The 72,089-nt window shown below is 39.1% G+C and overlaps 1 protein-coding gene across 2 annotated transcripts; it reads right to left on the reverse strand.

The window, feature by feature from the left end:
• Nucleotides 1-30,134: 30,134 nt before the first annotated feature.
• Nucleotides 30,135-36,070, reverse strand: PRL (prolactin). Of its 2 annotated transcripts, none has more exons than XM_074146351.1 (5): nucleotides 36,043-36,070; nucleotides 34,327-34,508; nucleotides 33,807-33,914; nucleotides 32,188-32,367; nucleotides 30,135-30,326 (listed from the first exon to the last, which is right to left on the reverse strand). In XM_074146351.1, the coding sequence occupies exons 1-5, from the start codon at nucleotides 36,068-36,070 to the stop codon at nucleotides 30,135-30,137; spliced, it is 690 nt and encodes a 229-aa protein (XP_074002452.1). The 2 variants fall into 2 exon arrangements, with proteins under 2 accessions (XP_074002452.1, XP_074002453.1); XM_074146352.1 differs by lacking the exon at nucleotides 36,043-36,070 and adding an exon at nucleotides 34,595-34,614 and having other exon boundaries at nucleotides 34,327-34,507.
• Between the last annotated feature and the right edge of the window lie 36,019 nt (nucleotides 36,071-72,089).

Here is a 72,089-nt window from a genome sequence, read left to right on the forward strand (position 1 = left end):
GTCTAATGGTTTTGTTCTAGGAGCTGCCAGGGATGCAGTGTTACACTGACATGTCTGAAACAAAACCAGATCTTCATATATAGGGTAACAGGCTTTCTTAAGGGCAGGAAGAGTGGAAAGTTTCACGTTGATTTGCCATTTGAGAACTGGCCACAAATTTTTGTCAGTGAAACTCCTGTGAGAAGATAATATAGTGACAAAAAACAGTTGGAGTTGGTTTTTAAAATGGCATGCAACTGCACAATCTGACAAAGAGACTTTTTGAGTCCCCTCCCCACAACAAACGTCTTCTACACTTAAAAAGACAGGGAGAGGCCTGTTTTCCACATGAAAATAGTTGGCAACCTGACTTGCCAAAAGATGTATCAGAAGAGCTGAGGTAATCCACTAATTTCTGAGGTGGCAAAGCAGAAAAGTGCAAGTACTTCATGGGCTAGAGATGGGGGTGACTGCAGGAGCAGAGGGGAACGTCAGTGGAGAACTCCAGGATCTCTGGAGGAGACCATGTTCTCAAGCAATGCTCATCATTTAGAGTTATAAAACCTAAACAAAATAAATGTCTCAAACCTGTGCCAAGACCCAAAGAGTTTAAAGGTAAACATTAGATAAGGATTAGCTGTAGTCATTCTGTCCTCTGCTGCCAAGGCCTTGCAGCACAACAAAGGGCTATTGATCAAAAAGGTCATGTAGAAGAGGGCAGGGTTTGAAGAAACTGAATTTAAAAAAAAAGAAAAAAAAAAAAGAGCCCAAATGAGACAAACACAAAAATAGTAACTCAGAGATGAATGGAGTTCTGTACATCAGGCATTTCTCACATGCATTCTTTTATTTCTCCGCACAAATACAGTGAACATCTATAATTCTCTTGGTTTCCCTCTACCAACTCTACTCTGGAGACTACAGTCTCCAGAGCTTGAAATGGCAAGTAATCACACACGTGTCCCTCTAAATAAAATGGAAAAGGTAACAAAAGAAAACATGGTGATGTGCTTAGGTTTTTGACTTGATGTTGTTCTACTCTACAGGTCTTGCAGGGACGCTTAAGGCTGCTCACACAATGGTAGCCAGTGGCTACTGACTTATGATTCTAGCATTTAGGCCTTTGCATGGTAGCAAAACGTTGACATGCTATCAACAACCTGCTGTTACCTTGATCTTCACCAAAAAGGCTTCTCCCGTGCCCCGCCCTGAGGTTGTGGGAAAGGGGAATAATTCTCTGTAGCTGGGTTCGGTCCGCAAGTTGTCAGCCTCTTGTATCCTGAAAAATATTAATAAAGGGCAATTTGCTCTTGTGAGGCTGCTGTGAAAAGATTCTAAAATACAGAGATTCTAGTGTCGTCCGCAGACGACAATTTGCTAAGTGTGTTTGTGTTTTGGGGGCAAGTGGAAAAAGAGCGTTCCCTGTGAATGACAAGTGCCAATCTCATAATGTCATATTACTATTACGGATGAATAAAGAAAAAGGCCCATTATGTTATATCTAACTAGAAAGAAACCTAACAAAGAAATACACTGTGTTGTTAGTGAGAGGAAGTATAGACTTGTGGTTAGGGCACAGGAGATGTTGGTTCAAATTCCTGGCTCTGCAAGAGACTTCCTCTGTGACCTTGGGCGACTCGCGTCCTGCCACGCTTCAAAATGGCAGGAGCACCCAGGCTGGGAGAGAGATTTCCTGGAGAGATAGGTTCCCATTTAGGCAATGGAATGGGTGCCTAAATGGCCAGAGATCTTCAAGATGAGCAAAAAGGTCTTTTGAAAATCTACAGTAAAAGTAGGAACTACAGGACTTGGAGCTTTTTTTCTCCCCCCCCCCCCCCTTCTTTATTTTCTTCTCTCTTTCCTATGAAAGTCTGGCTCTGATGCTGGTTATTGAGCATTTGAGAATCTGATCCTTGACCTCCCTTGGGATTCTCACTCTTAGTCATCTTAAGGCATGGTTTCCCAGCTGAAAATGGGGATAACAATGTGTCCTTTATCTTGCTGTCTGCCAGTTTTGTCTGGTTAGATGTCGAGGCTTTGCGGGGAGAGACTGCCTTCTACAATATACAGGTATTTGACCCTAATCTTTCAGAGGTATTGGGAGAAATGGGGACTTTAGACATCAGTGTGATGAAAAGGAACACATAAATGATGGTAAAAGCAGTGATTTTTGAATAAGTGATGAACTCAGCTCAGTAGTATTAAAACTGGTTTTGCTTGTTATAGAAAGAGAAGACATTCTGGGTCAGAGTCAGGATTCCTTCAAGACTTGGGAATGTTGAGATCCAGATTTGTGGGTTAAACAGATCTCTACCCAGAGTTAGATTAGAGTCTGTGTTGAAGTATGTTTTCAATTATATTCTGTTAGAGAAGTAATGTTGAAATTTATCTTAAGTTGTCACAGTGCTTCAAAGCATGGGCTTTTCCTCTAAGTCCTTGAACAAACGCAGGATGTGTTGAGGCAAAACTGTTTCCAATTAAGTTGATGCATTCTATTCTTTAATGTTTCAGGACTTTAAATTTAAGTTAAAGAAAAATCCTGTAGCCAGAGTTCAGAAGGATGATTCAGATAAAATTGCCTGGAAAGCAGTCATTTGCCTGAATTTTTGTGGCTGCACTATGTCGGGTCCTCAGCACAGGGTGACACAGAGCCATGAACTTCACTGAAACTCTGCTGACTAACATGGACTGGGGATCCAGCTCTTCTCTGTGCCAGGTCACTGAATATCTGAGAGGAACTTGAAGCATATGGGTTAAGGGAAATAAAAGTGATTCCAGCAGATTTCTCCATTGCTTGTATCTGATGTAAATTTTTGCTGTAGTAATTGTGCCTGGTTCAGCAGAACAAGTTTTTGAAGTTCCAAGCGTTTTTCCCTGCCTAACTGAAGCATTCCTGTTCATCACCCATCATTTTGTGGAGTGTTATCCTGAAAACTTCTGTCATGTTGAAGATTAAAACAGGATTAAGAGTGAGTAATGGGTTTTCAGGTAAATTTATGTACACACACAGCACATTAATTGTTCAGGTTCTGTTCTCCAGCTCAAGACAAATACTTGCATGTTTACACTTGACACTCTTATTTGTCAATTCTTGGAGCTGCTGCTGCAGGGATCCCTGAACAAACCACCTCAGCAGTCTTCTGTATGGTCTTTCTGGTATGTGCCACTTCCATCCCTGCTCCCCCTGCACAAACACTTCCCTGCTGAACCCTGGCCAGCAAGGTTACGCCAGAGCTTCATTTGAGTCACTGATGTTGACTGCTTTGCAATGCCTGGCCTGCTCAACTTTGTTTTCCCTCAAGGCCAAATTTAAGACTACTTGGAGCACATACTCAAACTGGCTTCAGCAAAGGTAAAAATGTAAGTGGAAATGATGATAAAAATGAATCCTTGCATTTTTGTGATATTAAATAAGGAAAAAAAATCATGTGACGTAGGAACAAATGATCAGTTTCTCACTTTGGCCATTATCCTGTTGCAAGAGTATGTGTGACTGTCACTCGGTGCTGTAGGACTTTGGGATTTTTTAAACCTAGCAAGAAAAGGTTTGGTTTTTTTTTCATTTTTAAGAGTGAGGTTTATCGTGGACAAAAATGTTACTGAAGGAATCCTGCTAACATTGTCCCCTTAGTTGGAAGAATTTCGTGCAGGTATTCAGTAATGCATTAACTATCTGTAGGGAGCTATACGGAAAAAATCTTCATAAATTACTGAGTAGCTTTGCTGAAGATCAGAATGTTTCTTCAACTTCTCTTCACAATAAAAATCTTATTTGTGGGACCCTGGATAATCTTTTCACCATTAATGAAATCTGTTGTGCATTGTGTGTGAGACTGTGCAGTGACAGGGGTTTAAGAAGAGAAAAACTTGGATTTCAGTTTCCTAGTTGGTTTTGGTGTGTTTGATAACTGTGTTAAACAATTAGGTCATTTAGAAGTTGAAATACTGAGTTTGGTTATGGATCCAAATTATCTAGTTGGCTGTAACTGTGAACCTACTTATACTTGGTTCTCTTAAAACTAGGTACAAATTACTTTGTTACTTTTAAAAGATCACTTTGAAATCTGACGCCTGAAAATATAAGGCACTATCTAACATAACATTAAACCACACAATAATTCAGAGCACTGTCCTTATTTAGGCTTTTTTCTTGAAAAGTCAGGTCAAACCTCTCTTCCATCTGAACTTTTAAAAGTTTTTGATCGCAAGCTGTTTTAAGTAAATTTCCTGGGCTCAGAAGATACTGGAATTTTGACATATTTTAAGGTATGCACCACAGGTTAATTGTTCTATTTCAGGATGATATTTGGTTGTATTATCCATGAGAAGTATGCTGTTTCCCTTGTCTGTGTTTGTAATCTTAGCAGTATGTTCTTTTCATAGAAAGAGGGTATGCTCATCTCTTAGTATAAATAAGAAAACCCAAGAAAAATAACCACAGTGTGACATGGGTCTCCTTAGAGCTGAGGATAATATTATGAAAGCCCTCTTAATGAGGGATAAAAACAAGACTTTTATTTTGCTTTGGAAAAATGTGGAATGTTAGATCTCATTCTGGAAATCTGGGCTGTGACTACTTTCTGCCTAGCAGGGTGCAAATTTTGTCTTCTGTGTAGAACTGTTTCCTGGTCATCACTTTGAATTAATAATTGACTGGCTGATTGAGTCCTGTCCACTTTCTAAACCATAGCAGGAATATATTTCAGTTGAGAAGTAAGTCAAACTGAGACTATTTGAATGAGCAGATTTTAAAAAAGAAAAAAAAGGTTAAACATATTTAATGACAGAGTAGCGAAATCATTTGCTGTAAATGGAAAGGTGCTTGACTTAAAAAGAATGAAGAAATCTCCATCCGAACCAATTAGCTTAAGACATTTTTATTTAAAGTCTAACATATATTCAAGAGTTTAATTGACATGCCTTATTATTTAGTCTGAGAATGTATTCTGAAATTATTGTCTTGCTCCTGTAAATGCACTAATTTCCTGCAGACAAAGGACTACATGACTGTAACAGTGAACTATATGCACTGCCCAATACATGCGTTATGGAAAAGTGCAACAAGATTACACCATCCTTTTCTTTCTACAATCCTTAAAACATATTTAGAGGAGAAATCACAGCTGCTTTTGTCCGAAGAACATCAGTGGTTTTATGACTGGCAAATATGACTGACGATGTGACTCAGCTTTAACAACAGTGACCCAGATCTTGCATTAATGGTCGTTATCTCAGTAGTCATAGTGGAGGCATTTGAATGCTTCAGTTTTGCAGAAGTGAGACCGTACGCAGACAGATTATACCATAGCCAGCAGATCCCTAATGGCCACAACTGCTGTGCTGTATCTGCATATGGTTTGAGGGAGACGGTTTAAATATTAGCAGTAGCTTTTCAAGCATTGAGTAAATAGGATGTATCAGTAAGTGGTGTGGATTTCACACCAGCTTAACTTAAACGAGACTATTTCCAGCAAGAATTGATATATGTTTATAATAGGACAAAAGACACCTGGGACATTACAGAGATATTGCCCAATCTGTCTTTTGACAGAAGGATAGTATTTCGAACCTTCCCAAATTGACTGGCATTATACACTTTTACCTGCCTGCCGATTGCTGCTCATGGTACTAATTTGATCTCAAGCTTATTTTGACAGAAAAATACGTCTGTTGTGATAAAAGTGACCTTGCAGGAGATATTTGTGGCCAACACATTAATAGTGTGAGTGTGAGGCCCAACTCTGAAGATTGCCTGATGACTCTGGCTTTAGCCAGCTAACACTGTGTTACCTCAGTGAGTTATGCAGGTTCCTGAAGTTATGCATGCACCAGAAAAACTTTGATGGGTCAGAGATTAAATTACTTTCCTTCCTCTGTTTCGTCCTTCCTTCCTTCCCTTCTCCTCCCCACCCTCTGTCTGGCTTTCCAAAGGACGTATATTGATTTTTGGCCCTAAATTATCACTGAGGCAATAACGGACAGAGAATTTCAATGTGGCATTGTTATGCTGTGGTTAGATTTTTATGTACGTTTTCTAACAAATAACATTGCTGCTGTCAGTTTTTGATCATTTAAGCTAAAGTCTTGGAGACAGTAACACCTCTACATTTTAAGGTGCTCAAAGAGTTGCATTAATTTAGCAATATAAAAATGGTTGCTACATTGCATAAAAAAAAGTCTACCTGTTGGCTATTCAGTTAGGACTGCATCTAAAGCACTAAAAAGAGATCCATCAGTGCCTAAGGGCTTTAAGTTGAATCTTTACATGAATTCATGGATGAGTTTACTTGGAAAACATTGACTGACACTGGAAAGCAGAAGTTGGACAAAATTAACAGCAAATCCTCTCAGCAAAGTAGATCTGTTGACTGTCAGCTGCCCTAGATTTTAGAGTGCAAAACCACTCAGACAGTTGCTGAGCATCAGTGGCTCAGAGAATTGGGGAAATTAGCCTCTGGTTGTGAGAGTAATTGGATTCCATTTGGGGAACTTTCAAACTTTTAATATTTTAAATATTTGAGTGAAGGTAAAGTGGTTTCTTTTCATTACTGTATTTGAAGGGCTGGAGGGTATTTTCTTTCTGTGATGTTAGCGCCTAATTCTCCTCAGAGTATCTTGGCATACATGCACCTTTGGTGTCCTTACTGAAGCACCTCCCTCCCTCCTCCTCTTCCTTTCCCAGAACACCCTGTAAGTGGGTCAATAAAAACTGGCACAGTGAGAGCAATGGCTCCAAATGGAGAAACAGCTATCGCCTCCAAACATGCCAAAAGCACGCATCCCACTTCAACAGCCCAGCTCTCCCTTTTATCATAGGTAAGGTTTCAGGGAGACTTGGGAATATAAGAAGAGTAAACCCAGGATTGTTAAAAAAAAAAAAAAAAAAAGTCATAAAAAACTCCCACTTCTTCCTCTTGAGGATCTCTAATGTTTCCTGCAAGTCTGTAGAGGAGCTGTGTTTGCAGCAGTAAGTCTATTTATTTTTATCTCTGATATAGTGTTAAACAAAGGGATTCTTTTTCCCTTTTATCCTTCTAAACTGAGTTTATGGGAGGTCTCTCCTTTTTTCTCGACCCCAAACTGATACAGATAATAATTCACATCCTCTTTGATTGCTCTTTTCAGTACTTCATGAATAGCTGTTAGTCTTAATGATCCTTCAGTCCTATATTTGAATGGACCACTACCCATTTCCCATACACTCTGGAGGATGTATGTCAGGGCATACATATTAATTAGGGAGAATTGTGTAAGCAGATTTTTTCGAAAACCACCAGGGCCAGTTAGTCATCCAGACATTACATAATGAAAGTTCATAAGTTGAAAAGCATGTTCTCAATCATTTATGCTCAGTAGAAGAGAGGTTTTAAAGGTACAAATGGAAACTAGATTTCCTGAACTGCAGAAGTGAAACATTCCCCTTAGAAGTAACACAAATTACTACAATTAATAATTTAACTGAAAAGGCTCATATAAATGTGGATGCACATGCATGTGTTTGCGTTGTTATCTATCTCTGCATTTATTAGAAGTTGGTTTAGGAGCTTAGGCTGGAACAAATCTGGCTGCTAGAGAGAGCTCCCCTGTGTTCAGTGAGACATCGCATGGCCACAAATGCTAATAAGCACAACTAAGACAGCATCACACTTCAGTGACCACAAAAGAATTCAGTTTTGATGTGAGATGTGGAGGTAGAAGAATTGCCTCCACTTGGGTGTCAGTGAGGCTATAACATCCAGAGCATAATGCACTGCAAGGAAGAAGGGATGAAACCCACTTGCAGATGTAACATTCACAGGCACAAAGTGAAAGATCCAGAAGGAAATACAAAGGAGAAAGCTATGGAAAATGCTTACGGCCCTGACAAAGAATCTAAATGAATGTCCAGAAGAATGCATTTTTCTACTCATCCAATATAAACAGCAGAGGGAATTTGGGAAACTGGGTCTTAGGTATGTGGAAACTTGATCAGTTATTTCTGATTATCTTGATATAATTCATGTTATGTGGCTTAAATAAGGCTGTGATAGGTACATAACTTGTGTCAGAAAGAGAACATTTAATTACATGAATCTGATTAAAAGCTACTGCATTGTAACAATGAAAATAACTAAAACCTCAGTTGAAAATATAATTAATAATTTTAAAGTGTTGAAGATGTCAGGGTTCGTTATTTGATTTTATGGTCAAATTCCAAGTGCACTCTGTCATTCAGGGTCCCCTTTTATGGAGAGTTCATTGAGAAAAGGGTGGGGGGGAGAAAGATGAGGGGGGAAAATGGTGCTTCCAAGAGATCTCATAAAATCATGCACTTTTTTCTCAAAGATTGAGGTTAATCTTTTGTAGTTGTACTTGAACTTAATCTGCCTTGATTTATGAAAGGCATTAATTTTTTTTTTCTGAACTTATCCCTGTACTTCCAGTATAATATTTTACATTCCATATTCTCTCCAGACCTGTGGAATTTCATTTCCCTTTAACCGTCTCCATACATAGAACAAGCAGCGATGATTAGACTGACAGGGCATCACTGTTTGCTCAGTGACAACACCCATTCACCCCAAACCCTTCCTTTGAAAAGTCTGAAACCAATGCATTATATACTTCCGCTTTGTATCATCTTCCCTCTCGTACAGGGTAATGCCACTTTCTAAAAAGCAAATCAGATCTGTGAAGATGTTTGAGTAGGGTTTTGCTTCAATTCAGTATTTAAACTTGAAATTAAAGAATGATTCTTCAGTCAAAGTTCTTTTTCTTTGGAAGAAAAAGTGAAGTTTCCACTCAGGAGTTTGTGAGGCAGATTGACTTCACGATGAAAATGGTAATGTCATAGAAAAAAGTTGGTAGAAATGCACCTAAGCAATTCTTTCAAAAGTCTACAGTCACCTTAACTTCTGTAGGTAAACCCAAGCTTCTCCGATGTTACTAGAAATTAGGTTATTTCTTTCTTTTTACTCAAATAAGTATACTTATTCCTTGAAGATATGCATCAGTAATAAAATGTGAGAACGAAACACACTCTTATGCATATCTCAGTGAAGGTAAGTTGGTGTTTTTAGCAAAGATTTTACTGCTATTAGTAGAATCCTATAGAAAAATTTGTGCAGTTGGTAACATTGAGACTAATTCCTTTCTGACTGTCCTCTTGAATAACTTATACTGCTTTTTCACCTCATTCCCCGTTCCTGATTGCTATCAGGTAGACAGTTCCTGCTGTCTTTTTCCCAATCTTTTAACTCTTTTATGTACCTTTTTAACTAAACCCTTTTTTAGCAGACTTTTTTCTGATCCTAAAAAGGATCTAAAGCAAACGAAAAGAAATCGTCATGCAACAAGTTGTGGAACCCACTGCAACTGGTGATTTTGGAGAACAGAAGTTTTAAGTGTCTTAAAGTAAGAATATCCATGTTTGTGCAGAACAGGCCCACAGTAACGTTCAACGTGATGGTTGCATCCCATATCCACTCCAAAAGGTCCATCACCTCCTGTCTACAGAGGACCTGAGACTAAGAGAGCTACCTATCTCTAATGGTCTATTCCTGAACATCTCCCACTTGCCATTGTTAGAAAAAGGACCTGGTACTTCTGTAGAGCGAACCAATACTTCAGCTCCTGTGCAAAACGTTCCTTTTCCTCTCAAGGCCCAAATTTGCCTGCTCAAATGCATATTTGAGCTGCGTTGCCAGTGTCCAGTTTAGTCTGAAAATTCTTTAGGACAGAGGTAATATCTTCCTTTTAATGGCAGCCCTGTATGTAAAGTTGAGGGCATAAATAATCATAATACTATATTCAAGAAAGGTCCAGTTCTGCCCTCACATAAGTGAGAAGCAGGTTGCATTCTTTGACATAGACTTCGTTTATGATTTACATCAGTGATTGTCTATAATAAATATTTTTATAGGGATTTCTAATTTTTTCTTATGGCAAACTGTAATGGAGGGTCATTTTGTGATAGTCTGAGATTATTTTCTTACGTAGTTCACTTTTTCAAGTCTAATGATTAATTCTTGAATGGGAAGTGGTTTCTGCAGATTTGATAATAGCAAATGGATGTTGGGTGATGTTTTTGCCTTTAACATATGCTTAGATGGGTATCAGGACAAGGGGCAACAGGCACAAGCTGGAACACAGGAAGTTCCATCTCAACATGCAGAAAAACTTCTTTACTTTGAGGGTGACAGAGCACAGGAACAGGCTGCCCAGAGAGTTTGTGGAGTCTCCTTCTCTGGAGATACTCAATGCCTGGATGCACTCCTGTCCAACCTGCTCAAGGTAAGCCTGCTTTGGCAGATGACCTCCGAAGGTCCCTTCCAACCCCTACAATTCTGTGATTCTGTGATCTGCAGGATGGTGTCTCAAGAACAGAGAGGAAAGAAAGTATCTATCATCAACAGACAGAAGAACTGCAGCCCAGAAAGGTTTTTGGCTTTTAATGTGTTCCATTGATGAGGGAATGTCTTACTGGTAGAGAGCAAAACCAGAACGACGAGCCCTTTTTTAACTGGAATACTTTTTAATAAACAAATCTAGTGGTCATTTATCCAAACATTAATTATTAAATGTTTGTATAGTTCTTAGAGTATGTATGCATTTCACTATGACTGCTCATCTTAGGGGCTGGCAGGGTAATACTGCAGAGTGACTGGAACCTTTTGAACTTTTACACGACATTGGCAAGTAAAGCCTCTGCTGTGCTCTGACCTGAGAATGTTTTCATTGTAGTTGTTGAAACTCAGTGTACAAGACTGTCTTTGGGTCCAGGGGGAGGAGAATGACAACTTGGAAAACTACACATTGGACAAGTGATATCTTATATACAGAGGAGGTCAGCCATGCAGGAAAACAATAAAATCTGTGGCTGAAATTAGCATTCAAACAGGGGCCCTTAAATGTCAGAAGAGGTTTTGGAGACGGGTGTTATCAGTAATCATAGAATACTGTGTTGGAAGGCACCTCAAGGATCATCTGCCCCAACCTTTCTTGGCAAAAGCATGGTCTCGACAGGATGGCCTAGCACCCTGTCCAACTGAAAAGTATCCAATGTTGGGGGAATCCCCCACTCCCCTGGGGAGATTATTCCAATGGCTGATTGTTGTCATTGGGAAAATGTTTCCTCTTGGCTCCAATCGTAATCTCCCCAGGATTAATTTGTACCCATTACTCCTGTTTTCCATGTGGCTCCTTGTAAAAACGGAGTCTACATCTTCTTTGTAGGCACCCTTTAAATGCTGGAACATGGTAATAAGATCTCTCCTATTGTTAATATAGTATTAATATAGTATGTTCAACTCTCTTCACCTTACAGGGAAAAATATCTGGTTCTTACCTGTGAGACTTGTGAAAAACGACTCTGCCACCTGTGTGCTTGAGTAGATCTCTTGTCAGTGTGATACTGCCTAACACAGTGTTGGGAATTGCTGACAAGGTGCCAGAGTTTGTCTGTGCTTGTTGTAGCACAGCGACTTGCAACATGCCAAGCTACCACTCTTTTGTAAGTGAGAAGCATCATCAAATGCGGTGAGCCAGTTTTCCTCCTATAGATCCTCGGAGTAGCAGCTACAAATCCTGTTCTTGTGCAGCCTGGGTGTGCAATGGGGAATGACGCTCTTTAATACCAAATGTATCCATGCTTACCGAAGGTTATATAAAGGGCTTTTTTTTTTTTTGACTTAGAAGTCATTTGCAGAACTTCAACCTGGATTACTTGAAATAATAGAGCTGTCACTAATACGATATTTTTTAAAAGTGGGTGCAAATTACACCCTTTTGCAAGACCCTGCTGGGTAATAGCAGAAACAAAACAATAGAAATGAGGCAGACCAGTGAGAGGAGGCAAACATAAATCTAAGATGCTGAATCCTAGGGAGACAAGAGTAGCTTCCATTATGAATAATTCTGCTTCTCTTAATTTATTTCCTGTCTCCATCCCCCAGCGTTTCTATTATTCTATAGGGCATCGTATTACTGATTTAGATCAATAGTAAACTTCCCAAGATGTTTGTCCTTCATCCAGTTTTACATGCAGAATACTTGAGAGGGTGTGGACATTAAAGGGAAACAAAGAGCAATGCTAATTTCAGTATTTCTTCGTTTGTAAATCAAACTTTGTTTTGCATGAGTCTCTTTATAATCGGTCTTTGCAAACATACTATTTTAAAGTGCATTTTAAGCGACTATGATTTGACTGCAAATATTGTCCTGATGAGTTCTGGATATAAAGGGGAGAGCTAAATGATGTAGCCTTGTTTTGGAAAGTCTGTTGTATTTAGTTCTGGCTTAGTCAGTGAAGCAATAGCTCACAAAGTGTTCACAAGCTTTAGAAAAACTGTGTATGGTTCTGTATATGACTAGAAGGACTACTGATAGGTTTTCAGACAACATTATGGGTCATAATAGAACTGTGTCAAAGTCCGGCTTTGACTGTTGCTGCTTAGATTAATTTGGAAAAAACAACAAAAAAAGGTGCTTTTAGGAATACTTGTTGTAAGAGAGTCCTGAAGTAATATAGTCTCACCCTTTCTGAATGTCATAGAAAATTGGTTCCTGGTTTGGTTTGGTTTTTTTTTTTTCTTCCCTAAATAACTTTTGGTTTCCTGATAACTTTTAGGCTCATTCTTTTAATCACTTATCAACGCGTATTGCTGATGGGTAGGGGTCTAGAATATTTCTCCATCCCCACAGGCATTTTCACAGTGCAGCTGTTGATCATGTGAACATATTCATGTTTCCTTCACAGCTGACACTCTGCAAGTGTCTGGTGTGCCTGGAGATGGTAAACGTGTTCAGAGCAAAAGGAGCTTTCTTCTTATAGGCACGGCATGTCAATTTTCTGAGAGGCGAGGGAATTTGAAGTGAAAATAAGGGTTTCTTCAATTGCATTAAGAAAATACAGTCAGACCATCAGTGAATGAGAAGAAAGTGTGTCATGCTGGGATATGGATCTAGGAATCCAGGCATCAGAAAAACAAATAATTTTCTTTATTTGTGTTTCCTTAGAAGTAAAGGTTTTCAGAGCAAAAAAGCTAAGCATTTCACAGATTTTAGGTTTTTAGCTTGTCTCATCTCACTTTTTTTACGAGATTTTCCTTAGTTGCCTCTTTAAAACTCTCTTTTGCTGTGAAGTTTATTAAAATGTTGACAGCTGTCAGACTAGGGATGTGCTGAGAATGCTGCCTATCACAGTGACCAACTGTGTCACTGCTTCTTTGTTCTTCCATCTGCCTGTCTTTTTCCGTTTGTCATTTTTGTCCTGCTCTTATATTCTAAGTGCCTTTGGGACAAGTAACATTTTTGCAAGGTGTTTTGTACAGCACCTACACAATTGCTCCTGATGCATGTCATCCACCGTTATTTTGTTCCATTTATTGGGTTCCTTTTTCTAGCTGAAATACCAGGTGAAAAAAGATCAGCCCCCTGTTATACGAAATACAGGAAATCTCATATGAATGCAATTATAGTTTTGACAAGAGTCTAAAATGTTTAAAGAAGAATCTCCAAGGCATTAACTTCTGTCAGTGCTTGCTTCTTCTCTAAAGCAGAGCTCATGCCTTTATGCAAGGATTGAATAATCCAGTCAACTAATTAACTATACCTTCTGTCATTTTTTTGAACCCTTTCATTTGGCAGTGCATGCATGTTTCCCTCTGTAACCTAGTGAACCTAATATAAGACAGTGAATTGTCATTTGAGCTAATCTAACCATATTCTTTTCTCTATTTAAGGAAATAATAAGGGTACAAGGACACATTTATTGCATATCAAATTATTCTGGTCTTTTGTATTCCGTGAAGCTCATTTAAACAAAAATCTGATAAAGGAATAAATATGTAATGATGAGTAAAATAATGCATACTGGGTATAGATGACATATCTAATTCTAATGTTAACGGACTTAGTACCAGAAGATAGACATTTAGGCTTCTGTATTCTGCATTGCATAAATCACCTGATTAAGTACATTAGGCTTATATGCCAGCAAAGTGCACAGCTGTGTTTAAGGTTAACCCTTACAACACATATCTGTCCCCACAACCTTCTTTTCTTCTGGCAGTGCATGCTCCATAACTGCCTCTGAACTGCTGATCTTTCTCAGTGTTTTTCAACAGGAGGGATCCAGTCTACTGTTGGCTTTCTGTTTGCCCTCCGCCTTACCGAAGTCCATCCATCTTGGTACTTCTCCCACCAGTCCTCTCCAGCTGTACCAGGCAGCTGCTTTGTAATCACACCATCTACTTCCTTAAATCATGAAGATAGGTCATCTTTTGTACTACTGCTCTTACCCTGTCCTAATGAGGATATTAGAGATGAGGCGAGCCTTAATATCTGGGAATAGTATTTTCTAGAGTCATATAAGGCACACAGGTACGGATAGATTGCCTCTTCAGTGGATGTCTTGTTTTTGAAAGACTCCTTGATATTTCAAGTAATATCTCCCAGTTTCCTAGATATATTCTATTTGCCACAGACATAGCCCAGCTACAGAATGGCCAGTCTAGGCTATGCTATGCTATGCTCAGCTATGTTTTAGGCCTCTCAAGCTGTTGGGAAATGCATTTTCACCATTTGTAAAAGTTTGTATTTTGCTAAATTATTTTTTAAAAATCCCAAAACAAACCCATAAACAAGCATAAAACCCCTAGCACTCCCACCTTCTGCTACCTTTCAGTATTAGAAACAAAGCAAAACTCTTGTCTTATACCGCAATAGATTTTACATTTCTGTCTTGCAGCTTGTCTTTTTAGAGGGGAATAGAAAGGAATGGAAGTGTCAGTCTCTGAATAATGAGTCCTCTTTTTCCTATCTAAAAGTTCTTCAAGAATTAAACAGATAAATTTTACCAAGTCACTATGAAGCAGAAAGTTAAACTGCAAAGTAGAATATCAATAGTGATTGTATTTGTTTCTTTTTGGTTTAAATATCAACGTGCTAGAAGAAAAAAAAAAAAAGAATTAACTGTAGAATCATAGAATGGTTAGTGTTGGAAGGGACCTTAAAGATCAAGTTCCAATCCCCCTGCCGTGGGCAGGGACACTTCCCACTAGACCACGTTGCTCAAAGCCCCATCCAACCTGGCCTTGAACACTTCCAGGGATAGGGCATCCACAGCTTCTCTGGGCAACCTGTTCCAGTGTCTCATCACCCTCACAGTAAAGAATTTCTTCCTAATATCTAATGTAAACACTACTATGTTAGGACTGATCTTTCTGTTGCTTGGCAGTATAATTTGGTGCTTTACTTTAAAACAGATACATACCTTCTTAAACATATTTTAAGGCATGAGACCTGGTCTTATGCAAATAAACCCTTTTATGTGTCCAATCCCATTTTTCTTAAATCTTGTCATAGCATTGGGGAAAAACTATGTGTATATGACTGTGTATGGAGGCTTGGACATGTTAGCAAGAATAAGGCAGTTTAACATTGTGCATTAATGAAATAGTATAAAAATAAATGTCAGCTGAAAGCAAGTCCCACCCACACACCAGTTCAGCAAAGTGAATGAAGCAGAGGGGCAACAGTGACCACAATGACATACAGCAAGATGTTATAGCTTCAGACTGCATTCTGCCTCTGAGCAGTCATTTGATAACACTGTGATCCAGGAACATAGTAATTTCTTTCTGTACATTGCCATAGCATGAGCTGCTCAGCTTTAAAAGCAGATGTTTTGTGATTATTTTTGTCCACTTCTTACTTTATGTTCTGTTTTGTATCAGTGAGGATAGAACATTTTATACAGATTCATCAGAGAAATGACTTTTTGGGGGGGAGGGGGTGTCGTTCAAGACTATCTTCGCAATAACAGGACTTCTAGGCTTGTGTTTGCATGAGAGGAACTGCATTTTGCATCATTGTCCTCACCTTCACATTTGGGCTTGTTTCCATCACCTCTGTCTGTTTTTAGCCCTAAGACACATGTTATCTCATATCCACATGCGTTCTGTCATGTCTCATTCTTTGACTGAATAGAAACCACTTTTGGAAGATGGGAAATGAAGGGCTAGATTAAATTCTGTAAAGATACATGGAGGTTTCCCCCTTTCTGCATCCAGGTGGTGGCTGTGGGAAGCAGCTGCCTTGATTTTTTCCATCTTTGTTTTGTGGAAACCATATGATATGGGGCTTTGTGCAAGGCTGTGTTTATACATCACCTCTTATACGCAATATCACATTCAGCTCCAACTCTGTGTAAAGGGCAGCAGGTTCTATATACCACAGGAGGCATAGCATGGATACAGAAACACGCCACCACGAAGCAGCTTGAATGGACTTTAGTTGGGTACTCCAAAATCAGCAACACTGTAAGAGGTAGGACTTTGGCTCCAAAACTTCTCTGCCTTCTCTCTGGGGATACTGTGGTAAGAATATGCTGCTCTCTGGAAGAGTCTGAATGAATCCCGGTGTGTAGTGCTTTTCTTTACAAGTCCTCTATTTGGGAAAGGCCATGAAACTCTTCTAATGAAATGAGTGCATATCAGTATTTTCAAACAAAGACATTTCTAGAAGTATTTACTGAACTACTTGGATACTACTGGAACTGCTGGATAGGAAACCTCTTCAATATCTATTAGCAATTGGGGATGCAATGAACAAAAGTTTCCCCATTTCTGTTTTCAAGTAAGTCAGGTTAGTGTTACTGCCAGTAATATTCTCTTCTGTATTTTTTATACACATGAATATCATGCACCTATGTTGGTATTCTTTGGGGATTAAAATATAGTCTTGATTGTTTAAACCATATTATGTTAGCCATCCCACTGAAATCAATAGGAGTATCCACACAAGGAAGGAATGTAGGTCTGAGCCTTTGATTCCTGTAGCATTCTTCTTTAACCAAACCAAAATATTACTTTGTGTTTGGATTATGTTCAGTTGCAGCTGAGAGATGATTGTTTGTCTTTCAGATTCCATTCACATTACTATCTTTTCATAACTGATATATGATAATTTATACTACATGCTCTCAGGACTATGTCATGTGAAAAGTAATATTTAGATAGCCAAATATCTGACACAAAAAGTATACGACTATCACACACACACATGCTTAAAAGTCCAAGAAATCACATTTCCCAAGTTGCTCATATCTTTCCCTTTCACTGTTTGTGTTGGTTTCCTTTCAGTAAATACAACTGCAGATCTTTGGCCAGTGCCACATGTCAAATAAGGATAAGAACTTTCTACATGGAAGTCAGTTTTCAAATGTAAGTGGAACAGATACGTAAATCTCAACAATTTCCCTATATATCTTTAAACTGTCAGGTTATGCGTGTGTATGTGCAAAGGGGTAATTTGTACATGCAAGAATCCATTTATGACAATTAAACGATTTGTGTGTGAAAAATAAAATAAGTTTAGAGCATGCACTTTGGCATTGTACACACTTTGCCAGAGTAGTTGATGGAATGAATATTGAATACCTCATTTAAGGACACAGAAATACAGAACTGCCTAAAGTCACTAAAAAGGAGAAGAGAGCAAAGGATTTCTGTTTTTCCCCTTACAATATTTTTCTACTTTCTGAGTAACTTCTTCTGTGCACTGTCGTGCTTAAACCCAAGGTAATGATAGAAAAGCTTGAATATTCTTTTTTCTTTTTTATAACGTTGCAATTGCTGGGGTTTAGATTTGGAACTATTTAACTACTCCATTTGCATCTGCATTAACATATAATACCATCTTTAATTCTGTATTTATCACAGGAAATTTTTTGCTTGAAAGTTATACTTCTGGGAATATGTTAATTGTCCTGTGCCATAATATCACTCCTGAAAGAAGTAAGTCTTTAAATATTAGAGTTCAGTAGGACTGCTCTTAATCTTTACTATAGTAATAAATACTGAATGTCAGACCTTTTCAAAGATCCAATTTGGAAACATCTTTTATTCACTAAAATGAGTGGAAGCTCCACACATGTACATATGAAAGTAGGGAATTGTTACCCCAAATACACCTTGCAAGGATAATTGGAAAGGATTAATTTACTTTATGTGGCTTTGAGGGAGATGACAAGTCTTCTGTGTTCCCAGGAAATAGAGAGTTTGGAAATCTCTACTTTTGCTGGTGCAGAATTGTCTGTAAAGTTTGCATGCTCAATTAGTTTTAGCTGTACCTGTCCTTGAAGAAGTAATCCAAAACAAAACCTCAGGTCTTCCCTTCCCTTGCTACAGCCTTTTTTACATGAAATTTTGAATATTGAAAATATTTTGTCCCTTTGTTTTTAATATTCATGCAATAGAATTTCTTTCAAGCATCAAAGTGGAATAAGTTATACATATGTGTGTATATATATATGTATATATGCATTGAGACTTAGAAGACTCTGTCTATAGAATAAGCCTGTGTTGAGGTTGGTTTAGATGTGTGCTAGCAGGTACAGTTTGAGGCAGAGGGGCTCAGACCGGGAGGCTTTTTTCAGTCCTGGGTGGGAAGCTGGTTAATCAAGCTCTTGTACTACTCATCTGCTCCCACAGTTTTACTTGTGTTGCATTTTCCTTGCTTTGCTCCCACCTTCTTATGCAAAGTCTCTGGCTCACCAATCTAAATTTGACCTATTTGACCGTGCCCCTTTCCTTTCCGCTGAATGGCAGTTCAATAAAAGTACTGTGCAAGCAATCCCCTTACTAGCATATTGCCAGGTGAACAGAAGCTGACATGAACCTTGTAGGAAAGCTGAGATGTGGTGTAATATTGAAATTCACCTGCAGTCAGCAATTATAAGGCGTTATCTCTGAAAAGCAGAGGGGATTGAGTGGATGTGCCATGAAAGAATTAATGGAATATCCACTTTAATGCTCTCCTAAGAATGAAGGGGTGTTCTGCAGAAATCCAGTTCAGCATGCATGCTAATGCAGCAGCATCTGGGTCAGCTGGACCTCCCGTAAGGTGAGACTCTGCAGAGCCTCTGCGGTCTGCTGTTGGTGTCTCTGGGCTAGTGCCCCCTCAAGAAAGAGGTTCTGTGGAAATGAAATCTCCAGGAGCTGTATTTAGACGTATAACTTCAAGGAGAAATGAGTCCCAGAATCCCATTAGGAAACTATTCAGCTCTAGGGTTGCAAGAATATTCAGTGGTGTGGAACATCTACTGCACTGAGTGGTACTAAGGTACCAGCATTCAACTTCTACAGATGCAGGTCAGAAATCTGCATTTCTTCCTTCATTGTAGCTGCATGGGAATCTGTTTGAATGTAGAGAGTAGGTCGCTTACAATGGTATGGTGAGACACAGAGTCAGCCTCAGCTGCAGACTCAAGAAACCATGAAATAGATGAATTTTAGAAGGTATATAGTTTTGTGAGGCAGTATAAAAAAACAGTGACAGCCACCCAAGAGTGGCTATAGAGTGGCTATAGGGCTAGGGTAGAGGAAAGTCTTTCCACCTATGAAACACCTATAAAACATCAGTAGGTGATTTATAATGTTCTTCAGTGGAAAAAGATACTTGGGATAGCACCTACGATGCTTAATGCTGTCATCTAAAAGATAATTACTCTGTTTTAGTTGTGCAGATGTTGTCTTAGTCCATGGATCTGTGTATTGCAGAGAGCTGCCTTGAGCTGAAAGCTCAAGAATGAAAAAAAATTGTATCTTTTCATTCATTTGAACACAGAAAGTTGTTAGCTAATTTTGAGGAAAGACGTGTAACTTTGTGCAGAAAACCTCAGGTGATGCAAAGCCTACACTGGTTTACAAAAATGGTTTCACAGAAGATGAGAAACGCCTCAGATCCTCAGAAACCAAAAAAACCCAAGCACTAGTCAGATGCCAGGCCCGTGTTTTACTGTGCCATCAGCAAGTCAGGGTATTTATTCTGTGGAAAACTGACTGCTGTCTCTCATTCAAAGCAGGGGCTACACCCATTTCCCTGCTCCTGTGGTGACTCCCAGTCTTCTCTTGAGTGCTGCTTTCCGAGTCTGTACCTCCTACATTTCCATGTTTGTCGGCAACGCACATGACTAAAATGGTATTTTCATATTTCAGTGCAGTTGAGGCCCCTTAAAGCGGAGGGTTGCAAGTGTGAAAGAGAGATATGTTGTTCCCTAATGGCTTATTACCATGCCATTTGCAATTCAGATCAGTTCTAAATTGACTGAAATTTTTAAACACATAGCAGGCAGTTTAAACTAATGATTGTCTGGAGGTTCACATCTGACACGAACTAAGCTTCTGTTCAAAACAAATTGCAAATAATTCCTCCCTTTGAGTCAAAATGTCACTTTTTACACTACGCATTGTTGCCAGATTTTGTCAGTTACGTTAAAAAAAAAAACAAAACACCAAAAAACCTACTACCCGCTGAATGTTCTGAATTAGAAAGTGGAGTGACACTCTGGTTGTTCCTGCCCCCTCCTTATTTATAATAATGTATAGATATGTGCCTGGCTCTCTTCTGGCTGATCAGAAACCCTTCTACTGCCCCAGTTCCCCAAAACCCCTCAGCCTGCGCTGAAGGCCTTGGGGGCAGTGGTAGGCCCCAGTTGCCTAGCAACCCCCAGCAGGCTGTGGGGCTGCTGCGGCCTGCGTAGGGCCTGCCTCAGCGTGTCAGCCTCTCTCCCGGCATTTCACCTTGGCCCCCCTCCCTGTGGCTGGCTTGCCCAGGCCTACACAGCTGTGGTCCTGAAATTTAGGGTGTCAAGGGTGGCTGTGGCATGTAGGAGGGAGAATGAGCGCCGCACGGATTAAGCGCCATGTGCCCTGACAGGCCGTGCTGAGAGTTGTGCTCTTCAGTGAATAATGGCCACTGCTGGCAGAGAGCTTCAGAGCTGCTTTTTCTTCTGGCCATAGAGGAGCAGTACAACTGGCTTAATCCCTCATTGTTTCCATTTTTCAGCACCCTACCTTGTAATGGCTGCTTAAAGAAGTAATTCAAAGTTTGTGTTCAATTCCATCATGATTTCAAAGTCTGTAAATTTGATGATGATAAAAAGGGAAGCCCATTAAAAATGCCCATTGGGGTGGAAAGGGTATGTTTAGTATGTGATTGAAATTCGGTTTCCCTTGAAAGAAATAATCCATCTGAGGGGTCTCGCTGGAGAAATTTTGATAACTCACAACTGCTGATAACTAATTGTGAATAGGGAGGTATTTCCTCATTTTTAAAGGCATGAGCTTATGTAGAGAGGGGATAAAAAAAAGTTTCCAGTTCCCTTTGGTGTAATCCTTGTGTATTTCTGCTTTTTAGGTGCTGGCCACAGGGACAAGGTTAGGACAGTCTCTTTTTTTTTTTTCCTCATCGTGTTACTGGATCAGATGTCTGTTAGATGTTACTTGAAAATCTGTGTTACTTAGCTGAATTGTGGCTATCTCTGGAATCAAAAAAAAAGACCATTTTTCAAAAATTATCTCAACTCTCTTATATTCATCAAGCTACTCGTTCAGTTGATATTTATGTTTTCATCTTGAACTGTATATTGATATACTTCATACAACATTGCATTTCTCAAAAGCTTTTGCATAGCACTTTGTCATACTTACTGTTTTTTTGGTCCTTTTTTTCACTGAGAAATATTTCTTGAACTGTTAAAATGTTGGGTTGGCGGAGATCCCTGCTCAAGGAATATTTTCTCATGAGAGAGAGTATGGTGAAGTTCCATGCTTCTTATCTACTAAAATGGCCATTTCACTGAAAAATTCAATTTTCTTTCTGTAAATTGCGAATCCAGAATTGGTTTCAGTCAATACGTGGGAAGAAATCCTGAAGCACCATTTAATTGGTTTGATTTAGAATGTTTCTTTATTTGTGGGGAGGGAAAAATTGAAGCCAAATGTAAGAGACTTTTCTTTGCTAAATGTCAGCTTTCCTACTACATGTCTATTGCATGTAAAAAATTACATTGCATGCTTGTTTGGTGTTTTTTTTTAACTGTAAGGAGATGGGAAATGTAAAAAAGCATTTCTTAAGATGTTTCTAACTTAATGATATTTTTGGGACTATACCTGTTTCTAATTAGCTCTAGGAAAGATGTGCGTATTTATTATATTTTCCTTATGCCTTAATATGTGCAACTGAATGTGATATACTTTTGTATTTCACAAAAAACTACCACCAACAAAAAAATCTCAGCTTACTGATCATGGATATGGATTAATATAAAATAAGTTTCTGCTTTCAAAACAACCTTATGAGTGCTGCCTCTTTCCACTATATAAATCTATTATGTTGAAGACTAAGTCTAAATACAGTTTTCCCTGGCTACAATTAAATATGTATAAAAGAAGTCTTGCTCATTTGTTTTAAGGTTAGAACTCAATCAAAACCACCTTTCATCTGTGAAACATAAAAAAACATTTTTCATCTTCTGATTTGCTAGAGGGAAGGGATACCATCCAGAGGGACCTTGACAGGCTTGAGGAGCGGGCACATGCAAACCTCATGAGGTTCAACAAGGCCAAGTGCAAGGTTCTGCACCTGGGTCAGGGCAATGCCCAGCATCAATCCAGACTGGGGGATGACTGGATTGAGGGCAGCCCTGCGGAGAAGTGCTTGGGGATACTGATGGTTGAAGAATTGGACATGGGCTGTCAATGTGCGCTGGTAGCCCAGAAAGCCAATCGCACTCTTCACAAGCACCATAGCTGTCTATGTCCTGGGCTGCACCGAAAGAAGCATAGCCCAGCAGGTCGAGGGAGGTGATTCTCCCCACCTGCTCTGCTCTTGTGAGATGCTACCTGGAGTACTGTGTCCGGTTCTGGTGTGCCCAGTACAAGAATGACATGGACCTGTTGGAGCAGATCCAGAGGAGGGCCAGAAAAATGATCAGAGGGCTGGAACACCTCTGCTATGAAGGGTTGCTCAGCCTGGAGAAGTCTTCAGGGAGACCTTATTGTGGCCTTTTAGTGTATAAAGGGAGAGTCTTGTCTTGTAGTGACAAGGGACAACAGTTTTAAACTGAAAGAGGGTAGATTTAGATTGGACAAAAGGAAGAAATTTTTTAGAATGAGTGTGGTGAGATACTGGAACAGGTTGCCCAGGGAAGTTGTGGATTCCCCATCATCACAAGCGTTCAAGGTCAGGTTGGACAGGGCTTTAAAAAACCTAATTAATCTAGTGAATGATGTCCCATTCCACAGCAGGGGGGTTGGACTAGATGATCTCTAAAGGTCACTTCTACTCCAAACCATTCTATGACTCAGTGCATACTTTGGAGGAGAGCATGTGGTGTTTCTTGACCATGTCTCTAAAATGTGTTGTGCATGTTCAAGACTGTAGCACTGTCATTCTAGAGCTTCACTCTGCTGTTTTGTCCCCAGTCAGATTTATGCCATGACAATAGATATATAATATTATCCTTACTTTAGGTCAAGACAGAATTCATAATTGCTTTGATAAAGAAGCTATTCCAGGTATGTCATACTTTGATACTAAGGTGATGTGCATGGTATAAATTACTTACACAGGTACTTTTTCCTTCTCAGAGCAGTAGTGAACCTTTTTTTTGTGTGAGTTATGACATGCACAAGGAGGGTTGTCTAGGGGACAGAAAGCATCTTTTGCAGAAAAATGCTACTATCTATCTACCACTGTATTAAAAACTTCAAGATTTGTTTTTTCATGAGTCTCTTTATGTCTTATATTCACCTAAGCCTTACTTTCACTTAGATGAAATCTCAAGTGAAAATAAAAATAAATGGGTATCCTAAACTTCTTGCAAACCATTTTGGATGCTTTTGCTTTACGTTTTCATGATGCCATCCATCAAAAGCTAATCTCTCAATAAACTCAGGCTGTGCATTACACTTTCTCCCTTCACATGGCCCTTGAGAGAGCATGAGGGAATTTTCTAATACGATGAAGTATTTTCTAGTACAAGATGATAAAGAACAGAATCCTTTTTATTTTCCCACTTTGATGCAACAGGGGCACAGAGGAACAGATTCCTTGCAAATAACACAAAAGCCTTTTTAAAGAATTGCTGAGCTGCTTATTGCATTAGCTTTGACATGAGGACCCATGGTCTCTGTTGCATGGGTCTCATGAAGGTACTGTGCAAATCAAATTGATTCAAGTAGCTTTTGTCATATTAAGTTATACTGCATGTGCTGTAGGTCCAGGATGTTGGAACATCCAAAAGGTTCTGAGGCTTTAGTTAGGCTTGGGTAATCATCAAAAGACTTGGAAACTTTTTTGAGCTATATGAACTATTTTTGTCCGTGAAATCAGGCTGGATATTTCCCAATAATGGCTCCTGGGGAAGATTATTGTTATTTCAATCATCTGGCTAATGAAAGAGCCTATTGTCTTGTATGATTGTTGGCCTAATCCTGCAAAACATGCACAGTGCTTTCAAACATGAAGTCAGTAAAGGTAAGCACAATAATATTTATATATGTTTCAGGAATTGTTTTTACCTTAGCAATAGAGTGAAAAGAACAACAGAGAGACAAGCTATGTTATATACCACACTTTGTATACTTTTGATTCCAACTTGTTTAAATTATAAGCAAACAAAGCAGGACGTTGCTGGGAAGGGGCTCTTTTTTTGTTCTGTGTTAGTGTACAGTCATGGTGATTTGGTCGATGATTGTGGGTCTAGTAGTTCTGATAATGCTGTAAAAAATATAATATTCTTTATTAACTTCTGATTTATTTGACACTGAAAGCTGGAAGGATGTCGTCTGCTTGACAGTGGAAAAAAAACTCCATCAGTAAATGAGAATATTTTTAGAGTTAGTCATTTAGTGCACAAACTAATTCCTATTCATTGAGTGCACATGAATGTTATGTATTTTGTATTCTGCAAAGACCCTTGCAACATGTGGTACATGATACAAACAATACGAGGTTTATAGCTGCTTTGATATGCTAGAGTGAGTGCTCTTAGCATTTTTGATGACTCACACTGTTGCTAGTGTGAATTAATAAGTGATCTGTATTCTTCAGTGTAATGAACCCTATTATTTATTAAAAAGAGAAAAGTGTTCCCATAATTAATGTGGTGATGTTTGACAGGAAAAGGGAATTTTTGAGGGACTACTACTTTTAAATAGTGTTGGTAAATACTATTGGTTTTTATGCTTGGCGAAGCACTTTCTGGTAGCAGACTGGATAAAATCTAAAGAAGTATTTGTTGTAAAGGTGTTCTTTAACAAATTTTGACTAGTGTCTATGCCATAATTTTTAAATGGTTGTGAAATATAGGAATTCCCAGTCCAAGACATGTCCTTAGAAGTTTTAGTGAGGCTCAGTATCAATAGTAAACAGGACAAGAACATTCATCTATTCTATTTATACATCGATAGTTCTTGAGCCAGAGATCAAGTGTTTCTGTGACCCTGAAAACCTTTCTATAACCTCCTTTCACTTAGTTTGTTACCACTTGCACTGTGTTCCGAGGAAGAAAAATAAGATTATGTGGCCTGGCCAATGCTGGTATAAAATGTACCACTCAATGAAAGACCTTCAGAATTCCTTCACGAGGAAAGCAACAAAATGTGATTATACCCTGCAATTCTCTTTTGGACACATGAATTAGAATACACTATGCCATGACAACTTATTCTTCCCAAAATACGGAATGTTAGCATGAGATTCCAGAGCTTCTTGAATGATTGCAAGAGCATAAACATGGTGGTACGAAAGACAATTAGTGACAAACTAAGCAACAGGGTTTGTTTTTTCCCTCAATGCATAATAAAATTATAGATTGAAAGGTGGGGTCTGTATTTTCCTTCAAAATAGCATCATATTTTCCTTGTGTTCCACAGAATCTGTCCATGGGACCTTTAAAAAAAAAAACAACAAAGAAAATGGGAGAAGTCTCTGAACCCTTTTTTCACCAAAGATAAGGACAGTTTGTGCTGCTTTCAGCTGTATGGAAAAAAGATATAGTTCAGAGGACATTGCGCACCATTACTTATCTGTTTTCATTTCGTCCTTATAGCTGAATACATGAAAGGAAATGAAAAATCACTATGAGAAAATGTACATTTTTAAAATGTTCAATTATAGGGGGATATATCTAAATATAGCCTTAAAATCCCAATGATAGTAGATATTGTTGAAACATTATCTGATAGTCATTGAGTTGTTTGGGGAAAAAAAGTTTGAAAACAATGGCTGACATTCCTACTGTTTTCCAGAACTGATGTTTATTTGAATTTATCTTCATTCCTAAAATGGGTACAAGCATAAGGAGCTTCAAAAAGGTATCATTACATTTTAAAAGTAGTTTTAAACCTCTTTTTAACACTTAACATAAACCTATGGATAGTCAGTGTTAAATTTCAATGGAATTGAACATTGAGGCTCAGCTTCAGTCTTCAAGATTTACCAAAAGAATTTGCAGGCACAAGTCGTTAAGAGCTTGAGATAGAAATAGTCATACGTGTAAATAGCTTTATAGATCAGTAAACCCAGTAATTTCAGTGGGAATGTGTATGGGTGTGATGTTATTTCCATGTATGATTGTAGTATTTGATTTCTGTAGTATATGTATATATGCATAAGTATGATTACTGAGTTTACATCTCTGACATAATCTGTTGTTTGTGTAAATTTCATTTATAATACACAGACTCAGTTTAAAATGTAGCCCTCAGAGAATTTCTGTTGTTCAGAAATTAAATTTAGAAGATATGTGTGTTTTCTACACGTATCCCTTGTTATTAGAATTGTGGATTGCCTTTGAAATAATATTGTGAAGGTAAACTGTATTTTATTGATGAGTTGCCATGTTATAGTTTGGTTGGTTTTTTTTTTTTTTTTTTCTGCTAGAAGTTAAACCATTGGAAGCTTTTTGTAGGATCTTAAAAGAAAAAAAAAAGCATGATGGAGAGATTATCACATTATTAGTTTAAGCAGCTGATTCCAAATGACATATGCTGTCAGTAAAATCTTCCCTTATTGGCTTTAAAATCCTCCTCAAAATTATTTCTGTTTGCTCCAGTGGTTGGATATAGTCCTAGAGTCTAGACACAAGTCATGAATAGCAAGTTAGATCTTTATTTTGCATATCTCTATTGCTCTGTTGCGTTCAGTGGTAAACGCTCTCAGTGATGAATTGGTTTGAACTTTATCCCATTTAGATTCGGTGTCACAAGGTCTTAAGTTTAGTGCCATCTATGGAAGCTTGAATATCATTTTCAAAGGGAATGGAATTGAGCCTATATTTCAGCCATGTGGACCTTGCCTTTCCATTCCTATCATTAAACAATCTTGAATGAACAGAAGTGAAGAAACCAGCAGAGTTTTAAATATGGCCAATTTGGGTATTGAATAAACAATTAGAAAACAAGCCATTTTGAATGCTGGAAATCTGAAGCAGTCAGAAGTTAATACACTTGGAAAAAAACTCTTATTGATATCAGTTTCTTTCATTTAGAAAGAGCATGCTTGTTCTAAATTCAGTTTTGTATGAAATAAGAGATTGGCTTTGTAACTATTTTTATTGGATGAAAGACAATAGTTGCTCAGGTTTTATGAACCTGCACTAATTACCAAAATATTAGTGAAATAAGAACGTATTGTTCTTATTAGCAACTGGAAGAGAGTTGCCAATTGGCCTATATTGTGGCTCGAACGTTCGGAGCCTGAAGGCATTGTCCATGCCAGGGCACTTGACGATGAAGGTGTAGCTTTGAATGTGCTCATGCTCTTCGAAGTCTTTCTGTCTGTGTGACAGCTGTGATGACTCAGAATATTAACCAAATCACTTTTAAATACCCCTTTAGCTAAACAGCTGCAAACCAGATAGCTTTTCAGTTGTTTAGAATATTTTTTTGTCATTCTCTTCTATCTTTCTTTATGAAATTAAAAACTCATAATTGTACTAAAACAGGCTATAATAAAGCCAGTGCATGCAAGTTTTAAACAATTGTTTTAGCACTGTAATTTTTAAGCAGTTAATGAAAGTCATTGTTTTAGATCTAGTCATGTAAGTGTAAAATTATGAATGTCTGCCCTATTAATCAAGTTGCTTTTGAATTCTAAAGAGATTCTGAGGTAGGAGTTTACTCAGTGAGACATAATCGTTTTTCCAGCTCAATACAGAGTAGCCCCATTATTCATGTTTTCTTTTGAATAAGAACTCACACTGTAATTCTAAGCACTTGTGATAATTACAAAGGATATTTTTCTTTTTTGCCTTTAAAATGCTTTTTTGTCCCCATTGGCATTATAACAGAAAATAGAATATTATAATCAGATTAAATTCTAGTCTGAGCACTTGCATTTTGCCTGGCAAATTTTACCCATTTTCTTCTTTGACTGTGGTGTTGTGCAGCTGTGTGTTTTTAAACCACTGTTGCATATTCCTCAAGTTTTGTGCATTTCAGGGCTTATGGAAGATGTCAGTTATGACTGTCCAACAAGGAATTTGTTTGCTGTATGGGTGATTTTATATATATTAAAAATGGGCTTAGTATATACTTATCCAGATAAAGCCCGAGGCAATCAATAATTGAAAACACAAAGAGATTAAAAGGCCATTATATATATGTATATACACATAATTAGAAGTGCAAGTATCATTACATCCATATAGAGATGGCTAAAATGAGACCTTTCTAGCAACTGGTACTATCTAATCTCCTACGTAAATACCTATCATGGCTGTGCTTATTCTGTTATGGTAATGAGAGTCTTAAGCCCTCAAAACCATCTTGTCTGGTGTTTCACTCTTCCTGCAAGCTGGCTTGACTCTGGAGCAATGGAGTGGGCTTGGCTAGTGGGAAGCCAAACCCACGAGGAGCTGACTAGAATTTTAGCTCCTCTTTGCTGAAGCTGTGCGATGAAGCCAGGGCTGAGTTTGTTTATGGTTTACACAGACAGTATATAGATGTGGTCGTTGGGCACAAACTTGAACATAAGAAGTTCCATCTAAACATGAGGAGGAGCTCCGCTTTGAGGGTGGCAGAGCACTGGAACAGGCTGTCCAGAGAGGTGGTGGAGTCTCCGTCTCTGGAGACATTCAAAACCTGCCTGGACACGTTCCTGTGCAACCTGCTCTGGGTGGACCTGCTTTGGCAGGGGGGTTGGACTAGATGATCTCCAGAGGTCCCTTCCAAGCCCATATTATTCTGTGATTCTGAAATGGCTTCAGCAGCTCTGTGGCTTCTTACTTGCTGTGTGACTGTAAGCCAGATTTTTTCAAAAGCAGCCAGTTGTTTTGATCTCTCCAGTTTTCTGATGTCTAACTGTAATGATCTGAAATGAGTGCCCTAAAAACTTTGAGTGTGACTAAACCTGAAGTGAATGGAGACCCTTCGGGTTTAGGACAGCAGACACCTTAGCTCAGCTACTGCCTTTTTATAGCTTGAAAGTTTTCTGCAGAACTGCAACTACCACCTCACTTGTGAGGAATGCGAAGGCTTAGGTGGATATGGTATGGATGCCCAGCATTTCCTATTGGGACCTACAGAAACCTATTGGTTCCTTTGCCCTCACATAGTCACCTCAAATGTAACAAAACTTACTTTAGAAATGCCTCTTCTCCAAATAGTAGAGACGTAGATATACCTGGATATCTGTCCTTAAAATTCCGGATGTCTCTTCTCTCTCCATGAACTGCATGGGAAATCGATGGCTATGTTAGCCAGGATGGATTTCTCACCTTTCTCTCCCCTACTCAGACAGTTTTTGTACAGAGTAAAAGCATCAATCCAAGTAGATTGGATTCCAGGCCATACTTTTAATTAAGGGTAGTTTAGTGTACTAGCTGATTAATCTGCTTTTTGATGTCCCTCTTTTTTTTTTTTTTTTTTTCCTCTTCTTTTTTGGAGCAGGGGTAAGGAGCAAGGGAAGTAAGATATTCTGTTGCCAGTCACTGGAGACTGAGATCCAAAAAGAGAAGCTACTGCTAAAGGTATAAACCATACCAGCTATTTTTCATTCACTGATACCACTCAGTGTTATGCACTTTTGGATTTAATAACATTTTTATTTGTATCTGCATGATCTGGTTATCACTGAAATGCTACTAGGTGAGGAGATTAGACAGAAAAGTGTATTCTTGTCATACAAGTAATTTATAGCATTTTAAAACACCAAGATAAATGGTGCTAATAGTTGCACCCAGACTTCACACAAACATGCCTGAAAGTTACTGATGATCCTGATGCTGTACAGCACGACTTTTCACAAAGTTTGCAATAAGAAGTGGCAAAGCAACAAGAACACCGTGATGAAGGGTTTCAGGAAGTGATTGGGCCCAGGAGTACTTAACAATTGCTATCGTGGATTAGGCGGCACTTCAGAAGCTTGAGATAGTTGTCAATTTTGTGGGAATCTCGGCGGAGGCAATGCAGCAGGTTGTAAAAGGCAAAGAGTCTGGAGTCCTCATCAGCAAGTTGCAGGGATGGAAGGCCTTCCCACTGGGAGTAAATTTCATTTCCAACCTCACCAGAATGAACCTAAAGACACAAAATGATACTGTAGTGAATGATAGTGAATCTGACTGGATGGGGAACAGAGCGTGTAAAGCAATGGCCTTGAGGAATGCTAGTTGCTAGTGTATGGCTTCTGAAGTGTTTCCTGTTATGGTTCCCACTATCCTATGTTCTATATCTTCATGCATTTTTGAATGAATTTTTTAGAGTTTTCAGTTTATTTCTCTAAAATATGTAAAAAACTTAACTGTGTCAGTAGCTTTTTAAGAGAACTAGTGTGATAACCAATGTCCAGCGGAATCTGACTTTGCAGAGAAATCAAACCTTCCTTCATGCATGGACTCATCAGTGACAACTCTTTTTAGTTCCCTCCACCTTGAAACCTTCGTTAGCACTTGTCCTAGAACGTTTTTGTGTATATCTCCAGCTTTGTCTCGGCCCATCTCTTAGGTGATCTCTCCGATACAGGCAGCTTCAAGAACATGTTACCAGACAAATCTCCCAACAGTACATCTTCAGAGGTATCTTCAGATGTACTGTAGCTCAGATTCCATTAAAAAAATAAAAAATGCTGAGTGATAGTGACATGTTAGAAAGCTATGTGTAGGAGCTCATGTAGTGAGTTAGTATCTGAGGTGAAGATTCATTTAGGTCTCCTTTTCTGAAAGAGACAGTCATTAATTTTCTCATATCATGGAAATCTGTGCCTATTGGGGCTTGTGCATCTTCCTTATTGCCCACCAGCTGTACTTTGTAAAAGCACATAGGAGAGGATCTGTAGAGCCTCTAGCACTCAGTTTAAGCAACAGGCAAAAAAAAAAAGAGCCACTATCACTCAAAATCGTGGTTTGACACTAATGAATTTGCCAGTCTTGTCTTCAACCTCCTTTGGTAAATAACGGTGACAGGGTAACTGTAGCAGCACCTGACTCCTACTGTTATCTTGGATCCTTGCCTGCACCCTTTTTACATGTGGATATGGGGTAGAGATGTATTTGATTGTGCTGATAAATACATTTGTGGCCTGGATGGGCTAAGGTTTCTGAGTAAAGAGGAAAGCGGTATATACAGTGATGGTGACAATCTTAATGCTGTTCAACTGTTCAGAGCCTAAGCAAAAGCCAGTGAAGTCAGAACCTCTTGTTAACGTCTTAGCTCACTGACAGAATGATGTATTCGGGGACTAACAGAGCCGCCTTTAAAAACAAACAAGTTAGAGCTGATTTTATTCAAGAAAGCTTTCAATCAATTACTGATAACAAGGGGTATTTGAGTATGGCTTTTGTCAGACAACAGCCTTCTTGTCTAACCTTACAAGTGTAGGGGGAACCAAGTCAGAGCAGGAGTTCGGAGGAACCGCTATGGTGCAAAAAATGGAACATGATTACTTTTCTCTATGCCACATCTTTGCAATAGCCCAGACTTCCAGAACAGTTTTAAGCACAGTGTCTGTTTCTGAAAACTATACACAATACCTATATGTATACAGATGTGTATAAATATGCTAAAACATACATATACATTTGTGCATGTGAAAAATCAGATGCATCCTTAAAAAATCAGGATTGCAAACTCAAAATATTCAAAGACAGGATGATGATTACCAGTCCTGATGATTATACCTTCCCTTGAAGCAGGACTGGGAGTACGCTGGATTATGCTATACCAGTCATATCACATTGTCTCTTTAGAGATTACAAGACAGGAGAAGAAAAGAATGCTGAAAGAAGAAAGCTCAAAAGTTTTCAGATTCAGCTATCTTGCCTCCTTTTTTTTCCCTTCCCATTTACTGTTTCCTTTCCTATTCCCGGTAGGGAGCACCTATCACTGTATGTGTCTTCCTTATAGCAACAGGTCAGAAGGATGTTAAGGACCTAATACTCACCCGCCCGACTATTTTCTCCATTCCTTCTAGAAGCCGCTTGTTTTGTTCTTCAATCTCTACAGCCTTCCAGAGGATAGTGTCTGGAGCTTCTTTGATTCTTTGTACTTCAGAGGCCAGATGGATGAGGGGATCATTCCAGGAGCGCAGCACTCCCAGTATTAAATTCAGTAAGTCTCCATGCTGCTCATGCACATTAAGAAAATGCAGTTAAAATAGGAAGGCTAAATGCTGACAGTATTAGGAGGCATCTAGAGCAATATCCTCAGACGTAGTGATTTGGGAAATCATACCAGGACTTACCACTGAAGGTGTCCTGTAGCCCCGTCTTAGATACCTCTGTGCAATTGCATTTTTAAAGTTTGTCATTGTTGTCATATTGTTGTACAATATTAGCACAAGCGGTTGCAGTGTTGTAATGGAAAATATCATTAAATGCTCTTCATGTTAAAAACTAACAAACACAACAGTGTTTCATCTCTGTGAAAAAAAAAACAGGACTCCTTTTCTGATTTTTGATGAACATTTTAAAATCCAGTGATTTTTTTTTTTTTTTAAATTTAGTACTGAATGGAAGGTGCACATTATAATAAACTAATAAATAGCATTTTTTGCCTCTATGTAACTCATCTGTCCTCCCATTTGAACAATGGTGCTTCCAGCAATAGCTCTGGTTTTAAAAATTTTCCTTTCTTCCTTTCTTGTGGGCAATGAACATTCATAAAGCTTATGGTTATGGTAGTTTCAACCATTTCTTCTTTGCTTGATGCACTGGATCTGAACACAACCAGACTTGTTATGTACCGAGGGCTGTGCCAACACAATTTCTGAATGATATACTGACAAGATGGTAATACTGGGATTGCAAGGATATTACCACCATGAAAGGGATAAAGATTTCTACCTGGCGCACCCCCATTCATACACCTGTGCTTATTGTTTTCTCCATAGTATTTTCAAATTGTATCTGTGATCATAGGATGAACAAGATTATCTTCATCTTCCCTTGAGTTTATAATTATTGAATGGGTTTATGTAGCATGTTTCTCTTTACAAGTATTTTGCAGTATTTTGCATTTGAGTCTTTGGCTTTGGATGATCATGTGACCACTTTTGCCTACTGGTAACAGCATTTCTTTACTAAAGTCAGTGTTTTCAGTTACTGGAATGCTATTTACCTCTGCCTACATACTATATTCAGTATATAGCCAATGTATTTTTATGTTTGTTGATATAATAATTGTCTGTAAAGTGTTTTAAGATAATGTTCAAAGGTTGTAGTGTTCTCAGTAGTGTAGAAACATGGTAACTGGCATTGCTCCATGAGGCTATATTGTAACTGGAAATAAGATGCATTGACTGAATGTAACATACAGGAAAAGGAAGGATGAAGATGAGAATTACTGGTACCTGTATATTCTGTATAGTCTGTAACTTAGTATCAGCAAATGTTAAATCAACTTTTCTTGGCATTTTGGTACTTTCCTCTTCCTGGCTTTTTTATTCTGATTGAGCTGACTTCCCTCCCTCTCTGTCTGCTGCCTCTCTATTCCTTAACCGTCCCTCTTCCCCCTTTCCCCCTGCTCTATCTCACACTGAATGACATTAGAAATGGGACTTACATGAATCTGCTGAGCTTGCTCCTTATCTTCAGGAGTGGTTAAGGAGGAAGTGTGGCAGCCATTAACAGCTTTTGTAATAAAACCCCGGCCCTGAGCATAGCGTTCATCCTGCAGATCAGCAAGGACAGGCATTATTGAAACAGATAAGTAAGAAGAGCTTCAATTCAAACACTGTATTAACTAATTGTTATTCCATTGCTTTTATCACTGCTTTTATGCTGTAAAGGTCAAAAGTTTCTGGTGAGTCTTTAGAGTGAAACTGGCACCCACCAAACACAAACTTGTCCTGCAGATAAAGAATGATGGGGAAAACAGTATCTTTTAATAGAAATGTTGGGGATCTTAGCAATGGTCAGCACTATACACAGATTCGGTCACCATTGGGACTATCACTGTCTGTGCAGCAGTCATATTTATTTACTTATTGAAGGATTTAATATGTGAGCATATGTTTGTGCTTAAAAAGTATTAAATTGCATTTTTATATTTTCTTGCTCTCAGGAAAAGGCAGAGTACTTACAAATTCATTGAATATTTCTGAAGAGAGGAAGTGAATGTAGTGTGAAAGTTTAACTGCTCGGTCAAAAAGTTCCCCAAGGGAAACTTGGCAGTTGGCAGATCCGTTGGGGCAGATTGGCAAGGAGGTCACTCCTTCCCTAGTCAGGAGCATGTTGGACACCAGAAGGACCACCAGCAACAAACCTGTTCAGGTTTAAAACAAATCAAAATGGAATCACATTGTCTCGTATATGTGTATAGAAGTAGGTGTCAGTGTCAGGTGCTGGTTGATTTTTACTGTGCTGTCACATGGCTCAGAGTACCCCCTGTACTGGCTGCTGAAAATCAATGGAGGAGGGAAGCACTGTAGTTCTGTTGTCCTTTCTCCCTTCCTTCATCCTGACTGTATAGCAGAGCCTAATTACTACAGAGTTTGAGGAGACAAGGTAATCTGTGTTGCAGTGTACACTGTATTCTGAAGTCTCTTGCTATTGTGTCTGACTTTATTACATAGTGATAAATGGAAGGAAAAAATCAAACTTCTTCACAGTGTAAATATAGATACATAATTATATTTGCACAGATACATAAGTTTGGGAAATAGATTGGTCTTTTTTTTTTTCTTTCTATTTTTTTCTCCTCCTCCTCCCACAGGTCCTTTTTTTCTTTGCAGACATTTGGAGTTTAAATTAATTTTGTGAAAGGGTGATTAGGTCACTCTCTTAAGGTTTTGATTGTCCTGGGAGTTCCTTCAGAAGATTTCCAGCAGCTGTGCTGCTTTGCTGTTTAGAGTTTAACCCTAAATTACCTACTGCTAAGAAATCAGAGAGAACATTTGTCTTTTCTCCTGAGCTTCTGAAACTGATATAGAGGACTTTTAATTATCTAAACCACAAAACTTCTTCTGTTTAAAACTTTTAATATTAACTTAACTGAGTCAAGTTTTCTATCTGGTGAAATAAAATATGCACAGAAAAACAATGGAAAAAATTAAAAGCAGGTATTTGGTAAATGAATGAACTTATTCAAAGAACACTGTTCTGTGCTCTGAGAGTTTTAATTCTGGAAATTGGCCTGCTACCTGTATTGGTTCACTAGACTTCTTTTAAATGCTAAATCAAAGTGTACTCCATAAATCAGCAGAGCTGTCCCTAATGTTATCATGTGACAAGTTTCTTTCTAGCTCTAAATTCAAGAAGAGTGCATTTACACAATATTGAAGTGAGCCTTCCTCCTCCCCCATGAACAAGGTACGTGCCGCACACTGCAGTTAGGAATGTACTCTGGGAAACAATTCTATGAATAAGAAAAGCTGAGACTTACTGGCTTAGAAAGTTGAAGATGGTTATGAAAACATTAACTTCAAAATTACTACATCTTTTCTAGACTTGTGGGTAATGGCTTTTAGTCATTGCCTTCTGAGTGCTGTAGCAAAGCAGTCTGGATCCAGTCTTTTGTGTGCAGGTGTCACATCCCTCAAGCCAATTTTCTGTGACACTGCCCAATCCAAAAGTAGTCTTAGGAGACAAAAGACTGAGCAAAAAAGGGATCAAGCTTCCTTCTAATTCCAAGCTTTGGACACTAAACATTGGAGGTAGAGGCAGGTTTCACTGTACTGGAAGATTAGGTAGCTAGAAGACCTCAATTTCTAGAGCTGTTACATTTCAGTTCCTTGCTAATTCAATCTAAATTTAAAGAAATACAAAAGTTACCATCAAGCGAATGGCAAAAGTCTTACCTTGCAGTGAAGCGCTTTTATTGCTCATGGTGGGGATCCTGTATGATGACTTGCTCTACCAAAAAGAGGTCTCAATACTTGATCTTATTCTCCGCTCATGCCACTTTTATATGCACCATCCAGTGTCCATTTTGCATACATTCAGCAGGTCGTGGAGTTTACCTCGATAATTACAAACATCAAATTGTCTTTCTTCCACATTCATATTCAGTATTTTTTGGTTTTTTATTTTGAACTGTGAGAGGGAATTTCATTAACATGTTCAGCTGTGGGTTCCTAGGTATGGTTGGATGAAGAGAGTGTCAAAATTTTGCCCTGAATGAGGTGCAAATGCTGTTGATCCTAGAAAACTCCAGTTGCCAATTCTGAGACAGGCATTTTCAATATTTCTAGTCTGCTGTTCCCCCTCCCCAAGACTGTCTTCTCATCCTTCCTTGTTTCTTCAGCCATCCAATCTTGCTTATATTAAAATTCTGGCTGTTTGTGGGAGGCAAACAATATTTTACAAGGTCCTCAGTTAGAGAAACAGCATAAATTGTACTGAAATTTATCCAGAGAAAGGGAATGGAGGATCCTGGAAAGACAGGTGACTATCTATAAAATTATAGATGCGATATTCTGGGTATATAGCTGCATACAGTTAAAAAAGGTAGTAAACAGCACAAATCATGATATAACTGATGCTCAGTCTAAGAGATGTTTAGAGAAATGGGGACACTTTTTATATTAAAAAGTAATAATTTGCAACAATCAAAGAAGAAGTTATATCTTTACTATTTAATCACAAATGTTTCATGAATAAGTCAGCATCATTTAAAAAACCAAAACCAATCCTCTACAAAACCATGAGATTGTTTTCTATACTTGAAAAGTCTCTGCGTAAAAGGTGTGCATTTACATCATATGCAAAACATATGCTGTCGTAATCAGTGGGATTTGTTTCCAGATCTATGTGTCTGTGGTAATCTACAAACTGGTCTCAGCAGGTTGGCCCTGTTTTCTTGTTGTGTGAGGCTCATCTGTATGAATATGTTAGCAAATGTGTAATCTCTCATCTGTTTCTCAGGTCCATTTACCCATGAAAAGACTTTCCAAATTAGATGATTATAATGAATAAGGTATAGAGTGTTAATGAATTTTCTTGCCTTTAGACAACTTGTTCTGTACTTGGTGGAACAGGTATGTATGTAACCTCGAATCCTTCATTATTTCATAACTATGGACATGATTCTTGAAGCAATGATAAACAAGAGAGAGGAAAGGTAGAGCATTTAGGGGGTCAACCATGGAACGCATCCCTTGGGAAGCAATAAAAGGAGATGCTTCAGCAGTAAACCAGAACTGGTAGCAAGTGGTCTACATCTGCTAAGTTCTAGAATGATTGCTAAAACAGTTTGTTCTGCTTAGAGGCTGGAGCTTGTTTGGAAATTGAGGTTCTGCTGAGTAAAAGAAGCGGTTGTTGCCTGCAGCAGGGAAGAGTGGCAATCTGATGAAGGCAGTAAAATTAGAATAGGGCCACAGCCAAAACTCTAGAATGCATGGTAGAAAAAGAGCTGTCTTCCAAACCACAGCCATATGACTTACAATCTTGATTTAATTCAGCTTCATTTGAAAATCTTCCCCAATAAGATCACAGGAGAGCTTGAAAAATCCTGATATAACATTAGAAGAGCCCTATGAATAAAAGGAATGAACGCTTCTCAAGCCACCAATTGCTCTTTCATTTACTAGTCTGCTTTTCTTGGCTTTTTGAGGGGTTGGTAGTGATGCTAAAATAAGGCACACAGTTACTTAATATTAGGGACTAGAGAACAAAAGAAGATATTCACAAAGGCAGCAGATAAACTCCTTAGGCTCCCTGTACCGTTATTGGAGAGGGAAGCTCCTCTCATGCCTGATGGCATCAGCTAAAGTCAGGATCCTCGTATGACTTTCAAGAAGAGCCTGTCTCTTGCTGCATAAGAGTAGATGAGCAGCTTAAACGTAGACCATAGGAAAGAGTGGTTTATTTGAAACCATTGCATGATGTTTTAATTAAAGCATTCTACCACAAAATACTATACTTTAAATTTCTCTTGCACCTTTCATCCTGAAATACTCAAATACTTTGCAAACATGAATGGATTAAAATGGTCAGCAATCAAGAATCACAGGCAGAAGGAGAAAAGAAACACTCTCTAAAGTAGATAAAGGGAAAGTTCTTTTATCAGGTGTGAGAGCTGACATAGAAGATAAGATGTTTATTTGTGGCTGCACAGGAAGTCTTTGGGAAAAAAAGCCCAAAAATTTCTGATTCCCAGACCTGCACTTTAAGTGAAGATCATAATTTCTTACTAGTAGCAAAAAAAGAAAACAAAGGTGAAGGAAGAGAAAGCAGAGGAAAAGTTAAAATAACCAGAAATAAATAGGTCCAAATATTAATTTTCTTTTATAAATCAGGAATTGGGTTCTATTTAAAAGTTGAAAAAAACTTGAAAATAGGAGAAAATGCTTATCTCTGTCTTTTGAAAGTGGTTTAGTTTTATATCATCTGAAGAAGTGATATGGAACTTGGCATCCCATCTTCTCAGACTGTTCCCTGAACCTTAGTAAAGGAAGCTGATCCTAGCCCCCAATAGTCTTCTAATTCTGAGAGTAGCTCAGGATAACACTGGACAGTCATCAGTACTAAAGGGGATATGTTTCCATCTCCCTTTGTCTTTCACTTTTGCTGTAGGAATTTAATTGATTTTTTTTTTTTTTTTATATTATCACATTCCTTTTATCTTCAAGAGCTTTTCTGGCACTAAAATTAGTAGATAGTTACCACTCAGTGTAAAAAATATGCCAAAAGAAGGGCTAACTATAGGTAGACTTTATTATATAGCTTTTAGGTCATTACTGATGCTTCATAAGCACTACATGTGATGTACCAACATTACAGATAACAGCATTTAGTGCTCATTTCTCAATGATCTTGTCCTCCCACCTCATACCATGTTGCAGCCCATGAGTCAGACTGTCACATTTTGATGAAGAACTGTCGATCAGTACTGGAAGATCGACTGTTCCTATTCCATTTTATTTTATTTAAAGGGTTTTAAAAAAATGTTGTGTCTGATTGATAGCTACCACAGCGGAATGACAAATCTTTTCTAAAAGAGCAAGTCTTTGCAGAATACTTATTTTAAGTAGCTGAATCAAAGACTGGGTAATACCACTTGATTTTATCTTTTACTTACCTGTGTCTGTATTTAATAACAGAACGTTAGTTAATGTAGAAATTTGGAATGCCAAATTTTTGGCTATGTTTTTAAAAGATGATCCCCAGGTTATGTATGCAGATGATTGAGCATGCAAAACTGAACGTGCAGAAAAATATTCCTATATGTTCTCTGATTGTCTGAATCTTCCAGTACACAATGAAACAAAAGATTTTATGTGTTCCCGTTTTGCATATGTAAGCTGGAATCATAATACTGAAAATACAGTTACTCATCTTCCTTTTATAGAAGAGTTTACAAAGTTATCCCATCAACTTCATTTAACAGTTGGCTTTGGAAAGATACAAAACTATTTAATCTGGATCAAAAACAAATCTGCAGAGCACTTTAATTTTTCAAACATGTGGAAAATACATTTTGAAGAGGAATATAAACAGAATATTTTTTCAATCTAGATAGTTTCAAATGACAAATATTTTGTCTTTCCTGATTTACTCGTATAATCTCCATGAATCTTTTTTGAAAAATTCAAGTGATTTTCTAGGATTCTGTAAAACAAGGGCTCCTCCTCTCCATCTTCTTCATATAAGGAATGGGAGAATTTAAAAAGCATTTTCTCCAAATGTATTTCTCAGCAAAAACAGCAAAATGGGGATTGAGTGCTTTCTTAGTGTGATCTCTCCACGAAGGCTGGTAAAAAATAGATAAGAACATAAGGGAAAATGATTCCATATGGAGGAAAAAAAAGGTGGAAATCTTTGGGAGATTTTCAGTTTACTTTTAATTTAAGTTTACGTACCAGTGTGGTTTCATACAATTTCAGAAGTAGACATAAAAATAAAATGGCAGAACATGTTTCAAAAATGATTTATGAACATTGTCCCTCTGATGACATACGCCCAAGTGCCCCATGAAATATTAAGTGTGAATCCCAAGTAGAATGCAAGCTAACGATAGCAAAAAAACCCCAGAGGAATTCACAAAGAACAGAGTAAAAGCTAGCTAGTATATATCGGTCCTGATACTTGAAGTTGTTTGAAGCCTGTGGCTCTGTGTTCACTAATGCTGTATCTGTGTATTATCAAATAACCTGGCAGTATAAATTTGATCTGGATCACACATAACTGCATTATGGCACTTCAGTTGAATTATCGAGAGACCACGTTATGGTACTTATCCTGTCTTGATGCTTGATACCAGATTTATCTGACTGGTGAAGGTTGGATGATAATGATCTGACATCTGCTAGGACAAAGATATACTACAAAACTTTTTGTATAAATGTGAAGTGGCAGAGTGAGCCTATGCTGGTTCAGCATTTCATGTCATGTAGCTCCAATATTATTTATCCTATACCTTAAATCCAATTTTCCTTTTTCAGAAGTTGAAAACTAGTGATTTTAAAAGTAAAGACAAATAAGGGGAATTTCCACCCTCCAAAAAACCTTTAGAATAGATTCCTGGGAGCATTGTTATACAGTTGAGGATTTGAGCAGTTGTGTCATCTTCTATGCAGTTTGAGTCTTATTCTACTTCTGGGATGGTGGAATTACATACTGGGCCATAGTTGGCCTGATTTCCAAAGCTGTAAGTTTGTAAGCTCCAGTCCAAATGGAGAAGTATTACAAGCATGTAAGTATTTGCACATTTTGACCTATAAGATACAGTTACTGCTATTGCTTGATTCTGATGTGTATTGAACATCGTTAACTCCAAAGGTCTGAAGACCCTGTGATTTAAACAGTTTATATGGTTTTTTTGCTTATTTTCCCAAACATTTGCTTTTATTTTTGATTTATTTCCTTTGACCATGTTCTACTACAATCAGTAAGTTATTCTTCTTAAAATCCCGATTTCAGCTGATCATTCTTCAGGATAAAATAGAAAGAGTTTCAAGAATTTATTTAGGGTAGGCATGCCACAGTGGAACTTCCTAGTGGACTGGGTAATTATTGGTATTGTTTTAAGTATAATATTTGTGTAACATGCTTTTAATAAAAGGTAATAAACAGAAAAATTGCCATCAGAAGGCTGCAATTTTCCTGCTAACAAGTGGGGAATAGAAGAAATAGGAACCTGGTTTAAATATTTGCATATTTTTAATTCTATGGATAAATGCATCACTGGAAAAACATTTCCTTAAGTGCCTTGTGGAACTGGAGTCTATAAAAGTAAGAGGATTTTTTTTCTTTTTTAATTACAAATACACTGAAAAGAGCACTGAAGTGTGCACAGAGATTTTGAGTGCATTTCAACAGCTAGGTATTTCCAAGGGTTGTAGTAAATATGCTTCTGTTTTGTCATGCAGTGTTTGATTTTACTTATGGATAGTATCCCAAAATGGCAAATGGAGATTTTGTCCTGTGCTTTAGAAGAAGTGCACCTTCCTGAAGATGCATTTTTCCTCCTTATGTAAAATACTTTTTGGTCAGATAATTTCTGATGTGTATGTAAGGATTGAATAGAAAGGAAAAGGCGAGTAGAAAAATTTTTGGGGTGTGTGGTATTAGCTGAAAGCCAAATAGCAGGCAGAGATCACTGCTGACATCCTTGCTTCTTTGGGAGGATCTCACTTTTAGTTGTGCACTTGTCAGAAGGAGGAATGCACATTGCTGCTCAAAATTCTCCATTTTATAATGGCATAGAAGTGATGCTAAAAGAATGTGAACTTTACTTAATTGAGTTTAAGGAAGCATTCAATGTCAGAGGTTTCTCTTACTGATTCCAAAACCTAACACATTTTCTTCTCTTCATTTGTTCATTACTGTCTCTAAACCTAATATATAAATAAAAATAAATAATTACTGAAGGGATGAGGTCTATGTGTATTAGGCATCTCCTGACCCATAGGAAATTTGGAACTTCAGATCTTGTTTAGTATCTCATTAGCACTACTTTTCCAATCTACCCCATTTTGTAGATATTTTAATTAAGCTTGCTATATTTATTGAACCCAGGCTAGGAATTGATATTGACATAGATTTTTGGGAGACACATGAAATTGCTTTAGTAAAATGCCTTCACCTCCTTCCTAAATCTAAAATGTTTTCTTTGGGGAAAAAATATGAAAGGAGTTATTCTGTGGCTATATATTCTGTGCTATTAAAAAAGAATTATATGTTACAAGGTGAAAAATGCATGGAAATGCATACAGATATATATAGTAGGCACAGCCCATAGTATTTTCTGTGCAGAGCTTGTCAGCTATCCAAGGGTACCTGGCAGGATTCTCTTATACCTTAAATACTTAGAAATGATAGCTGTATTGGACATCCAGTTATATAAGCAAAGAAGAAATAAATGACTGTTAATAAAAATGAAAACAGCTGAAGAGTTTAAAGTAAGCATTTTTAAACAGAAATAGAAAAAACTATAGTCAAGAAAACTTTTTGGTAGCAAACATTGCTAACCACTCCTTGAAAGGTCAAGTACATTATATTGCGCACCTGCAGCACATTTGTATGTTTAAAAATTCATTAAAAAAATATTGAAGCTGCATTTCTGTTCAATCTCTTCTCTAATGAATATATTTGCATGTAATCACAGCTTTTCTCCTTTAGAGCTTTCTTACTCATTTCCTAAGTCCTCAATCTGTAACCTGATCTTGTGGGATTTACAAAGCTGAGGCCAAAGTCATCATGGAAATGTCATGACATTGCCATTATCGGAAGTGCCTAGTCATTATAAATGGCTGACACGGTATAGCTTTGTGACTGAGCAAGAGCAGTAACGTCAGATATACTGTGCGACTTGTTACATTAGCCATAGATTTTGCGTAAACAGGAAGAGGTAAAGGAATGTTTTTTCTCCAGACCCTTCATTAGTGCCATCCAGGGCTTCATTGAAGACATGGGAGACACTCCACCGCTTGGCAACTTACACGTAACCATCCCTTATGTCTTTATGCTTTTTCATTGTGGTCTGTGAATTTTACTTTAGTTTTTTGAAGTGTGATTATAAAATTATTATTTGAGCTACTTCAAACACAGCTCTGCCCAAGGAATGAAGGCTTCGATATTGTTGCAATGTTCCTTGGGAAAAAACCCCAAACCATCACAACAGACCAATAGGAGGGAGTGGAGTGCAGCACCATCTTTACATCACTTTCTCCATACAGCTTTTCTGTTTTGGCTCCGGCTTGAAAGCTTGGGGCTAATATTCCCTGTGGAGCACATTTCAAGTGCATTTGGCTTTATACCTATGAAACATATCAATACCATCCTACCTTGTAAACACCAGAAAAGATCAATTTTTCATAGTGAATAAAATTAATTAGTTTTGTATCTTTCGTAAAAACAAATATTCTAAATGGAGGTAGTTAATTTTTTTAACATTATAGACTAAAAGTAATTCTTATTATACTGAAGCTTTACTCAGATTATGACATTTCTTCCTTTAAAAAAATCCCAACTATCTGCCACAAATTTTCTACAACAAATCTGCTTTTCTGAGCATGTATCCTGTCAACCTCCTTAACCTTTTGAGTCTTTAAATCAGTCTTTAAAAAGCAGAGGAGACATCTGTATCAGAAGTATTATATTTGTACATTCACATTTGTTGTGAGGAATGCAATCATAATGGTAAAGACTTCTAATCTGTAATATTTCTCTAAATCTTATAATTAAAAATTATTTCATATGTGTGTGGGAGAAAGAAACCCAGGTTACAATGAAAAGAAACTTTCAGGTTTTTAATGTTTCTTTCTTGTCTTTGTAACAGTGGAGCAAAAAGGTATTGCATGTTGACTCGCAAAATTTTGTGAGAGACAGTGTGTTAACAGGTTGCAGGACTTTTTGTCAATCTGGCTCTTGAGTTCATGTGTAGACAGATCCTGTAGCTGGATCCATTATTTGCAGGTGGCTGTGAGATGAGGATTCCAAATGATTGAAATAGGATGACGAGGTAGCAGAAGGTTTTTTCAGTTTACACCAGACTTGTTCTGAAGCTAAATCATCTTTAGGTAAATCAGATAATGTAATCTCCAAAATTCTTCCTGTGGTAGTCAGTTTATCTTCTACAAAATCTTCTTTCCTACATGGATTGAAGATTTGGATGTACATGGTTGGATGCATGCCAGAAATCTATGTCTGTTAAAAAAAAAAAACAAACCACAAACAATTTTCATCTTAAACAGTGTCAGTAGAAATGAATCCATTTCCTTGTTAAAAATAGTGATGGTCACAAGAATGGAAAAGCAAAGTGGCCAGTCGTTTTTGCTGTGTTCCAGTTTTACCCTCTACCATGTACAGAGAAGCATGAAGGTTTTGTAGCTACATTGGCAATAATAGAAACTGCAGGTATTTGGCTTAACAAAGACTTCATTAATCCTGTAAAACCTTAGTGTGAGGTAGAGCTGCTGGTAATCGTTCTCACTGAGCTACGTGTGAAGAACCTTCAAAGCCTGTAAACATGCCAGCAGTAACTGACTATTCTTGCACATTCCCTCCAGCCACCTTTTACTTCACAAAGGGTTTTAATTTAGATCCCTCATATCTTTTAAAGGCACTCTTAAAAATTTTTTTTCTCTGTCTTATTTTTGTGTCTAATTTCTTCTATTCAGAAAATGAATCTGGGAGGGGGGGAAAAAAGAGAACAAAAGTCCTTGCTATCTGAAGAGAATTTCAAATTGCCTTTTTCCTTCTGAAATGAAATCTACAGTTTTTTAACAAAAGAAGAGTAAAAGGATCAATCAGCTAGAGATACAGCTAGCTTACCTGACAGGCCCATGACAGCGTTCAGTGCTCTTCACTGAAAATGTTGTGGAGGCATATGATTAGTCTGAAGGTTTTTTCCTAAGAACGTCAGGTCAGAAAGGCCTGTTACCTCTGAATAAAAGCAGATGCAATTGCTCTCACATTGTCCAGGACTGCATTACACGTACATGCCTTAAAATGACAGTGGGAGAAAAAAGTCCAAGGTTAGTGTAAATCCCTACAGAAAAATATGCTGCTAGTGTTTCAGTTTCTTGTGTTTTCTGTAGGGAGATGGTCCTAGCGTCTCTGCTTTGTGATAAATCTGTGGGATTGTGGAACTAGTTCTAGAGGTTTGGGATAAAATCAGTAGTGCATATGTCTCTATTTCTGCAGGAAGAGTTTTCACATTGTGTCTTCTAATGCCTTTGGAAATGGGACTATTTCTGTAACCTTAGTGGAGTATGACTTTCCTATATCCACAGGCATAGGTCATGTACGTAAACTCTGCACGTAAAACATATGCTCCATTCTACATCTCTATTTTACATCCTGCAGAATCATCCACAGATCATACAACCCTATTTCATTTGTACTGGCTTTGGTTTTCCTTTCTCAACTCTATATACATTCTGTTCCTCCCCTGCTGTGACACCACAGTACATACATTTTGCTGCAAGACAAAGATTGTTTACCCTCCCTAAAGCTATTAGCCTGCCAGCTGTGTTCATGTACCTAGATGTAATAATGCACGCACTTGCATGCAACTCACATGCATGCCTCATTATCTTCTGGATGAATGGTCTAGATTAGTCCAGAAATTTGTTGCACAGGCATGTCTATCTGTATGCATACCTAGAAACACCCCCTACAAGCATGCGTGCATGCAAACCCAATTCAGAGGCTTACTCTACGGCTGTCAGGCTCCGTTAAAGGTACAGGGAAAATTATTGGGCCACTCCATGTTGATTTGTACAGCTTTTGACAGAGTAAGGTTCTGTGCAAACAATGAAATGAGTCATCTAGCTGCTCTTATCCCCATGCCTTGGACTCTTGTTGCTTTCATACTGTATTTTGTGTTAAGGGAAGACCAGCTAATCTTAGCACATTGTCAAGTGAACTTGGGGCAGGTTTTTCAGTAGGTCATGATACACTTAGGATACATGATCCTATGGCCAGTGTTAGAAAAAATGCTATGGTCTTTCCTAGGAGAGTCTTGATATGATACTGAACTAGTGGAATCTGTGGGATGCAGCTTAGTGCAGCTCCCCTTCTAAAGTGCACTCCTGTAGGTTTAGGAAAGAACCAACTTCCAGGTCCTTACTTTGAAATGGTGGTGAAACCTACTGTTTTGAACAATGCTGATAGGATTTGGCAAAGAAATGAGATAATTATAAGGGGGTAAGTATTTTTTGCCGTATTTATAATCTTACTGCTAATGAATGTTGCCTGCATGAACACGGCAGGTAATAGGGAAACCATTTACCTGTCACTTTGATCCACTATTCAAGAACCTAAAATATACCTCTTTCTCTGGCAAAACCTTCTTAACTCATTTTAATTTGTGAGTTTAGTTCAGAATTTTAACTATTGGAAGTATTGTGTTGCCTTATCCTGTTTTAATCTTGGCAAAATCAACATAGGGATCTAGCAAAACTGAGAATAGTTATCTATCTCACTGCTAATAACTCTGAAAAATGCTATCAGTCAAATCTTTATTATTAATAATGTATATATTTTCTTGGCAGGATAAGAATTACATATCACATTCCATTGAAACTGCTTGCTACAAGCTACTCTGATATTTTTTGGAACCGGTTTCATAAAAAAGAGGAGTCATGCATCATTCCCTCAGGGTGTCATCTCTCTAGGTTGCTGGATGACCCTGGAAATGGTGAGTCCCATATCCAAGCGTAGTCCCACCAAGATCCAGCCTGCATTCTGTCAGGTCTGAGATCCTGCTCGGGTGTTCTGTCACAGCATATGGTGGAATGAGAAGGGACTCTTCATCTATATATATGACTAGACAAGTCTATTTAAGGCTGAAAAGAGAAGGACTAGATATTTTCATATACTTAAAAGAAATACGCGATACAAAATATTGGTGTGATGTTCTGCCCAGAGGACTCTCTAGCTTGGGAACTGGCTTGCTGCAGTTGGACCCCAAGAATATTTTTCAGATACTCTTAAGGACAATCTGGGCTGGACGTATTTAAGATACTAGCACAGCCATGGATCCCTATTGCCAAATCCAGATCTGGCAGTCACTTTGGAATTTGGCCAGTCAAAGAAGGAGCAAGAAAAAAAAAAGCATTTCACAATTGCTTTTAACTGTGTGTGAGTAATAATGAATCCAGAGAAATCTGATGGCCAGGCACCGCTGTGAAAGCTGGAGCATAAATTCTTATTACTGAGGAGTCTATGGTTTTGACTCATTCATGATAGGGTTGCCTTCTGCTTATGAGCCCCAAATCACCTCTTTCGTTCAGCCTGAGAGCTGTTTCTCAACAAGGTCCATAATTCTCAGAGGTACGGGATCAAGAGAGCAATGCTCTAACACTCCTGAGTTAAGGGAAGACTGAATCCAGGTTTTGTAGGAGCTATGGTAGAAAAGAATAGCTTCTTTGTCATGCTGGAAGATTTTGGACACTGTTTGCTGTTGCTAACTAGCTAACTTTAGGCCTGTTACCTACCAGTTGTCTCGTCTCCTGTTTCTTTTTCTGCAGTTCAATACAGAATTAGAACTAGCTCTAGAGAGCGTGTGAGGAGACATGGAATCTCTTTATTACTTTGATGGCTGTAGACAGCAAATAGTTGCAGTATTTCAATTTTATACCCATCAACTATCACCTAATTTAGTGGATACTCATTGATCTCCAGCAGAGAATTTTGAAATTATAATCAGTATGAAGATGCCACAGAGGAATAATAATAAACCTCTTAGGAGCTGGAAGTACATTTAATGAATCAGGAGGTTGAGTAAATAATACCACATGTATGTGGTGGGAGCTGTCTGGATAACTGTGGTTACAGGACCAAATAGCTTCTAAGTAGCCTACAAGCTAAAAGAAAAGGAGATTTAGTCATTATTATTGGAGGGTCTGCTCAGGGGACTATATCAAATGCAGTTACAACAGCATAAAACATGAAACACATGAAAGCTCTTCTTGTTTCCTTTTAAAAACAAAGTGATCATTTTATTTGATTTTCTGGCAAAGCATGTATATGTTTGTATACGTGAGGTGGATAAAGACTTAGGATGAAAGTGGGCTAAAGAAAGCTCCAACAAAAATTAAGGAGCACTCATTCCAGAGGAATGAGTATTGCCCAGTTGAAGAATTGGCCACAGATGCTTGGTTGACTCTTGCTGGTATCTAAACCACTGCTTCACCCAGCTTCACATATCTGGGCCAGTGCCTTACCTCATCAGCCAGCTTGGCTCAGGCCGCAGAGGTGGGCAGCTGAAGAATCTGAACCGCAGAAGGGGCTAGAGCATTATGGCCAAGTCTGTGCTGTGTAATCCAAGCTCTGATACTGATCTAGGCTTCCTGTGTGGCCTTGGTCACATTCCACAACATTTTTTGCCTCATTAGCTTCATCAGTAAAAGTAGGTGATGTTTATCTAAGGGTTTCATAGGAATTAACTAAGTCGTGTTTAAGGAGATGTAATGCAATTTCTGTACTGAATCTGACTGGACAACACCCTCACCCATCAGGTGGCTGGGGATTGATAACCTACCCTCACCCAGACCTGGGATATAGTACCCTGTGTGTGACCAGTCTCTACTGAGCCATGTGTGGGTCTCTGTGTTGGGTGCTGTTTCTAAAGAAAAGAGGTGGTAATGGGCTGAAGATTCCCATCCGTCTGGCTTAGGTAAAGCAAGTGAGTTAGTGGTTCCACAGCTGTTTTGGCAACCCTCTCTCCATGCTACCTTTCTGCGGGAGAACATGTGGAGCAGAGGGAGTAGACTGCTGTCAGGGGTTTGACTAGGTGACCTCTGAGGCCCTTCCAACCTGAATGAATTTGTGATTGTATGATTTGAGGCATGTGTGAAAGTAAACTGGTTTTAGAGGTGCAGTTAGGAAGAAGCCAGAAGTCTATCACCATTTCTTCCATCCTTGCAGCTCTATTTTCTGACAGTTTCAGAAGATTAGAGGGCCAAGTGTATGCATGCGTCTTGATTACAGAGTAGCATCTAAATGAGCAGTATCCAGCCTTTTTGCCTGACTTTCCCCCATCTGGAGTACTGTGTCCCCATCTGGAGTACTGTGTCCAGTTCTGGGCTCCCCAGTTCAAGAAGGTCAGGGACCTGCTGGAGAGGGTACAGCAGAGGACTACAAAGATGATGAGGGGCCTGGATTAGGGGCATCTCTCTTATGGGGAAAGGCTGAGGGACTTGGGTCTTTTTAGTCCGGAGAAGAGAAGACTGAGGGGGTATCTGATCAACGCCTACAAATACTTAAAGGGTGGGTGTCAGGAGGATGGGGCCAGTCTTTTCTCAGTGGTGCTAGTGACAGCACAAGAGGAAATGGGCACAAATTTGAACATAAGAAATTCCATCTAAACATGAGGAGGAACTTCTTTACTTCAAGGGTGGCAGAGCCCTGGAACAGGCTGCCCAGAGAGGTGGTGGAGTCTCCTTCTCTGGAGACATTCAAAACCCGCCTGGACACATTCCTGTGCAACCTGTTCTGGGTGGACCTGCTAAATGATCTCCAGAGGTCCCTTCCAACCCCATATCATTCTGTGATTCTGACTTATTTTACCATTAGAAGAGGATTGTGTACAGTAGTGCTGCTCTTCTCGTAACACAGAAGCTACAGAAGGCTTGGTGCTTCCTGGAAGTGTACTGCTCACCTGCTCTGCTGCATACAGTGCACAAGTAAACCCCTATATATGCTCCTGCAAACAGAAGAGCTACCAGCAGGTTCTGGCTGCAAGAAGAGCTCAGGCTATGCCTGACAGCTGCATTTCTCAGTGGCCATTCACATCCAGCAGAAGCAAAGGTGCAAGGCAGGTGATTTGCTCTGGGTAGAGCAGAAGTTTATTAGTAGGTTCCATCTTCCCTGAAGACGCCTTGGCCCGCATCAAACAAATGCCACCAGTGATTCATCTGCCCCTGATCCCCCTGGTTGCACCTGGGAGCCTCCTGGATTGCCCCACAGGACAGACGAATCACCCTGGTGGACTGTATGTGGCCCACAGGCTGTAGATTGAGGAGCCGGATGGCTCTTCTGCCTCGATTATTATTACTATGACTATTTTAAAGGCCCAAACGGCGGGGAGAGCAGATTCACTGAACGCTTGAACTCTCTGCACTCGTTTGAGCTATGTGACCAGGCAGCGTGTAAAAATAGAAGCGGCAGCTCCCCCCCTGGTGCAGCCCCTTTCCCGGCGGTTCTTCCCGGCGGATGGAGTCATGCCCGCTGCCCCGCTCCGGCAGCGGGAGCCCAGCCGGCACAGCCAGCTTAAAAGGCTGTCAGGGGGTTGGCAGGTCATCTGCCCAAAGGCAGGAAAAGAATGGGGTGGAGGGAAGAGGGAGAAAAAAATTGAAAAATAACCACAAAGAAAACAAGCTCTTTTTTTTGAAATTGGAAACTTTAAAGAAAAGATTTATGAACCTTCGGGTTTATGAAACCACCTGGTGCTTTGGAGTTTGCTGCTGGTTCAAAGTTTGGTGGTTGTTTCCCTCCATTAAAAAAAAAAAAAAAAAGAAAGACCTTTAGAATAGTCTTAATTCCACATGTGCATTGATCTTTTAAAGCTCACGCCCCCCCCTTTAACTTTGAGCTCAACTTGTAAAAATCAGAAAGATTTAGGTGGAAAAGCCGGTTAGTTTTTAAGGGCAGCTTTACCGTTTGCAGTGGGCATTAATAAGTGCTGCCCCTGAACTCTGCCGCTGCCGTCTGCTTAGTTTCCTCGCCCGCGCAGGGAATGACTTGTGCTGTGTTTTGACAGTTGGTGACCTCTGACACCCCCACCTCCCCCCAGCTCCATAAAATGTTTAGGCTGAGGATGGCGGAGAGGAGCTCTCAGACGTGGTGTTTGGGGGCTCCCTTGAGCCAGGCCCCCCGCCCGTTCCCCCCAGCCCACGTACAGCAGCAACTGTAGATTTTGCTGGCGTAGCCATTCGGGTCAGGGGCTTCCTCCCGTGCCTCTGCTGCTGGGTTTCCAAAGAGAAGGGGGAAAAAATGAGGGGAGGGGAGAATAAGTGCCTCACACTGCCTTTCGGGTCAAAAGAAAATCGAGCTGTGTGGGTCTCAGCCACCACACATGGCGGCAAAATGCAATTTAAGCTCCGCTCTTGCAGAGGCTTCTGCAGCTCAAGTGGGTTTCCAGAGAGTTACGAAGTCTGTCCTTCTGTACTGAAACTGTACTAATATTCCTTCATTTTCCTGTGGCGCATTTCTTTTCTGGTGTTTTATACCAGCTGATTAGGCCTTATGACAATATTTGTAGAGACAGATAGTTATTAGATCTGGATGAATCATTCAGAACGAACAATTTATTCAGCACGTTGCTTATTTTTCCCTTTGTAAATTTGCAATTAAAAACTGTGTTACTCTTAAATGCATTCATTATTTCAAAATTAGTTGTCAGTTACACGAGGGAATATTCTTGTTCTGAGTTAATTTGCAGTCATTTCCGTGAAAAATATTTGTAATTTCCATTGCTCTGGCTAGCGTTGGGAGTCAGGTGAGGCCATCTCTGTTCCCTTGTTGGTGATGCAAGTATTTAACCAGCAATAATGCTATTCTGGAATTGTGTTTTTAACTCTCAAAATCAAACTTAAATTCGGGTCATTAAGGCTTAGTTGTATACTTGAAAAGATGCTGTGGAAGTATTTGCACATAATCAGGTATTTCAGCTTAAAGTAACTCTTCCCAAGCTTTCACTAAGGCGTTTACACAAAGTGAAGGATGCTGGGGTTTTAAGGACAGCTGACTAATTTAAGAATGTGTATGAATGAGTGAAAGCCTCGGTTTTAGAACTGTAAAAATATAGCATCTATCTCTTGTTTCTCCTGTTAATTCTCCTTTGACATGGCCAACCTTGTGGCATGAAGGAGAGCTTTCTTATCGCGGCCTAATGTCTGTCTATGGCAGGAGCTGTAACAGTCATTACAACTTAAGCGAAACAGAAGATTTTTTTTTTGTTTGTTTCCAGACAGAAACATGTAGAGCGGGTAGAGCTCACTCCTGTAGCCCAGCGAGAAGGCTTAAAGAGCCAGTCTGTTTCTAGATTTGCCCTGTGACTTCTGACCCTCCTGTCAAAGGTCAGGTTTGGCAGTGTTGGCTTACCTTTGGCTTATTAATGCCTGCCATCACCTCATATACCTTGCTCTGCACAGTTTGGATTTCACTGGTTTGGAACTTACAAACTCAGACCCTAATTGCCAAGGTCCATATGTAAGAAACAAAAATGTGCCTGTGAAAAAAAAGCTTTCAATGGCATGGGATTAATTTTTTTAGCACAGTGATAGTATTAATTCACATGCTAATTCTGCATTTTTGCTCTTCACTTGGCAGCTTACAGCTCTTGAAAGAGAGTATTATGTGCTCTGTCCTTCTTTTTCAGAATAAATGGGAGTTTTGCTGCTTGTTCAGTCTTGTGCCAAAAGTCTGCGATAGAGATAAAAGTTATTTCTCCATAGTAACACACTCCGTGGTGAAAGAACTGAACTGATTTCCTGGAGATCTAGGTGAAATTCCTGACTCTTCCACAAACTCCTTTATGTTCCTACACAGGTTACTTAACAAGTTTCTGCTACAGTTCTTTATCTGCAGAGAAATTGAGCTTATTGCTCTTCCCTATCACCCACCCTTTATATCACTAATTAAAGCTGCATAATATTTAATCTGAGGATCACACCCATTGTGTGCTGGTGTAGTGCTTAGCATATGAAGATTATGACCTTGTTTGGGGTCACATTCTTGATGTTCCTTGGAAGTGGACACAATTATTCCCATTTTCTGGTGGGGAATTTGATGAAAAGGAAAGGTAAGAGATCATTAGGAATAAGAAGGTAGAAAGGTAGAACGGGTATGTCTTCTTTCAGTTCTTTGCTTTACGTGCATCTGAGGCCATCTTTAGGCACCAGGCAAAAAGTGGGCACTCGTCTTGGAGGTCTGACTACAGGCAAATAGTTCTATGAGCCTTCCTTCCTCTATTAAGAGTGGCTGGTTCCTTATCGTGGGGACAGCAGAAGTTAATTTTACCTATGCTGCTAATCCCTTCATCCAGTTCTGCTCACCTTGTTTGCTTAAGAACAAAGTTACCCTTCTCAGAAAAGAACATATTCCCAATGGGCACATATTTCCTGCAAAACAAAACTTAGGTGGTTATACCTTTCCATATTCACTTCCAGGATAGAATTGCAAATGCCAGTGCTTGGAAATATTGGAATTATTTTGTGGATTCTTTTTGGTGTAATATTTTCGTATATAAATCTTGGTGCCACAGCAAGAAATACTTCTGCCCTATCCAATTCTAAGCAATTTAGTGGAAGAAAACTGAGAGAAGTAAAAGGGGAAAAACTGATTGGTGTTGGAGAAACTGCTCACACCTTCTGTGCTGTACTGGAAGACTAAACTAAAATTTCTGGCTATTTGGAGTCAATGAGAGGTTTGTCATTCAGTTCCATGGGCCCAAGATTTCATCCTCTGTTTATTCAGTTTCAGTCTCCTTGTGTAAGACTATCAGGAGCCAACTGTGGAAACAAATCTCTCAGCTGCTGGAGCTATCAAGTAATCAAGATATTACTCAAGAGGCTAAAGCTCTTTTGACTTTCAACCTGGGGTCTATGAGACTGGTGTGAAAGGATACTTGCCCCACCTGTGGCTAATTAACAAAGCCAAAGTGAAACAGAACCCAAGACCTGTACTAATTTATTTCCATTGCAAAAGGATTCCCCTCCCTTAAAAAAAAAAAAAGAAAAAAAAGGAGAGATACACAAGGCAATAGCTTTGCTGGGGAGCACAGTCAAACTGCTGGAGGCTCAGGTCAGAAGTGCAAACATATGTGAAGAGCGGTGGGAGGAGAGGTCTGGAATGAAAAAATGTGTGCATCCTGCCTCATGTTAAGATCTGTGAGTTTCTGTTACTCCCTCAAAGGCTACTCCTTGGTGGTTCCTGGGAAAACTGTGTGCCCCAGGCCCCTAACGGGATTCTTTTTGAGATCTAGAAATGATTTACATATACCCTACAGGCGGAAAAATATGTATCACATACCTATAACATATTACAAGAGTAATGCAACTGGGAAAATATTTTTATATTGCTACTTATTTAATTACCTCCATAGTTTCTGTTACCTTGCTTTATAGAAGCAAGTTCTCCTTCCAATGTTTACAAACTAAAATTAAGATATTGTGAAATATTTGGCAACACAATAGAAGTTTAATGCGCTATATGTGTATACACAATGTATACAATAATCTGAATTATAAAACTGTGTATGGCTTTACTTTGTGCACACATGCACATACCTACAGATATACGTGAAAACAAGTCAAAGAGTCCTTTGCTAAGGATGATTCTGGTATATGGACCTAGGAAAGATCTTACAAAATTGTAAATGATGAGTTAGAAGACACAGATATCGTTGTCTCTTTGTATAATAGAGAAGGTGAATGACGTGAAACTATACCAAGAACACTGAACTATGGACTAAACAAATTACGATGGGTATCTAGGAGCAAATTTCTCAAGTGAATCTTATCTCTTTCTCACAGCTATGCTGATTACCATCAGTTTGTCTGAATTATTTGTCCTTTAAAATTATTTTCATTGAGGCTCAGCTAGTCTGTTTCCCTTCTGGTCCTTTCACCTAATACTTATACAACCCAGCAGGGGCTGTTTCATGAAATCTTTCAACTTGAGCTCATGGCATATGACCTTGAGAATTGTGACTTCTATTTTATTTCCAGTACTGGTATGTCCTAGAAATTTGCTCTGCCTGTTTTAATATAGTGCAATCTGTCTGAGTTTTGATTTTGTTCCTCTTTGTGCATCATGGTATCTATGGGCACCTGTGGCTGATGCAAATTACATGTATGTTTACATACCATAAATGAAGCATGGCATTCAGTGTATAATGGTTAATAAGAAAGGATGTTTATGAACACGTACTGTAGTGGGACAACTAAACACAAATCAAACCATCACTTTTTTCCTTTTGAGAACAGTTTTTGTGAAACAGAGAGAAGAATCATCTATCTCTGGCTTCACAGTCTCTACAACACCTAGCTTGGCCATGATAACAAAGCAGTAAACTCTTGGCCAAAGCGTTTTCTAGGATGAGCAAGTGCAACTCATGTTCAAGACAGCTGAGCTTTGTGCGGTATATGGTAGGAATATGACACTTTCATTTGGCTTTGTTTTCACATTTGCCAAATTAAGAGAAATAGTTTCTTTCCTTACAGCAGGTACATTTGGAATGTCTTTGCAAAACTGTATAGAGAGAAACAGTATCTCTGTATAGGTGGTACTTATGGGATCATGAAGATTTATGCCTATACATCTTGACTCAACAAGGAACTGAGTGTATATGCCATTATGCTCTTGAATGAATGGCAGAGGGTCCGTGTAACAAATGGGAACTACTATAACAGTTAAAAACATCCTTTTGCATGATAATTGGTTTCTTTTGATCAGTTCAGAAGTCTTTTTACCCCACAGATATGTACTAATAAAAAGAGCCAGTAAAATTTAACAGTGACTGGTATAAGCAAATAGTTACGTCCTATAAATCCTGATGCAGTCATGGTAAATACACAATTTGCCATCTGCTTTTGTTTATATCAGGTAAGCAGAGCCGAAATTTTGAAACTGTGATTTATGGTTGAAGGAGAAATATTTAGTCACATCATGCTGGTTCTTGTTCTGTTTCTCACTGAGAGAACCTATGTGGAAGGGGTAGATGAAATGTAGAGTAAAATTAGGCCACCTCAATACTTTGGAAAGTTTAACTCAAAATTAAAAAAAACCCCAAAATATCAAAAAACACATAAATGCTTTCCAACTAACACTACTCTGTGAAAACAGTTGCAGAAAACTGCAAGTGTATTGCTGTTTTATGTGTTATTATAAAAGAGAGATGTGTTTGTGACAAGAGTTTGTCAGTGATAGTGAACGGTGTTTGCAAGCAATTTTTCCAGAAGAATCCGGTTTTGAAAGGTCCTGAACTGATTGATTTGAGCAACATGGAGTCTCTGTTAGAGTGGTTTTTCTTCTAAAGTTTTGTTCTGACTACAAGACTTTGGGAACTGATGGTACATCACTGCAAGTAACTGAGGCTACGCCAGTCACCACTAGAGCTGCCAAGAGTGTACTGTTTGCTGCTGAATTGGCCATGGTTGGACTGAACAGGGACCTGGTGTTTTCTACGAGCCATGGTATGGCAACAGAACATAAGCTTTCATTGCACAACAGCAGCAACAGTAAACTTTATGGGGTAGACATGATGTGCTCCATCAGGGAATTATGACTACTTCCTATTCTACTCATTCAAAGAAGCCAGGTTCTGAGATTGCCTTTGCACAGACAAGCAAGGAGTATTTCCTCTCTGAGGTGATGTAATCCAAGACACAAAGCATCAAGTCCCTTTCTCTGTTTTAGTGTAGCAACCAAATTTTCTGCTTTCACCATGGAATAAATGCATCTTAGAATGATACAAATCTTCCCTAGTTCCCACTGTGAAGAAGGACAGATTTTTGTTTTCTTTCACAGCCTGACCTGTTACTTTCCCCGTAATCTTCATCTGTGTAAATTCAGCAATGTAGTCTGTAAATTGATTACATTTCCTCATGATTTGTCGGGCAGTACGTGCTACTAAGTCTGTGTAGTTGGGCTCAGAATAATTTCATCTGATTTCAGGAAAGTTGTCCCTGATTTGCATCATTTCAATTGAGAGTATAATGAGAATGTCTGAGTAATGATGCAATTTAAATATTTCTCAAATTAGTTACTAGTATTTGAAAAATGTGAATAGCTGGAGTAGATGTAAGAGTTTCTAATCTATTATCTATACAAAAAGACAACTGATCACCAGCTGAACATGGTCTTCTCTCCTCCCCCCTTTTTTTCCCACCCATGTTCTCTGGAGAAGTATGCTAAGTAGCCATTGTAGCTGATGATATTGTTTCATCAAATTTGTAAAGAGATAATAATGAACATTGCACATCCACTTACCTCTGAAGCACTCACGCAAACCTGTTATTAGGAAACTTACATTATTATGATGCTACTTGCACTTATTTCTGAATACAAATTATTAACCCACAACTGCTTAAAAGAAACAAAATCCTTCTAATCACTTACAAAAATACAGAAGTCTGCTCTTAAATTAGAGGATTAACTGGCTAGGATTGACTTTGCATATGGAAAGGCAGGAGGAAAAGGGCAGCCCGAGTCATGTAACTGGCCTTGTTTATCTCAGAAAGAGGAAAATTTAATTTAGTGCATGCAATTTAGCATGCAAAAGGTCAAACTGGTGCATGCCTGCAGGTAGTTAATCAGAAAACTGCTATAATTCCCCAACCCAAACAATGTTAAGCAATAGAAATGCAAATATTGGCCCGTGCTCTGTGAGGCTGATTTCAGCTGATATTCATAAACCCCTCTTGCTTCTGTCCTGAGTATTTTACATGATACAAAAGATTTTAATTAAAAAAGAGGGTGTCTTTCCGCCCTCAGTTCTTTTATTGTCTCCAGTAGGGGTGGAACAGAGCGTACATCAGAGCAGAAGTGCAGCTGGGGCAGGATGCCCCTTGGGTGGACTCAAGTTTGTTTTAATTGCGTCTTAAAAAAAATAAAATATTGTCTGACACATGGCGTGTGCCATCTGACAGTGGACAAAAAGCCTCAGATCAGTGACAGTTGAGATGCAAGAAAGACTGTGGCTGGATCGGCTGAAAGCAGCTTTTAGTCTAGGTGAGGGAAGTGTGTGTGTGCAGGAGTTACTAAGAAGTCTTTTGTAACAGAATACTTCCCTCCTCTCTCCTCTCTTTTTCCCTTCTCCCCTGTATTTTACAGTCTCTATTACTTTAAAGTTCCACTCGGCACTTTCAGCCCAGCACAGACCATCATGGAGTAGTGTAGTGTCTGAGTTCATTATTGTGCCTGCGTTTTGGTTTATAGGCCAGTAACCTGGGAAACATATTGCTTTGTTTTTTTAAGACGCTGAACATCTTTTAGTTCTTTTCGATTTCCCAGATGTATGCTGCAATTAGCCAAAAGATACCATTCTTCTGTCCCATTTTTCCTTTTGTAAATATACATTGAGTAGCTTTTTTTTTCTCCCACCAGGTCTCATAGGAAAACTACTTTCCTTCCAGCCCTAATCTACATACACATTTCTATTCATCTTATATTGCTGCTTTCTGGTACTCAGTTGTGTCCTTTTCAATATAATAAACCCCAATCTCAAAATAAATTGGACTCAAATCAAGTATTGCTGTTAAATCTTAGAGCTGATTGGGACCCTACATGTGGCAAGCTTGGAATTCACATTTCCCTCCCAGATGTCAGAAAATGGTGTCTGCCTGCAAAACCTGAAAGTCTTAGAGCTTGGTTGTACAAATGCAGCTGCTTTCTTATTTAGTGGAGCTAGTCACAGACAGCATATTATTCTCATTTTCCAAAGTCTGCCCTGGCTTACATAGTTGCTTCAGGGCATAAAGCATTGATTTTGATCTGTAAACTCATGTGTGGTTTAGGTGGTGATTTTCTATGGGCATCATCCTTTCACATATTGAGTGCCTTGTGGGAGGTGCAGAGTTCCTTCAGCTCACATTGTATTTAAGGTAAGTGTGAGGTAAATGGAAAGAGGCAGTAGAGACCTTGAGAAAGCCTCCCTGATGTATGCAGTATCGTAACATACTTGAGCTTTGCTAGGCACTTGTAGTCTCCAAACATTTGGCAATTGAACTAGTCAGGCACAATCTAATGTAAACCTCATCTATTTCTGTTCCCAGAAGGAAACAGATGAGGAGGCTGGAGTAGTTTTAATGATCTTGAACTGAGTATGGATGTCGAGGAGACAATACCATTGTTTGCTGTGGCACGTGTTTTATTTTTTAAATGATGAAGATGTACCCAGACAGGACACACTCAGGTGTGCTTCATGACTGTAGCGTGCAGTGGCTGGTAAAGGGCCAGCACAAGGGCTGTTCCTCTGCTTCTTTCTCTCACCTCGTGCCAGTGGCAGGGCTGAGCAGATGAAGCCTTCCCTCTTTGTCTGAGCTGTGGGGCGGAAGCACACTGCTCAAGGGAGCTCTGCAGTGACTCAGGCTGATGAGTGGGAGCCCTGGCTGCGAAGTGCAGCTGGCTATTTCCTGCCTGACTGGTTGATTTTACTTACTGGTATATGAAGCAGAGCAGGCTGTACGCCCACCTCTTCCTCTCCCTTGTCTGTATTTTCCTACTGGTGAAGTAACCAGTAGAAGAAAAGAAAAAAAAAAAAAAAAGGAGGAAAAGAAAATATTGGGAGGGAGGGAGGCAAATATAACTTTCCATTTCCTTTTCATACATCTAGAGGGAATCCATTGGATTTGACCCAAAAGGTCTAGCAAGTATTGACTCGATTTTCTGCACCCTGCTTAGTCAAAAAGTTTAATTTAACTGAAAATACAAGTGCAGTTACTTGATGGCATTTCCATTATTGTTGTTGTCTAGGTATCTCCCATCCCATAAACAAACAAAGGATCTGGTCCAGCATCAGAGAAGGTCCACTCCAGATTCCACAGAGGATGACAACAGAGCCCTGGACTGAGGAAGGGAGAAACTGGAAAGGTATATTGGACTCATATTTGACCCTGTAAATAGTCAAGTGCTTAAACATAAGACCACAAATAGCTGCTTTGATTTAACTTAGGTGAAGAAACTTCAATGAGAAAGTTGGTATTAGCCGCATACGTAAGTCTGCAGAACTAGGGCTTAAGCCACACTCAGTAGTCTATCATAATATTTTAGTAACTTTTTTTTGTGCCACTTTCTGTAGGCTTAAAGGCAGACTATGGACTCTGAATAAGAAAATGGTAACTTTGTCTAGTGTTTCTCAATTTACTTTTTTTTAATGCTGTAGGTTTCATAAACAGGAGAGACCTTTTGAAAGTTCTAACAAGTTGCATAGGTGAAAGCAGATTTCAGTCCACGCAGCCAAATTTCCTCATGAAGGTGCTCATTGTATTCCTTAATCCATAGGTCTCATAATAGGTTTGAGTCACTCTGCCCAAGAAAGAAAAGGAGAATTGTGAGTCACTTGCAAAGAGGTTATGAAGCCTTGATCTGTGAAGCACAGAATTGTCACTTAGGAATGTCACCTTCCCCTTAAGAGAGTCAGAGTTGAAGGTGCACTGTGCTGCTTAGGTTCTAGACGATCAAACAAAGCTATCCCTGTTGGAGGACCTTGTAACAGGAACACATGAATAGGTCAAAAGATCAATACATTTAGGAAGCAGTTTCTGAACCAGCACCCTTCTCCTAGTTATTTCTCATCTTTCCCAGGAATGGTCAGTTGCATAGGGAGCAGCACTAAGGTAGACTGTAATGTGTGGTTTTGGTTGTGTTTATGGAAAATAAACACAAAGAAAGAAGAGAGTAGTGGATTCATTCACAAAACCTTTCTGTTCGTAGGAATACTAAGGAACAAAATCAAGAAACACAAAAAAACCCCAACCTCCCTTAAGCAAAAGGGCCAAGGATGTGGTCTTCTTGCTGGTAGCTTGTCACTAAGGCCTGACATAATTCACATACACACATGAAACCTCCATGCAGACTGTTTAAATTTGCCTCCAACTGTGATTTTGATGACTGAATTACAGGGTTAAATATGTTGGCAGTGAATGCTGGAAAACTGGACTGAGTACTGAGAAGCTGCGTGGTGGGGAATAAGGAAGACACTCTCCCCTGCAGGCCTGGGGAACGGCTCCAGCTGCCTGGTGGGAGTTTAGACTGTTACCTAAGGTAGAAGTGCATATATCAAATTCAGCTTTCTCATGGATGTTTGCGTGGTGTGGTGGGAAGACCCACGCGGCTGTGGATCCATAGCTTTGTACCTTTCAAATGAATCATGACCACATCTGCCTCTGATATAGCGCAGTGCCAAAAGTAATCCCAAAGAGACCTCTAAAGACTTGGGAAGTCTGAGAGATTCATGTGGATTTGCTCGTCATGGCAAATTCTCCTTTAAAATGTGGGCTACTAGACTCCTAAAGAGATGTCCTTCTAGTATGTGCTTGCCTCAGTACTGCCAGTGGAAGAAACACACATTTAGAGAGAAGAAGCAGCAAGAGTTGATTAATAATTTGTGGCTATGATAGAGTGGACTTGCCTAACGTGCTTTTGCCAAATTTAAAATACCAAGATTCCCAGACTGAAGCTTGCGCTAATTATTACAGGTAGATCAGTAGTCTTTGACCAGGCTCAAGGGAAATGGCTCCCTATTACTCAGACCTGTGCTGTGGCTAATGGGACTATAAATGCCACAAACATTTCATCTTAGTTTTTTTGAAACAGAATGCATTACTCTGTGCTTTGACTGATTGCCCAAAGAGCTGTTTATAAAATAGGCAGTCTGCTTACCATCATTCTGATTATATTGTCAGTCATTTGACCAAATGCCTGGAAATCTTAGTGACTTGGAGAAATGCTAAGCAAAATTGTTAGGATGTCTTCTTTTCCTATTGGTTTAGTTTTTATTAGTGCTGTATATACAGATAGTACTTTGCACTCTGTCCCTACTGTAGGATGATAAGAATTGTGATTCATTTGACATTATGACTCATTTAGCTGTGCCATATATACTAGGATTAAAAATTGGTGAGAAGAAGGGCAGAGAATTTGTGTACTTTTACTATCCTTTGGCATATTTTCTTTAGAAAATACTTTGTCTTTAGTAATAACAAAAACTGTAGTAAAATTGTGGACAATGGATAGATAAATTAGGATGTCTGACACAAAAAACAGTTCGCCAAAGGAGCTTCAGGAAAGGAAATAAAACAATGTTTGTGGAACAAACAGGATGCTACCAAAACTACACAGTGTACTTGGGACAAGCTCTCAACAGAAAGTAGCTAGGTCCAGGTGTTGCTTGGGTGGTGCATCCTGCTTCTTTTGAAGTTTTTGTTTTTCCTGGTTATATAGAGAAAGAACTGTGACGCCTGTGTACTGCAGGTCTAAGCCCAGATATTAGGAGTTACTGCTCCCACAGCAATATTGACACCAGTGTTTGCTGTGTATTTATTATGCGCTGTACTTGAACAGAACTTGTACATGTCATCTTACTACAGAACACTTGACTAGACTTTATGGAATATCAGCGGACCTCGGACTGAATTTTGTAGGTGGAACTGCTTATAAGCATGATATACAACTACCTGAAAGGAGGTCATAGAGAGGTGGGGGTTGGTCTCTTCTCTCAAGTCACAAGCCATAGGACAGGAGGAAATGGCCTCAAGTTGCATCAGGGGAGGTTTAGATTGGATATTAGGAAAAATTTTTACACTGAAAGGATTATCAAACATTGGAACAGGCTGCCCAGGGAAGTGGTGGAATAGTCATCCCTGGAGGTATTTAAAAGTTGGGTAGATGTAGTGCTTAGCGATATGGTTTAGCGATGGTTTTTGTCAGTGTTAGGTTGATGGTTGGACTAGACAATCTGAAAGGTCCTTTCCAACCTAGACAATTCTATGATTCTATATAGGGAGCAGGCATGTTTTGCAAGTTATTGAAGATGGTGGAAATTAGTTAATCACAGCAGGTTTGCGTGATTCTAAATATTATATGAATGCTGGTAAAATGTGGGTGCTCTGAATTTAAACTCCAACTTCATCTTGGTGAGCCTTGAAGCAAAAATCCAAATTCTGTCCCAACCTAATCTAGAAGTAGATCCTGATATAAACTGAGTTTACATAGCTGAGTTAAGGTCAGTCAAAAATGAAGAGTAAAACACAAACATGAACTCTCCCTGGAAGACAGACAGAATGCAGTGGGTGTGCTCATGGAGCCATTCTGATATGAAAATAATGGAAATTGGTGAAGGATTAAGTCCATGAGGTTCTCAGTTTTTGTTGTTAAATGCATTGCTAATGCCAGTGGGAGATTTTTCTTCTTAATTCTGGAAGAACTTGAAGAATTTGGTCTATAAACAAGGAGAGGGAATTAGAAATAGGCCACAGCCTGAATATAGGAGATGATAGAGCATTTCTAAAGAACCCGAGGCTGCAGATCACAAGAAATGAAGAAGGATTTTTATTAATGTGAGGGAGAAGTAAGCTACACCTAACTGAAAAATAATGTTAATAATTCCACAGAAGAATAAACATTTGAATTAGAATCCAGACATCAATTGACTCTTATCCAGTTTAAAATGGAAACACATGCTTTGCACTAGGAGCTAGATCAGGGTGGGAGGAGGAGGTGGCAAGAAGCCCCAAGCTCCTTTTCATTTCAGTGTTATACTCAATCATGGCCACTGGCAAAATAGCCCAGAAAGTTGAGCCAATTCAAAACCGTTCAGTTCAAGGCTGAAACATCTGTCTCTCTCCCTCCCTAACTTTGTTCATAAACATGCTTCAGTCAGGTGTTAATTACAATCCCCAGTAAAGCCTCAGAGCTGCGCAGATTCTCCCGGGGAAAATGACTGGACTCAGCACTTCGCAGATCTGTTTATTTTACTTTACTGCACTTTAGTTACCCCAGCTGGCTTGCTACACACCGAGAAGAGAGGAGAAAGACTAGCATACAGAAGAGTCCAGGGAAAGGAAAGAGTATCACTCTTCCAAACTGAACAGCTTACATGAGAATTGCTTGCCCGTAGTGTGTTGATTGGGTGTTGAAGTGTCCTTTCTCTGGAGACCTGACCTTCCAATATCCTGAAAAGTCTGCTTCTTGCCAGGTCATTCCAAGACATCTTCTCTTGTGCCATGCTTTGCAGGCAAAAAGCAAGTGTGAGAACATCTTGCCACATATTATTTATTATTGTTAATAGAAAGAATTATTTGCTAATCTCTGATGACGTGATCGGCACTGAGCAAGACACAGATAAGCACAGAGCATACCCTGAGGAGTTTATAATTTCAAAGACAAACATAGATGAGACAACGTGCACTTGGAAGACCCTGAAGTGGATGTTGACCTACTAAGAATTTAGAATGAATTAACTGGGAGTGGGAGATGATTTCTTTCTGATACAGTCTGTTTTAAAGAACAGACTTTTTTACTTCGACTCTAGCAAGAAAATGTTGTCATGAAAAACATGCATGTCTTACCTTCCTATGCCCTCTGGAAATAAATAAGGCTGTACTCTTACTTATCTAAATTGACAGACTGTTGTTGAAGCAGATGCAACTCTGTTAAGTTACATCAGGTAGGCATTTGACCACAGAGGTACACAGGCACCTGCATGTTTTAAGATACGCCAACAAGCTAATTGTTCTAAGCTCACAGAGGACTGAATATGACCTTGAGATCTTGTGTGTCAGCTTGCTTGCTAATTCTTGGAATGTGCATTTTCCTTAGGTAGAGAAATACTGCCATACAAGTGAGAAGTTCCAGATATTTTTATACCGCCTAAAGTGTGCAAACCAGATCAATTGATTTTGAAGGAAAACTTGTTTAGATGGCAAATTAACTTCACTTCTAACAGTGGCTACCTACGTAAACTTGTAACAGCAAAAATACAAATTTTAATTAAGGGAAGTGATACTTTATTTTGGGTAATCTTTATTCCTGTTGGGGTTTTACAGAAACTTGACTGTTCTAGCTGTTGGCTGTTGCTTTCTGGAAGTCCGGCAAATTCACAATGCAAAGGCCTGTTTATAGAGGTAAGTTACAGCAGTAAACTAAGATGTGAAATGATGTTGCATTAGCTGCTCTGTACTAAGACTCCCTATGGACATTGAGAGTGCACACTAAGAGTTCCTTTGTATGAAGTGGCTTCCTCAACTGCATGTAAAAGTACACACACAGGGAGCAGCCAGCATGGTGTAAATTCACACTGTAGCTTGTAAATTCACACCCTACTTTCCTTGTATAAGCAAAACCAGAGTCAAGGCCTTGCATTCATTCCACTGGCATAAACCTGAATGAATAGATGAACCTTACACCTTGCCCTGAATATAAACACGTTTGGGCTAATATGATGCGTAATGGAGGGAATGCTGTCAGGAGTCAGGGCACAGCCATAGATAATCTTGGGAGAGTCAGTAAAAGTACTTCAGAAATTTTCAAAGGCCATGATGAAGAGAGGACATTCTCAATATCAGGGGGAGAAAATCACCTAGCAATCCTGAAGAACGTGAGCATGACTTGAAATATAGCTACACGCTTCCTGCCCTCTGTGTTGTTCCTTAGCTTTTGAAGGTAATCTCATTGTTGAATAGTAGATCTCTCTACCATTTAAAGCAGAATGAATATTATTTATTTATTATTTTTGGCAGTGAAAGTTATAGGAGTGCAGCTGAGCTCATATTGGCCAAGTTTCATGTAGCTGAGAAGGAGACTCTCACAGCAATCTCTGAGCCTTTCCTAAAAGTCTCCCTTTCTAATGAGTATACCTCGGGGCGTTTCAATGAGACATTAAAAATCTTTTTCAAGTACTTTGAACCATCCTTCCAAACTTCCACTACTTGACAGCCCTGTAAGACTCAGTCATCCAAGGCTGAGCTGATTCCCATCTGCAGTAGAGTAGCAACAGTGATCTCGTCTGCTCAGGTTTCACTGAAGGTCAAAAGCGGTCTAAAGATCGGGGGGCCCTCCCTGAGAGGAATGAGCATCAACCTTTCCTCTTGCCACTGTTACTTTTTCAGGAATATACACAGAGCTGCCTTTCACATTTTATTAGATTCTTCCGTGAAAAGAGTATCTTTGTCCAAACATGCATGAGCCATCAGGCTGTTTTTCCAACTGCTGTTATTTGATGGCCTCAGGAACCCATTTGCAGAATGTGATTTTACCTAAACATACATATTTTACTGTGAAATATTTATCCTTGATTAACAGTCTCAGAAATTGCATATGCTCAAAAATCCACTCAGTTGTCATCAACTGGGACTACAGCAGTTTTGTTAAAAATACTCGCTTGTGTTTTGACCATAAAGCTTAAGAAAGCTGTGAAAAAAGTATAGCGACTAAAAACTTTTCCCTGCATCCCTGGACATATGTCTACAAAGTGAAGTGGTGTTGATTGAAGACTGGGGAGGTGACAAGCATGAACTAGTTACTACGGTGGTAGAGTCAGAGTGCTAATGTAGGATTCAAAATGGGCAAAGCACATGAGCTCCTGAAACAGGTGTATTTGGTTTAACTAGCTCACGCCAAAGGCCACATCTTCAATGCTATAGTTAGCCAGAGTAGTTCTTGCACAAATTTGTGCTTTTCTATTTTTTGATTACAGCTTTATTTTGCTGTCTACACATTCATTTTTTCAACTTTGGAATTGGATATCTCGTCTGGGGAAGTTTTAGTTATCTTCTGTAATGCTCACAAGGCACACCCGGGGGACAATGCATCCTACTTGTCTCACATCTCTCATGGTGGGTTGAGTCCTGTGAAGATTTCTCTTACTTCCTCCCTCCCTCCCTCTGATAGAGAGGTGTCAGATAACTAGCTTGAACTGGATGGCTAGCTCTTGGCCATCCATTTTTAGAAGAGATTGAACCAGGCCCAGAAGTGAGCATTGACTGTACGATCACGCACCTGCCAAACTTGGTGTGCAAGAAATGACCATATACTGCCATACTTATTCATTATTGGGCTGAATTCTGCTCATTTTGTGTACCTGGGAATTTGTTGTTTCTATTGGACTCTAACCTGTGTGCTATATAGAGAAAAAACACACCATTTTAGTAGATGCTAAATAAAGCAGTCATATTGGTGATGGCTTGCCAGAACTGAAATGCTTCCCTGATCCCCAGGTTAGCCTCTTGAGCCTCTAGTGCCACCTGCTCCAGAGATGTCTTTTATATCTTTCAAAGGGGAGCCTAGGCAATATAACAGTATTTATCAACGTATGCAGGGAATAAGGTCAGAGTAATAGAAGTTTGGGGTACTTGCCCCCTGAGGGCTGCCATTCAATTTTGCCCCCAGCACAGGATGTTAGAATTTATGACTGGCTGCAGACATGATTTTCCACAAAGGATTTGCCAACAAAGCTGCACTATTGTGTGAAGAGTGTAGACCAAAAAGTGCTTCGGTCTTAGTAAGTGTAGGATCTGTGACAATTTCTCTTCTAACCTTTTGTCCTCTAATTCATGCTGCCAAACTCATGAAACTAACCTTAAAAAAAAAAAAAAAAACCAAAAGGAATGTGGTAGCCACCTTGTGAAGTGCTTTGTTTTGCCTAGACATGCAGGATGCCACAGCCCAAGCTTAAGTTCTCCTTTTGGGACATCTCTTCACATCTCCATTGCTTATGCACTGCCTATGTTTCACAGCAACCCGCAGCCCAGATCTTCTCATTGTCCTTGTATTGCGAGCTTGTATTGTGGAGTTCTGAGGTCATTTAAAATCAGAACACAAGCAGCATGAAACTGCTTTGTCTGTTCTGTTTTGGCGTCTGGCAGAAGTGAGCTCCTGATGGTGATGCAGAGCGTGCCGTGGTCAGCGTGAATATGACACCACAGTTCAAGGGAGCCCCAGGGACCCTTGCAATCACTTCTCTGTTTTGACCTTTGTGAATGAGCAGGTTGTGCCTGATGGTTCCATGAACAAAGCATTTAAGTTAGGAGTTTGTATTCCAGGTTAATTTTAGGTAATTCCAACTACCTATCGTAAATGTCTTCAGTTCTATTAAATATTGTTGTTTAAATGCCTAATTGTGAAAAAGTCAATACAACCATTTACTGCATCAGATCACAATGGACAGAGCGTGGTTCAGCATCTGGCCAAAGCCTTCCCGTAGCTTGGCCGCTGGGACACGTTGTACTGAGAAAGGAAGCATTAGGTTGAAATGCCAGCATTATTCCTCACTCTTTCTGTAAATGCCACAGGATTTGTAACTGGTAGCCAGTTTGCCACAGGGTACCTGAGAAGAGATGTCAGTTTTAACATGTCAGCTGTTCGTGCTCCCTGAACATTATATTGTTAAACTCCTTGGGTATAGCAGCAAAGTGCAGACATATTGAACTCATTAGTTACATGCAAATGGTTTGAACAGAAAATAGCCCACATTAGTATTATTTTTAAGGAGAGATGAAGTAATGTAATGCAATTATAAGAGCCTGAAATATGGCTGATTTATTGAGAGACACCATATTTGGCTTCAGTGACACAGCTGAAAAAACCTTGGAAGTAAGAAACACAACAGGGACACTTTTGGTTTAAAAAATACTTAATGTGAAATGCAGGTTTTGGAAATATTGACACAAATTGTGTTTTCATTCAAACTTATATGACTTAGTTGATTATCTATGGGCGCAGTTCTCAGTTTTACTGCGGAAGTTTGGGTAAAGTGAAATTCCCCATATTTGTCTAAAGCTAAAATTGACCTTAATGGAAAGAGTTGAAAAGAGCTGGTTTGTTCTTCATTTTCGTTCTCTTGAGCACTCTGGTTTCCAACTGAAAAAGAAATGGAAAAGGTGTAAAGTGACCTGAAAGAAAAGCTGCTCCTGTGACACCTCTAGACCACAAAGGTTTAGACCATGCTTTTGGAGTACTTATGCAAACTCAACTGCATTACATACAGTTTGCTGTTCCACAGATTTTTAAAGTCACTGAGAAATCACTACAATGAACTAGTTGGTCTTTGGGCATATTAACGTATCCTTCAGTTTCACCTAATGCTTCCCGTGTGAAGCTCATACCTTTCAACTAAACTTTTGTATATATTTAAAAATTGCTACTAAAAGTCCAGCATTTCATTTTGCTTCTAAGCATTTTTAAGAACAGTACAAGGCTTCCTAACTGAAGAAGAGGTGCCACTTAAATTTCTTCTCTGAAGTCCAGGGGTTAAGAAAGCGAGTTGTATTGTGGAGGTCTCGGTTCTGGCCTGGTTGAGAATGCAAGTTTGAAGGAGGGCTCTCCTGTAAGAGTACCTTGATGATAACGCTGAAAGATATGGCTGTATTACCATGTTAAAATTCATTTAGAGGATAATATAATGTGGGAGCTCAGCTGGAAGGTGTGATACCCTTGCTAGTTAGTATTTTAATGCTTATTTTAAAAAAACTTCTCAGAATGCCCCATGACACAGTATTTAGGTTGGTGTGCTGGGGATTGTGGGTTTAAGAGCAAGGAACTGAATTTAGATCTTTTGTTTCTCTGGAGAGTATTTTAACATTTAGGAAAAATAGGTACATGTCATCACACCATCTGTTCACTAACTTTTTTTTTCCCCATCAGCTAAAACCTTTAAGCAAATCAGCTAGACAGCTTCAGTCATATTTTTTTCTTTTGCTTAGAACCCTGAAAATATAGTAGAGATGTTTTAGATTTATCTTTTTGTCATATTTTACCTTCCTATGCTGGGAAAATGGATTTCTGGGTAGAATGAAGGAGGGGGTTTGCGAGTTGATCTTGGATAAATCCTGTGAGTTCCCTATGCAGTCTGATGTCAGATAAACACTCGAGACAGATATAAAGTTTTATGGTATGTCTGCAGTGCAATCAGAGAGAAGAGCAGGTATTCTGGGTACTTTCTGAAATGTCTGCTGTGAACTGAAATCTGTGCCGCCTATAGTCTATCCTGCCTGTGATAACTGATCCAGAAATCACCTTGTCCACCATGACCGTGTCACACCTTCTTAGGCTGAAAAGCATCAGGTTAATTGAAAGATTTGCCAAGTATTTAATTGATACCTTTCAAACCTACTACTTCCTTCTTAAGGGGTCTTGTGTTTACTAAATACATGTATTAAATTCTCTAGCTGGATCACCCCTATTTCTTTCTACCCCTTAAGTTCAGCTAAGACACTGTGTTAAAAGCCCAGGTGCTCTGGGCTCTTTCTGTGTTCAGTGGAGAGTGATATCTCAAGAGCCCATCTAAGAGCAGTAACAGAGGATGGCTCCTAGCTTTGGCACCTTGTTCATTGTCTAAACCTAAGTAGGGTGACTCCGAGGCTCCTTGTGTTGCTGTAAATAACACAGCACTGACGCACAGTCTCTCAGTAAAGTCTGTTTAGATGCTTCTTACACAAAAAAGTGCAGTCCAAGTGCCACCTGCCCTTCTGTCGAAGGGTGTAAGTGGGGCAGAATGGAGGATGCAGAGACAGCAGGCTTTAAAACATTGTCAGACCTCTTGCTACAAAAATCTGCACCTGCCTGTAGAACCTGTAGTTATTTTTCTTCTCTCTACCCACCTATTTCCTTTTTTGTCACTTCTCTTAAAAAAAAAAAAAAAAAGATGTCTAGGCAACACCAATTTCTGTGAGCAGAACTGCTCTGCTCTATTGTCCCCTTCTAATGGATGTTTTTCCACAATACCATATGAAATCTTAATACTTGGGTAAGGTAGAAGAGAAGAGAAGAAGAAAGCATGTGTGTGGAGGCTGTACCCAGAAATCAGAACCATGCCATGTAAAATTGTTACAGCTGTTTCTGTTTTTATTGACTGTTTCTTTTGGATTCATTTCTCTGACAACTGCTGCTCACGTGAACAGGAAGGCATGTGGCATGACATTGCTGTGGGCTGCCGGGTCCTAGGGCCAGGAGTAGGTGGAGAGTGGAGGGAAAGGAAGAGGGTGTGGTGGTGAGGACATTTATGTGGGACACATCAAAGCACATCCTTGTAATGTGTTACAGTGACCCAGGAAATTCGGTGCAGATGCACTGAAAAACTTCATGGCCATCCAGGGTTTGCAATACTGTTACAGCAGCCGCTGTCACAGTGCTTGATTTTGGGGATATCGGTGAACTACGTCTTCCCCTGGCTCTCTCATACAAGTCCATTCTCTTCAGTTTTCTCCTCAGAGTAGTCTTGCTACACAGTAAGTTATGCAAATGAAACTAAGTGCCTGCAAATGATTTAAGCAGTGCCTCTTACAAGCTGGGAAAGAGTAAAGAAAGTGATTGTTATAGCCTATTTTGATTTCTTGGATATGGCATTAGAGAGACTGTTCAAACATGGAAATAGTGAATTAGGTTATTCTGTACATGGAGGGAAATAGCAAGTAAGAAATTTTTTTCATGTGGGTAGGTATTAACCTTTGTTTGGTCAATATGGAGTATCTGTCTCCTTTGATAGAAACACTCGATGGAAGCTGGAAGATAGGAAATGCATTTTCAGATGCTCCTCAGTTCCCTGACCAAAGAGGGAAACATCTAGAAAGAAGTCTGAAAAGCACAGTTGGCTTTTTTTCTGCTCTCTCTTCATCCCTTGGAGTTGCTCCATATAATCAGGCTCCTTAAGTAACTGGCCAGTCTGAAAGGGGTAGATCTTGATATTTTTTGTTTCATATGCACAATGCACATACACCCATATGTTCATATAAATGGTTTGGAATATACACACCCCCTTCATATGTCTTACTCAGCTACTATGATGTTATATCCCATGGATGCATATACCAGGGACTTAGGTCAACAAAAAGGCTATCTTTTTTTTAAAAACACCTGCAATGTTAAGTTTTTATTTTGCTAACCAATGTAAAGAAACAAAACTGTAAATGAAGGGAAAATGCATCTTGTGATGTAAATTCATTTGAGATGAAAATGAAAAAATGTATTATAGATAAATATATTATATGTTATTAAGCATTACTTCTTGCTCAGCAATTTGTACTGTAACTCCTTCTCCCATCTGTCCCTGGTTTTTATCCATATGTGGAGCCTCAGTGTGTCCCTGATATTTGTCAGTGTGTCAAAACTTTGGCACAAGGAGGAGGAAAATATACCAAAAACTAGAATCTTCAGTCTGAACACACTGAAATCATGTGGACTGGATTCAAATCCCGGAGCCACTCATACCTCTTCAGCTTTTGATTAGAAGTTAAACTCAAAACTGAAGGGCGCATAGCTCTAAGGTTCATTGCAGCTTTAGCTAAAATGAAGACCAGAACCATAGACCTGCTTTGAAAGAAGCCGAACTTGATCCGAATGGGAAGAATTGACTTAAGTCACCGTTAACAAAAGCAGCATCTAAATACAAAGATCAGGTAAGTTCATTCCCACTGTGAGGACACCAGTTCAGAGTGGTAGAAAAATTCATGGTTTTGAT

This window comes from Numenius arquata, chromosome 4 (assembly GCF_964106895.1).
Source record: "Numenius arquata chromosome 4, bNumArq3.hap1.1, whole genome shotgun sequence".
Classification (NCBI taxonomy): Eukaryota; Metazoa; Chordata; class Aves; order Charadriiformes; family Scolopacidae; genus Numenius; species Numenius arquata.

Bases quoted from the DNA above. Each gene is read 5' to 3' on its own strand.
- PRL (XM_074146351.1), bottom strand. From the start codon at position 36,070: ATGAGCAATAAAAGCGCTTCACTGCAAG. The intron at 33,915-34,326 runs GTAAGTACTCTG...GCTGATCTGCAG, and splicing joins CAGAAATATTCAATGAATTT to GATGAACGCTATGCTCAGGG. The intron at 32,368-33,806 runs GTAAGTCCCATT...GTGCATGAGCAG, and splicing joins AGCAAGCTCAGCAGATTCAT to CATGGAGACTTACTGAATTT.